This window comes from Suricata suricatta, chromosome 14 (genome assembly GCF_006229205.1).
Source record: "Suricata suricatta isolate VVHF042 chromosome 14, meerkat_22Aug2017_6uvM2_HiC, whole genome shotgun sequence".
NCBI lineage: Eukaryota > Metazoa > Chordata > Mammalia > Carnivora > Herpestidae > Suricata > Suricata suricatta.
The window spans coordinates 11,504,270-11,576,358 of NC_043713.1; the positions used below are offsets into that span (position 1 = coordinate 11,504,270).

Sequence of the window (72,089 nt, forward strand, 5' to 3'; positions counted from 1 at the left end):
GGGAGGTGGGCAGTGGATGGATTGAATGGGTGATGGGCATTAAGAAGAGCGCGTTGGGGGATGTGAACTGTGTATCACATGTAAGAGATGAAGCACTGCTTATACTTCTAAAGCCAAGAGCACACTGCATATTATCTAACTTCAATTCATATGTAAAACACCCAACACCCAACAAAGAGTTCACAAGGTCTAGCTTCCAATTAAAAATCATCAGACATACAAACAGAAAGACATGACACATAATGTTTAAAAAACATAATTCAGTAAAGCGTGTGCCTGAGGAAAGCTACAGAGTGCAGATAAAAGAAAACCACGTAACCTAACTAAGTGGAGGGGCATCATGCTGAGGTATCAGAAGACTTAACATAGTATAAATGTCAATTCCTCTCAAATTAATCAGTGGTTCAATACAACGATGGACTTTCTTAGGCCAGAATCCAGCAAGTCTTCAAAGAGACCTACTCCAGGTTCCAGAGCAGAAAGGGTGACAGCAACAGAGTTGCCATCCATCAGAGTCCCACGAAAGAGTAGAGGAGTGAGTCATTGAGTTACCAAATTTTAAAATTATGCAGAAGGGGAATTGATACAAAAAGCTAACCTCATTAGTGAGATACCAATGGCAAGAGAAAGACCACTTTCTTAGGATACCAGAAAACATGAATGTATGTTGTGGATGCACATGAACACATGCACACACTCACAAACACATGCATGCACACATGGTTAAATACTCATACTTTATAACTGAATTCATAAGATCTAAGGGCAAAGGGAGGCAGGATGGAGGCTGAAATACATGCTCAAATTGGTGCCAAATAGATGAGCTGATGCTAAAATAGAGATTGAATTTTAGAAAAGTATGGAAAAGAATGATAAAGGAAATCATGGAAGACCAGGAGTAGATGTCGTGTTAGTCTCAAAGAGAGACACTCAATTATTTCTGAACTGGGTACATACTTAGATGTTATTTTGTTTCTTCATAACAGGACAGTGCCATGGGCTTATTTCTCAGTATACATAGTTGATACAGATGTTCTGCATGCAAAAATACATTGGCATGCTGATTGATAAGTTCATTGATATTATTGGTCTCAGCTTTAACAGAGTCAGCTCAGTAAAGTGTATCTTTACAATAAAACTTGCCAAAAAGGGGCCCTGGGGAAGGAAGGTTGTGTGCTACTCTATTAGCTATTCCTATATAACAAATTATCACAAAATTAGTGGCTCAAAGCAATCCACATTTATTATCTTATATTTTCTGTGGTTCCAGAAGTCTAGGCATGGCTTAGATATGTCTCTAATTTATAATCTCTCATAAGCTGCAGTCAAGATGTTAGCCAGGGCTACAGTCTCATGTCAAGGCTCTGCTGTAGAAGGATTTATTTCCAAGCTCATGTGGCTGTTGGTAGAGTTTGTTTTTCATATTATGTTGAACATATTGGCCTTGTTGTCTCTAAGCCGTCAGCTGCCTTCAGTTACTCATGATGTGGGCCTCTCCAGAGAAAGAGTTCCCGTTACTCTTTCATCAAAGTCAGCAAGGGAGAGAGTTTACAAGAAAGACGTGATTGTCTTACATAGTCTACTGTTTAGAAACAAGTCACAAGTCCCACCCACTGTGACCCTGAGAGATCCCCAATACTTAAAGATGTTTCTGAGGTAGACAGTAGTAAATTACATTATATGATTGTTCTATATTGTGGAGTGAAATGTGTCAACATTGGAGAGATCTTCGAATTCAGTGAACCAATATTTTCCAAATGACCAATGCAGGCCCGGCAGAATTCTGCTTCTGTGTCATCCATCACTCTAGCAGCTAGAGCTTCTGAGGCTTCACATTTTGTAGCTGGGAACAGTATCAAATAGGAATTTGGACACTAATGAAGGATAGGTAAGTAGGGATATTTAGAAAGACACTTTATTGTGCATCTTAGAGTCTTGCTTAGGAAAGTATCATGCAGTTGTGATAAATTATCATACTGACCTCAAATCTATGAGTCAAAGGCTGGATGACAAGATCAACCACTTATGTGATGCAGCAACATTAATTTAGTCATGGGAAATCAGTGGATTCAAAACCTCACCCCATCTCAATTTTCAAAAAGAGAGATATTTTTAATACTGTAATAGCTATAATTATCTGAATGCCCATTAATCAAATATCATGCACAAGCACATTGATTTAATTCTCACACTAACCTATGAGATGAATATTCTTTTTAACATACAATTAACCTGATAATTCAGGAAAATATATGTCTATACCATTGGGATGTGAGATGAATATTTATTTTTTAACAGATGATGGTTAACCCAATTATTTAGGGAAATAACTTTCCATATCATTGGGATGATATATTAATGACTTAGCCTCTGAATTTCTGATGTAATATGGTCAAATAGACCAAATTTCCCCTAGCCTTTACCTAAACTTGTGAAAAATTTGTAAATGTTGCTGATGTCAACCTACTTTCTTTTGAGTGACTCTGAGTATAAATTCCATAACAAATTTTAAGTAATCTATCTTCAGTGAATACAAATTTAAGTTTTCTGTAAGCCTGTATTGTACACAGTATTCATGTGTGTGCTATGCGTGTGAATATTTCCGGGTTGTATAAAAGTGAGCGAGTGAAACAATTTCATGGTTTCTCCCTGTGAGTTCCTTTGTATTACGACACTTAAAGTGTGCTAATCTACCTCTTTCAATCTTTTAGTTCCAATTGAGATATTTTTCAAAATGGGTAATTAGTAACATATTCAAGTTGACAATAATGTTTTAAAAATACAATATAATAATAGATATCCAACTTAATAAATGGTAATAAATGAAATTCTTTACTGTTCCTGGTATTGTGTTGAAACTATAATTCACTTTAAAATATCATGCAATGATCTTTTTAATATATAGGATATTTTAATTGATTTTTACTAACTTCTATTGAGAAATTAATATTGAGAGTTTCCATCAACATTGACCAAAGTGAGATCCAAGACCCTTTGTAGTAAAAAACAAAAAACAAAAAACAAAAACAAAAACAAAAACCAAAAACAAAAAACCTTTTATTTCTTTCCATAGAAATACTTGTGAAGACTGTTCTGGAAGTCATTCCCAGGTACTATATACAGAATACATTTTCTTTTGTGGGGAGGTTTAGTCTGTAATGAAGTACCTTCAATAGTGAAAAACATGGTGAGGAAGGAGTTAATGTAGATTTTAGAGTACATATCTAAAGATTTGAGATAATTTGTAATATCAAACTATGAGCTGTTTCACTGAATTGCTTTATGAAGGATTTAGTACTGAATTTAGCAAATACAGAGCTGAGGGGGGTGGAAATCCCAAATTAAATATCTCAAACGTGCCATGCAAATCTGGGAATTAACTCACCATTTATGAAGCCACAGTAGTAATTGGCTGAAGAGATGTTCTTTTGTTCTAAAATATAATAAAAGACAATTTTTTCCTTATTTTAATCAATTTGGGTAAATGACTAACAATATTATAAATCCGAAAGCATAGTTCGTTTGAGAGAAACACCATATTGTCTCTAAATTATAATCTTCCCCAATGCTTAAACTGTCACTACTGCATTCATTTGATATTTCCCTGCCATATTGGAAGAATATGAGAGTAGTATATGATGAATGCAGGAATCACCCTGCAAAACATAAAAGATTTCTTGATCACTGCAGTGGTCCTTTACTGTTAGTTTTAGACTTGGCAGGCACTCAAGGTCTTGGTAGAAGCTAGAATTACTCCTCACATATTTTCCTACTTTATTCATCAAAAAGAAAAATTGTGCTTATATTCATCTAGGTTTATGCACATTTTAGGAACTTTTTTGTGACCCACTTGGTAACCGAGAATAGTATTGTAGATTCATTCCATTAATACTGTAGGGAACTTAACACTATTTTGAGATGCAACATAAGGTAAAAACCTTGGGCTCCAGTGTGGGAGAAAAAATATTTTCTTTAAATTTCATATCTGCTACACATGGTTACATTATTTAAGCATTCTGAATTCAAGTTCCCTTATTTTTGTAATGGGCACTACTGACCAGTTGTCATCAAGTTATTATGAAAATCACTTGGCAGAAATATATGATTAATGATGTTAATGATTTGTGACATTTTCAAAATATTACTAAAGAAAAAATCTTTTACATTTGCATGTGTGCTGTCTTATCAATTAGTCAATAGAGATTATTTTAAATAGCCATTCAACAATTACTAGTAATTAGGAAGAAGTTAAATAATGCACTTCAATATTTGGAATGAATAACATAAGTGTAACATGATAATATTATTAGAACAATTATTTATTTAATATTCATTAGACAATGTTTCTTTGTGAAATTTTATACAGGGCTTATAAAGTGAAAATAATCTATTTGGTTTCACTTGGCCATTTGTAGAAAGCAAAGCAACCAGGAAAGAATTCTCACCATGAAATCAAATAAGCCATGTCTTCATTCTGCTTCTAGTAGAAATCAATCGCTATGTACTTAGGAAGACTTCTTTATCTTTTTCAACCTTAGTTTAAGTTAGTTGGACCATATATAAAATGAAGCTATTGGTGCCTTAGCATTCTTGTAAGGATTAACACAAAGTTTAAGAAAGTACCTAAAACAAAACCTTGGTTCCTAACAGTTACTAAACAAATATTATTTCTCCATTCTTCATTCTAGTGGAAACAAGACAAATTTATATTTATCCTGTCTATATGTAATTTTCATGCCTGAGGCTTTTTGTCCTTATTTTGATTAATATTTTACGGAAAGATTCTTGAAGAAAATATAAATCACATACCCATAACATTTATCAGACCAATGAAGCCCAAAATTCTTGTTTAATGAATGTATACAGATTCTATTAGATAGCAGTTTTCCATTTTATTTCTAAAGCACATCTCAAATACTAGATCATTATACAACACATTTCTAAATATTAAAAATTCAAAACAATAATACATAAATAAATGCAATTACAAGATAAACATAACTAAAATCTTGCCTTATATATAAAAGCAGTCATGATTATTATCAATTACTCACTTTTTCTGAGTATGTGAGTAAATCTATTTTCTACTTTGGTTACACTCTTAGATCTTGACAATGCACAATTCATCTATGTTCTGGTGATGATGCTCTTTCTTAGAGGTGTCTTAATGTCATTTATTCACAGAAGGCCGTACAACATTATAGGTTACAACTGTGCCATTTTCTTTTAAAGATCCTGCCTTACTAATATTTATACTCTACTCTTAAAAAACTAAATTTTACATACCAGTGGAATTTCCATGAATCATTTGAAGAAAGTGTAAGGCATTCACTCAGTGTGCTAAAATGGAAAACCACAAATTAAGAACATAAAGATTTTGGGGCACCTGGGTGGCTCAGTTGGTTAAGCTTCCGACTTCGGCTCAGGTCAGCTCTCGCGTTTGTGGGTTTGAGCCCCGCGTCAGGCTCTGTGCTGACAGCTAGCTCAGAGCCTGGAGCCTGCATCTGGTTCTGTGTCTCCTTCTCTCTCTGCCCCTCCCCCTCTCATGCTCTGTCTCTTCTCTATCAAAAATAAATTAAAAACATAAAAAAATTTAAAAAAAAGAACATAAAGATTTCATTACTTATCATATGTTATTTACAATTATGACAATATGGTCGCACATTTTAATTTTTATTCAATGAACATTTAAGGAGTAACTACCATGTGTGATTTGTTGTGTTGATTTATTTACAGTAAAAAAACCAATGGGTATGATCCTCTTCATTATGATGAAGAGAATGAATAAAGGAGGCAGACATTACACACAAATAAATACATAAAATATCAATGCAAGTTGTAGCAAGTTCTATGAAGAATAGATTATTTTGAAAGAAGAGTAGAAGAAAACAATTGAATTAACGAGTTTAAGGATACTCCCTCTGAGAAAGTGACATTGAACTTTGAACATCACTTCCCTGAGCCTACTAGAGGATCCAATTGACCAGAGCAGAGTGACCAGTGAGTATGAAGTGTGGGGATAATGGTGGAGATAGGTGTGAATATGAGATGAGATCATGCAAATACTGTTGAGGAATTAAACTTTTATCCCAAGGGTAATGGGAAAGTTAAAGTTTTTAAGCAGGTGAGTGATATTTATCAATTTAAAGCTTATTCATAACAAATGTATCTCTCACATAATAAGATGGATACATTTCATTCAATTTGAAATAAAGAGGCTTTCTGAAAGTCTATATTCATTTTTAACTGATAATTCTGCATAAAACCAGACATTTTCCTAAGAAGAGTTCATACAGTAACTCTGTCTACTTGGCACCAGCAATCTTAATAACTGCAAAATATGTTTTTTTCTCCCTTGCATTCAAAATTTTTGAAATTTTCTGATTCTTTGTGCTTGGTCTTTGTAAAACAAAGCAAATATTGCATTCATACTCATAATTCAAAATTTGCAATACATGAAGCATATTTTGTTTTTCATCTCACAATATTTGACATCTTCTATTTGCAAATACTCACTCTGGAAAGTGACTCTACTCCAGCAAAAAATCCTCCCACCTCAAAATAAAAGGAGTGATATCTCATTTGAAGTTATAAACGTATAACTAAAATTATATGTATTAAATTTACTCAAAATCAATAAGAAGCATTTGAATACACCTTGTCAGAAGCTAATTATATCAAAAAGTACAAATGGGGCAAATATTTTTGGCACTATAACTGATACATGTTTTGCTTAATTAATAATTGCATTAGCCAATTGAATTCACAATTAGCATACTTCTTAAAAATGTCTATCTATTTTTGCTCCATTGTGTAGATTTCAATGTATATAAAATATGACCACCATTGGAGGAATAATCTAGAAGTAAAGATAAATTTTTTTAATAATTCAAACATTTCTGGAATCTGGTTTATATATGTTCAACTCAATTGCCTTCCTAAGAAGAGAACACCCCTTACTGTTACAATTTCCCTACACAAAGATGAGTTACTATCTGAACTAAAAATTAATTTGCACTTCAAGGAATATAAGTGAAGAGTTACCTATCTGCCAGGTAAGAAATTGCTTTAAAATAGAATAAAAGTGTTAGCTTTCCTTAAAATTGAATTTACACCTTGCTTCAGTGGGGTAGAGGATAGGTAATGAGTTCACTCTATTATGTGTGATTTATGGTGTCTGCACAATTTTTCTATACTTTCCCAAAAGATTCCATCTCCTATTTTCATGGAAATAGAGACAGACACCTATAGGCAGAGTCAAATTCAGGGCAAAAATAGCTACTATTCAGGAGGCCAAAGGCAATTCACTCACTTTATTTGTTCAGTACTAGATGTTTCTCAACCGATTGCCAATAAGTGAAACAATTAGAGAGCAATCTTTAAGTACTACAGTGCAGGTGCCACTAAAAGGTCATAATTTATTGCTCTTATAATCTGCTGCTGAGTTTGAACTGGCATGTTGGTCCAAAGCAGTCTACTGCCCCTCTTCTGTAATTTTACTTTTCCTTATGGTTTTGAAGTGGGACTTAATTATGTGCTGGATTAAAGCAAAAAAATGTCCATCTAATTCAGTAGTTTGTATGCAGATCACCAGCTGTACAGCACCGAATATACCGTACTGTTCTAAAAGCAGTAAATATGAATTGTGGAGGCATTGGGTTCATTAGGGTGGTGAGCAGAGTAAGTAATGGAGTTACCGGAGAAGTCATTGGATGATAATTAGAATACTTAGTCTACAAACCAGGCAGTACTCTGTATCCTTTCATTCTGTTGTCAGGGAATTTCTAAGATTATACTCACCTTGATGTATCTGAGGGTGTACTCACTTATTTAATCAAGATATATTTGCGCCTACTCTATGTTTTTTGACACTATTAACAAGAAATAGTGACAATTTGTTTAAAATTTCAATTTAGTGTTTAGTGCAACAGAAGAGTTAAAAATAAAGATCTAAATATTGTTACTTTTTTATTATGTCATATTGGGACTTTGGAAGGAAAGAAGAAAGGGAAAAATGTATTCATCATCATCATGTTATAAAATAAAGAATATTTTAACAAGAGCAAAAAATATTTAAGAAGACTTGAGATGAATGATGGTGAATTATATCTCTGAATATGACTTTATGGAAACCTCATTAGTTCACCTTTATTTTTGCATTTATCTTTAAAACAGTTTTTGACATAGTTTCTTATCAGTATTTAGACCTATGTTTGCAAAACACTGGTTAAGTACACAGACAGAAAATGGTGACATACAGTATATGTGAGAGGGTGGTTTGGGATCACACTGGACAAATGATAACATGGTCCAGGAAGTGAAAGATTTTCAGCAGAAAGTGACAGAAGCTTTGACTTGAAGTTTGAGCACGAGTCAAACTAAGATGGTAGCTCGTATCTTCTAAAATGTATATAAAGAGTAATATGCACACAAAGAGACACACACAGCTCAGATGTATTTGGGGAACTGTAAATAGTTCTATATAAGTATGGCACAGGTAGCATGTCTGGGATAGTTGAGAGATATAGGTAATTTGGTGATAAGAATGGCAACTCATAGTGCTGAAGGTCTACAATAATATGGAGATTTTACATTAAAAGTTGTGGGCAGTCAGTTAAGGATTTTAAATAAGGGGAAATTATATCAAGGAGTGTGTGATCCAGAAGACAAGTATATGGAAGGGAGAGCTTATAATTCTGCTATACTCTTTCAAGGACAGAATTTAAGACATGGATGAGAAACACAGGGGATTGTATAAACACACTATATGGTAACTCCTAAAGGATGGAAGATGAGAGTCCGCGCCAAATGATGTAGACATACAAGAGCTGCCATGGCACATCGTGAACAATAAGGTTCAAGTTTGAGAGAAGTGGGCTGGTAAAGCAAATATAGAACAGAAAGCCAAAGACACCAAATATTCACCGAAGACATAAGGAATGTGCTGCCAAAAGGATAATTTTGTGGAGCACCTGGGTAGCTCAGCAGGTTAAGTGCTGACCTCCTGATTTCAGCTCAGGTCATGATCTCACGGATCTCAGGGTCCATGAGATTGAGCCCCACATTGGGCTCATGTCGACAGCACAAAGCCTGCTTGGAATTCTTTCTCTCCCTCTCTCTCTGCCCCTGCCCCTTCTCTTTCTCTCTCTCAAAAATAAATAAATAAACTTAAAAAAAAAAAGGAGAGTTCAATTCTGTTAGCTAGAACTGATTATGTGGAATGTTATTTATATCTGATAGCAACAGGGATGACAGGTTCCCCAATCACTAGAGGTCAGGTGTGACACTTGAACATCAGAATCTCCTTAGACACAATTACCTAACGTGTGGTAACATAAGACGTTGCCAGGGGTTTTTGACCCATAAACTATTGTGGACATAGTATAGACATAGACATAGTGGACATTGTGGACATAGTCTAGACCCATTGACAATAGGACATAGTATATAAATCAATTAATCACAAGCATAAAGGAGCCCATTGATAATAATATAAGGGTACAGGATTTTAACACCCCACTTACAGCAATTGACAAATCATCTAAGCAGAAATCAACACGGAGTCAATGGCTTTGAATGACACACGGGACCAGATGGACTTAGATAGATTCAGAACATTTCATCTCAAAGCAGCAGAATACACATGGAACATTCTCCAGAATAGATCACATACTGGGTCACAAGTCAGCCCTCAACAAGTACAAAAAGATTGAGATCGTACCATGCATAGTTTTGGATCAAAAAGCTATATAACATGAAGTCAACCACAAGAAAAAATTTGGGAAGCCCTCAAATATATGGTGGTTAAAGGACATCTTCCTGGGGGCGCCTGGGTGGCTCAATTGGTTAAGAATCTGACTTCAGCTCAGGACATGATCTCATGTTTGTGGGTTCAAGCTCTGCATCAAACTCTGCACTGACAGCTAAGAGTCTGGAATCTGCTTCAGATTCTGTGCCTCCCTCTCTCTATGTCCCTCCCTTACTCACACTCTGTCTCACTCTGTCTCTCTCTCTTTCTCTCTCTCAAAAATAAACATTAAAAAAATGAAAAAAGAACATTTTACTAAAGAATGAATGATTTAACCAGGAAATTAAAGAAAAAATTAAAAATACATGGCAGCAAATGAAAATGAAAATACAACAGTCCAAAACCTTTGAGATGCAGCATAGGCAGTCCTAAGAGGGAAGTAAATTTCAGTTCAGGCCAATCTCAAGTAGCAAAAAAGGTCCCAAATACCAGCCTAACTGTACACCTAATGGAGCTAGAAAAAGACCACCAGATAATGCCTACAGCCAGCAGGATGAAAAGGAATAACAAAGATTAGAATAGAAATAAATGATATAGAAATAAACAAAAAACAGTAGAAAAGGTCAGCAAAACTAAGAGCTGGTTCTTTGAAAGAATTAACAAAAAATGATAAACCCCTAGCCAGACTTACCAAAAGGAAAGTGATAAAGCCTTAAACAGCCTCAACTCATCCAGTGGGGAGATTTGAAGAGGAGTTAATACTTCAGAGACAGCCTCATTTCAAGTGAGAGGTCCAGAGTTTTAGACTCTAGACTGGAAGACTCTTTTAAGCTCAGTCAATCCCAAAAGGGGTTAAAGCTGAGATACTTCTGCCTATATCATGGCCAGAAAACACATTTTCATTCTTGAGATGACATGTGAGCAGCACATTACAACATCCCTCATGGTTCATCCCTGGTGCTGCTCAGGACACATTTTGTATAAGTTCTGGGAGCAGAGTCTCTGGTCTCTGGATATGGTGAACTTTTGTTTCTGGAGGAGATGTTAAAAAAGTTAGTGGGAATAAGTAATGTTCTTACGGCTACCCTGGTCTGGGGCACATAATTGATATTCATCATCTTCCTCCCTCTCTTATCAATTCTAGAAACTCTCCATCCATAACTGCCACTTCTGCTGATTCTATTTGCTTACCTGGAGATGTGACCCATATTCTCATTCTTGAGACATCTGGGTCCTTGGGCATCATGTCTTTCTCAGGTCAGAGAAGCCTTCTCTTTATTATCAAAATTGGGCAAAGAACTGATAGTCACTGGGTACCCAAGTGAATTCCATTTTGCAAAATATTCTTCCCTTACCCATAGTTTAATGAAATCTCTATTTCCTTCTGGATGAAGACTGGAGTCAGTTACCCATTAACAGCCAATATAGTGACCCTTTCTTTTTACCTGCTGATTCCTTGCCACCAAGATCCTGAAGTGCTTAGGGAGCAGTGGCAGTTAACATTTCAATAAGAGTCTTACTGTGTTCCATAAAAGAAGCATTTTGTTTTTAGAAATGATCACATTTTCCCACAGAGCACAAATCTGGGGTGAGGAGAAGCAGGAATTCTCTATGCATTTCACTCCAAGTGATGGTAAACTAGGCGTCTCCTACTTCTATCCCTGGTTCCCAGTTCCAAGATGAAGTTTGATCCTTTTCAATGTTTCTTAGACCCCTTGAATATCCTTGTTTCTTCAGTGTACAGTTTATTTAAAAAAATGTCCAAAGATCTGTCTGAGGAAGATCAGGGTAAGTCTTTACGATATACATTTGATGTAGTGCTGTAGGTTCCTCTTCCTGGACCTAGTTTCTCCTTCAGGCAGAAGTTCTTATTCTGAAAACTGGATCAGGTCTAGAAATTGAGAAAGGGAGTGCAAGTGTTCTATCGGGTCAACAGCTCTCATCTAGCTGACCATCCACCCTCAGCTTCTTCTGTTTGTACAGATGGAATAGTAATCATTTGGCTGCCCACCTACATTTCCCCAAAAGATACTAATATTTACAACTGTTAGATCTTCTCAGTGGATATAATACCCTTCTTCATCTCTTTGGAGAACAGTATGGAGGTTCCTCAAAAAATTAAAAATAGAACTTCTCTAAGATTCAGCAATTTCACTATTAGGTATTTACCCACAGGATACAGGAATACTGATTCAAAGGTGCACGTGCAGCCCTATGTTTAAGGCAGCATTATCAGTAATAGGCAAAATACAGAAAGAGCCCAAATGTCCATTGACTGATGAATGGTTAAAGATGTGGAATATATAATGTAATATTACTCAACCATCAAAAAAATTAAATCTTGCCATTTGCAATGAAGTGGATGGAGCTAGAAGTATTATGCTAAGCAAAATAAGTGAATCAGAGAAAGACAAATACCATAGGACTTCACTCATATGTGGAATTTAAAAAATGAAACTGATGAACATATGAGAAGGGAACAAGGAAAAAGAAGAGAGGGGAGAAAAACCACAAGAGACTCTTGATGGAGAACAAATGATGGGTTGACAGAGGGAGGTGAGTGAGAGACGGTCTTGATGGGCGATGGATACTAAAGAGGGCACTTGTGATGAGCACTGAGTGTTAAGTGATGGAACAATGAATTCTACTCCTGAAGTCAATATTGCACCATATGTTAACTAAAATTTAAATTAAAAAAATAAAGATGAAAAAAAATCAATTAAAAAAAGGGTTCATCACAGTTTGGGATTTCTCTCTACCCAGTCTTTCTTTACCTCTTCCCTTCCCTTCCAGCCACATTTTCATCTAAGCTTTTGCTTTCTAGGAAATCTAATTTGAAACAGCACAAGGAAGTAAAAGAACCATATGGGGGGGGGGGAGCGGCTAGGTGACTAAGTCAGTTAAGCGTCCGGCTTCGGCTCAGGTCATGATCTCACAGTTCATGGGTCTGAGCCCTGCATCAGGCTCTGTGCTGACAGCTAAGAGCCTGGAGCCTGCTTCAGATTCTGTATCTCCCTCTCTCTGTCTGACCCTCTCCTGTTGGCGCTCTCTTTCTCTGTCTCTCAAAAATAAATAAAAAACATTAAAAAAAAAAAGAACCATATGGGGAGAGGGGCTATTGTACAGCATGTTCAAGGAAAGATACAACCTGGTTTTGGTGAAAGCAAAACTTAAACATGCTTAATTCAAACATAAAATGACTGAATTCTCTAGAATACTAGAGAAAATCTATGTTCTTCTTAAAATAGATTTTACTGGCTTTGGAAAGAAAAATCTAAGGATTATACCAAACTTAAACACCTTGAAATAATCATAGAAAAAAACTCTGTAAATTGAATAAAAGTCAGATAAAAAATAGAAATAATAATTAAATTCAAATAAAAAAGAAAACTCAAATAGAAACATTCCCTCATATCAAAGAGAGACACCTTCAGTTTATCTGGGGATGTTTCTGACAATTAAATAAAATAATATAAAATAAAATAAATATGTAAATAAAGATGATTGGTTTGACAAATTCTTAGGAGTTTGTTTTGGTATTCTTGTTACAAGAGAAAAAAAATGGAAAGGCTAAAATGAGTCTATGCCTGACTCTCTTACACTAATTATCAACTAAGGAAGGACAACCTTTTATTATATGTGTTTTGTTTTTGGTTTGGGTTTTGGGTTTTTTTGGTGGGGAGGAGTAGAATACATTGACATGTTCCCTTCGATAGACATTGGAGAGTAGAGTTTCTAAAAAAAGCAATTAAGCACACAGATTTGGAGCTCAAGAACAAAGTGTGGCCTTGAAGGGAAATTCAGTTTTATGGCAAAGATTATGAATTTGGTTCCTGAAACCATCTCCTGGTACCAGCATTCTGTAATGCAATTTATGCAACCTCTCTGTGGTTCCGACTCCTCATGTTTAATATGGATTAAATATAAATATAAATATACATAATAATAATGATCACCTCATGGTGTTAGACATTTAAATGATTTAAAAGACATAAAGCACTTGGGGGCCCCTGGGTGGCTCAGGTGGTTAAGCACCCAACTCTCGGTTTCAGCTCAGGTCATGTTTTCATGGTTCATGAATTCAAGCCCTACATGGGCTCCATGCTGATGGTGTGGAGCCTGCTTGGGATTCTTCCTTCTTTTCTGTCTGTCCCTTCCCTGTTAATTCTTTAGCTCTCAAAATAAATAAACCAAACCAAACCAAACAAAAAACAAAACATAAAACACTTAAAACAGAACCGAGCTTCTAGTAAGTTTGGTATACATATTAACTATTACTAGTATCAGTGATATAAATACTTGAATTATCAGAATACAAAGAGCTTTTTATCATTAAAGGTACTGGTAATAATAAGGTACAGTGAAAAGAAAATAATTCTAGGTATGAAGACTTTAATACATTTATGAAATACTTGGTATTTTCAAGAGGGACTGCAAAAAAATGGCAAATGAAATGCAAAGATAAAAACATGTTTAAAGAAAAGGCAAATATTCAAGTCTCAAAAGCCTCAGGTCCTCATGAAGGTAAGTGCTGAAATGCATTTATAGAATTGAGAAGCTACATGTATTCTTAGTCTTAGAACTATACATAATCTTCCTTAGGAATTTGGATCACTTTTAGTAATATCACAGAGCAGGATATTCTTCAGACAGCTGAGTCTCTGAATTATGCTTCATCCCCAAATCACACTCATATTCACATTCCTCAAAACAGTGCATGAAGATTAGTAGAAAATGGCAAATTCAAGTATAAAGGATATCTCCTGGAGATATGAAGGAATTATGTTAACCACTTTTCAATTTTAAAAGAAAGGAATTCACCTCCAAAGATAAAACTGTTTTCTTTAATCCAATTGCAAGATATTAAAAATCATTTACTAGCTGTCTTTGTGAAAGGTCAGTACTTAAGGCTCCAGAAACAGTACCTACACACATTTTAGATAATAAAGTATAGTGATTATATTGTGTTGGTAAAATGCATGTATATATCTACTGCTTTCTTCTCTCCAAAAGTCTACTTTAAAGTAAAAGTGCTGTATCAAAATTATAAATATAATTACATGAAAATTTCCTGTAAAAGGATCAATTATCTCCTGTGAATAAACTGTGTGAAATCTCTTTAAAGATATCCTCATTAATTGGGAATTTCTAATTTAAGATAAAAAGAACATTTTTTAAACTTTTATTTAAATTCCAGTTAGTTAACATACAGTGTAATATTAATTTCAGGTGTTGACTACAGTAATTCAGAGTTTCCCTACAACATCCAGTACTCATCACAAGTGTCCTCCTTACCTCCCATGACCTTTTTAATCCATTCCCCCATTCCCCTCCCTTCTGCTAACCATCAGTTCTCTATACTTAAGAGTCTGATTCTTGGTTCTACTCTGTGTCTATTTTGTTGTCCCCCTTTGCTCATTTCTTTTGTTTTTTTAAATTCCACATATTAGTGAAATCATATAGTATTTGTCTTTCTCTGGCTTACTTTGCTTAGTATAAGACAGTCTACCTAGATCCATGTCATTGCAAATGTTGTGGTTGTTCCAGAGGTGGTCACTTTTTTTTTTTTATAGTTTATTGTCAAGTTGGTTTCCATATAACACCCAGTACTCTTCCCCACAAGTGCCCTCCTCCATGCCCATCACCCCACTTTCCCTTTCACCCTCAGTTCATTTTCAGTATTCAAGAGTCTCTCATGATTTGCCTCCCTCCCTCTTCCTGACTCTTTTTTCCCCTTCCCCTTCCCATGGTCCTCTGTTAGGTTTCTCCTGTTAGACCTATGAATGAAAACATATGGTATCTGTCCTTCTCTGCCTGACTTATTTCGCTTAGCATGACACCCTTGAGGTCCATCCACTTTGCTACAAATGGCCAGATTTCATTCTTTCTCATTGCCACGTAGTATTCCATTGTGTATATATACCACATCTTCTTGATCCATTTGTCAGTTGATGGACATTTAGGTTCTTTCCATGATTTGGCTATCATTGAATGTGCCGCTATGAACATTGGGGTACATGTGCCCCTATGCATCAGCACTTCTGTATCCCTTGGGTAAATCCCAAGTGGCACTGCTGGGTCATAGAGGAGTTCTGCTGATAGTTTTTTGAGGAACCTCCACACTGTTTTCCAGAGCAGCTGTACTAGTTTACATTCCCACATCTTTATCCATTCATTAGATGATAGACACTTGGGCTCTTTCCATAATTTGGCGATTGTCCCATAATGTTACTATGAATATTAAGGTGCATCTATCTCTTTGAATTAACATTTTTATATTCTTTGGATAAATACCTAGTAGTGCAATTGCTAGATTGTAGGGTAGTTCTATTTTAACTGTCTGAGGAACCTCCATACTCTTTTCCACAGTGGCTGCACCATTTTGCATTCCCATCAACAGTGCAAAAGGGTTCCCCTTTGTCTACATCCTCCTAAATACCTGTTATTTCTTATGTTGTTGATTTTAGCCCTTCTGAAAGATGTGAGATGGTATCTTATTGTAGTTTTGATTTGTAGTTCTGGGATGATCAGTGATGTTGAGCATCTTTTCATCAATAAAAAACCCCTAGCTAATGTCACCCTCAATAGGGAAAAACTGAAAACTTTTCCTATGATCAAGAACAAGATAGGAATGTTCATTCCTGCCACTGTTATGTAATACAGTGTTGGAAGTCCTAGCCACAGCAATCAGACAACAAAAAGAAATAAAAGGCATCCAAATCGTCAAGGAAGAAGAAAAACTTTCATTATTTGCACATCAGATACTCTATGTAGAAAATCTGAAAGATGCCACTAAAAATTGCTAGAACTGATACATGAATTCCTCAAAGTTCCCAAGATACAAATCATCATACAGAAATCTATTGCATTTCTATGCACCAATAATGAAGGAGCAGAAAGAGAAATTGAGAAAATAATCACACAGCACCTGGGTGGCTTAGTCAGTTAAGTGTCTGACTTTGGCTCAGGTCATAATCTCAGAACTCCTTGAGTTTGAGCCCTATGTGGGGCTCTGTTCTGACAGCTCAGAGGGTCTAGATTCTGTGACTCCCTCCCTCTCTGCCCCTTCCCACCTGACACTCTGTCTCTCTCTCAAAAATAAACATTAAAAAATAATTTTTAAAAAGAAAATCCCGGGCGCCTTGGTGGCTCAGTCGTTTAAGCATCCGACTTCAGCTCAGGTCATGATCTCACGGTTCCTGGGTTCAAGATCCACATCAGACTCTGTGCTGATAGCTCAGAGCCTAAAGCCTGCTTCAGATTCTGTATCTCCCTCTCTCTCTCTGAACACCCCCTCCGCTCAAGCTGTCTCTCTCTCTCAAAAATAAATAAAAAACATTTAAAAATTTAAAAAAGAAAACCCATTTATAATTGCGCTAAAAACAAACAAAAAAAGATACCTCAGAATAAACCTAACCAAAAAAGATGTAAGACCTGTAGTCTGAACACTATAAACTACTGATGAAAGTAATTGAAGATGACACAAAGAAATGGAAAAACATTCCATGCTCATAGATTTGAAGAATAAATATTGTTAAATGTCTACACTACCCATAGTAATCTACACATTTAATGCAATCCCTATCAAAATACCGCCAGTATGATTTCACAGAGCTAGAACAAACAATCCTAAAATTTGAATGGAACCATAAAGGACCATAGCCAAAGCAATCTTGAAAAAGAAAAAAAAAAAAAAAAGAAGAAAGAAAAGCTGGAGACATTACAATTCCTGACTTCAAGTTATATTACAAAGCTATTGTGATCAAAACAGCTGGTACTGACCTAAAAATAGATCCATAGATTAATAGAACAAAATAGAAAACCCAGAAATAATCATACAACTATATGGTCAACTAATCTTCAACAAAGATGGGTAGAACATCCAATGGGAAAAAGGCAATCTCTTCAACAAATGGTGTTGGGAAAATAGGAAAGCAATATGCAAAAGAATGAAAATAGACCACTTTCTTATACCATTTACAAAAATAAATTCAAAATGAATTAAAGACCTACATGTGAAACCTGAAACCATAAAAATCAAAGAGAAGAACACCGGCAGTGACTTCTTTGATACTGGTCATAGCAACTTCTTTCTAGAAATGTCTCCTGAGGATAGGGAAATAACAGTAAAACCAAACTATTAGCTTCTAATAAAAACTCTAATAAATAAAAAGCTTCTACACAGCGACGGAAACAACCAATAATACTAAATGTCAACCTATGCATTGGGACAAGATATTTGCAAATTATATACTGATAAAGGGTTAGTATTGAAAATATATGAAGAACTTATAAAATTCAATACCCCAAAAATGAATAATCCAATTAAAAATTGGCAGAAGAGATGAATAGACATTTGTTTCCAAGGAAGACGTACAGATTGTTAAAAAGAATATTTTTTAAAAGAAAATTCTTTTTCATTTTAGTGTGTGTGTGTGTACACATATACACACTTAAGTTAAGATTATAAATATTTTACATATATATAATGATTATTTAGTTATTGGTTAATTATTGCCTTATATAATTATTTTTTATACTTTGCTTTCTGATTTTTAGTTTCCTTTTCTCTTTTAAAAAGTTTTCTGAGCTGAGAGTTTAATTCATTTATTTTCAATATTTCTAATGTGTTAATAAATACATTTAAGTATAAAATACCTTCATATCAGGTGCTCTTAACAAGTATTTGTATATAATTTTTTCAATGTAAAATAGTTCTAGACACTTACAATTTATATTTTCATTTCCCTTTACCTCTAACTTCTTAAGTGTTTTGTTATTTGTTTTTTGTTTTTCAAGTTTCTGTGGCAGACATCAGCTGGATATTTATCAAAGAGAGCTCTTCCCTCCAGGACACAGCTAGATTATATTACCCTATCTACAGCGCAGTTAAGAGAGACTGCAGATTTAGTCAACAGAATGTGAAGAATGGCACCTCTTCTAGATGTAGCCCATAAAAATCTCCTCTGTACACTGTAGTTTCCTAGGACTGCATAGCATAAACTGGCTGGCTGGAATAAAAAAAAAACATATTCTCACCCTTTTGGAGGCTAGAAATGCAAAATACAGGAATCACCAGGGTTGGTTTTTATGGAGGAACCAAGGGACATTCTGTTTCATGCTTCTCTTGTAGTTTCTGGTGATCGTTGGAGATGCTTAGTGTTCCTTGGCTGGTAGAAGCATCACTCCAATCTCTGCCTCCATCATTACATGGCACTTCCCTTCCTGCATGTCTGTGCCTCTTCTCCTCTCCTTGCAACTATCACCTTGGAGTAGAGACAAGCCTAATGCATTATGACTTCATCTTAACTTGATGACCTCTATAAAGACCCTATATCCAAATAATGTCACAATCATATGAACTGAGAATTAGGTCTTGAGCATATCTTTTGGGAGGAACACATTTTAACCACAACACTCAGCTGACCATATTCTGACCATTTAGTGGTTTGATGCTGGAGGACATAACCTCCTATGGATCTATTTTTAGGTCAGTACCAGCTGTTTTGATCACAAGCCTTATATTGAAAGAGGTGGGAAAAAAGGTTATATTATGGTATGTTATGGTATGTTATATCATGCTATGTTATAAATAGGACTATATTATACATTACATTACATTTTGAATGTCCGTTACCCCGAAGCAGTTGGCTTCATAGAACAATAGAATGGAATTTTGAGGACTCAGCTACAGTGCCCATTAGGTGAGAAATCACTGCAGCTTTGAGGCATCATTCTCTAGAAGGCTATATATGCTTCAAATCAGCATCCAATATGTAATGCGATTTCTCTGATAGTCGGGCCTAAGAAGCAAGAAGTTGAAATGGAAGCATTACCACTCAATTTAATCACTAGCAAAATTTTTATTCCCATAACTTACTGCTCTGCTTGCCAAGATGTTTTTGTTCCAGAGGGAATACTTTTTCTATCAGGAGGCACAACAATGATACCATTGAACTAAAATGTAAGATTGCCACCTACCCACTTTGATTCCTTATGCCTCTGGATCAACAGTGATTCTGACAACCAAGGAGCAACTAGACTATTAATCCACAATGGAGGTAAGAAAGAATATATCTCAAATACAGGAGACTCCTTTGAGGGTCCCTTAGGATTACCACGACCTATTATTATGGTAAGTAAAAAAATATATATATAAAACTGCCCAATCCAAGCTGAGGTGCTTGTTGAAAGTGAAGGGAATTGGAATAAGTAGTGGAAGAAGTAATTATAAATCCAGGCATGACTATGTGACTAGTTAAAGAAACAAAAACTGTAACTGTCATGAGTATTACAGAAACAAAGACTGTACCTGTTATTAGTATTTCCTTATTTTGCAATGAATACATCTCTGTGTGTATGTATGTTTATCTATCTATATCTTTGTTTCATTCTCTCTCTTATTTCTTCATTATGTAATGTAAAATGTATTATATCACAGTATTTCAGTGCTGTTAATTTTACATCAGGATATTTAAGTTATGGGGTGTCAAAGAGAAAAATTAACATCACTCAAGAGCTTTACCTCTTCTTCTGAGGAAAGGGTTAGTTCATTTTTGGTTGTAAACAGGATAGCTGTATCATCATGTTGGGTAGAATTATGACTTTGTTATTGCTTCTATTTGAATATTCAGTATAATTTAAGGAGAAGCATATGGATGGCATGTTGACAAAGGTGGACTTGTAGTAGTTAATTTTATGTGCCAACTTGATTGGCCACGGGATGCCCAGATTAAACATTTGTTCTGGGTATATATGTGAAAGTGTTTTTAGATGAGATAAACTTTTGAACTTGTGGATTCAGGAAAGTAGATTGTCCTCTCCAGTGTGGGTGAGTATCATCTAATCTGTTGGGAGCATGGATAGAAAAAAAGGTGGAGAGCTAGGCTATCTCATCTCATTCCATCCCAATGTCTCCTTCCCTTGGACTGAGATTCACATTATTGCCTCCCCTGGTCCTCAGGTCTTTGGACTTAGATTAAACTAGACTACCAACTTTCTTGGGTTTTCTGCTTTCAGATGGCAGATTGTGGGGTTTCTCATTCTCAGTATACAGAATTGTGTGAGCAAATTCCTTGTCTCAGGAGGTGTTTCCAGAGGAATACAAATTAAAATGGAATACAGGATGGTCACTCCACCTTTGGGGAGTGAGGACAGGGTTAAAGTTCAGGAATCACATGTATTAAAGGAAAGGTAAATCACAGCTCCTGCTGGGCATTCTAGGGGGTGTCTCACTGTTCAAGTTTCAATGGTCAGAAAGAGATCACTGTAGAGGATCTGAATAAGCTTTGAAAGGCAGATTGGTGTCACTAGGTGAAAAGAAAAACAATGGCATCTCCTTGAACACTCATAATTCTTTAAAATACAGATTATATAGGTCATAATAGAGTAATATAAGAAAGTGTAAATAACTTACAGTAAACTAACAAATAGAAAATCCAATCTTATTTCTCTGATCAGCACTACAGAAGTAAGATATTTAAATCAAAGGATGAATTGTGCACAATAACACCCTCACATAAATCAAATTGACTAGATGTTTCTTCCTATTCTTTGTTTGGCTCATCCTAGCATGATCTAAATTCCCCTAGTCAACTATTATCAGGGTCATTAAAAAGTATATAAGCAATCAAATATCATTCTTAATAAAGTTCAAATCCCTCATAATTTTTTAAGAAATGTATTTTAGGAGAACTCTGATTTGAAGAAACTATCTATGCTACATCTATTTTTAAAATATTAATAACACAGTTGTTTTAAATTCCATCAATGTATCAATATTTTTTACTGATCTGGATACTGTATACTGAAACTATATAGAGATGTAACTTGATACAGTAGAGGAAACATGAACATTTGTAGTGAAATATATGAAATCAAGAAAGTTAGAGGTGGAGAAGACTTTCTGGGCCATTGTTGCTATATCTTTTCAAGGTCACAGAATCAACCACGAAACTTCAAAAGCCTAATAAAGTTTATGTCACGTAAATAATTATGAAAAACAACTTTCTGGCAGAGTTTAAGAGATTAGGAAGCTCAGTACATGATTTAAGTAAAGTGTAGCAATATTTGCATTTAAAGCTTCTGTGGAAAGGCATTCCCAGACACTGATTTAGAGTATAATGAGGTTGTCTAAGGCAAACTGTGTTCGATTTATTAGCATACATAGCAAATTGTTCTACATAGATAATTTCAATAAAACGTTTATTCTCCAGATGCTATTTTTCATATGGAGAACATTTTTATCTCCAAGAAGCTTAAGAACTTTATTGTTGCTAGAAATCTGTAGAAGTAAGAATAGTGTAGTAGGATTAACATGCTTTCCATCTTGTATTTCACTGTTTAAATCATATTAAAATATTATTTATCAACTAATAGGGGATTAAGGGGGCATTAGTGTAAGTATAATAATATTTTAAAGACAAGATGTATAAAAACAAGAGCTAAATAAATGTCTCAGTGGACATAATTAAAGAATTCATCATATAGTTTTGAAAGGTTAAATAAGATACAAACAGCAATTAACTATAATAACATTAGGGTTGTCTTTTGTGCTGGTTTTGTTTTTGTTTGCAAACAGAAGTTATCATTTTATTCCAAGGCTTTTATATGTAATATTCTCAGAAGTGGGCAGTAGAGTATAAACACTGTGTGCTCATTTTCTATGCCCTAATCTAAACATCAGGAAACGACCTTTCCTTGACACAAAGGCTGCTCCTGATTGAGTCGCAGAGGCATTGTCTCCGCGTTAAAGAAAAGAAACATACACCCAGGTACATGAAGAGCATACAAAGCTAGAGACTTAGCGTCAAAGAATAATGATAAACAGCATTACGTCAAGTTGAAGGGATATGCGTAGCCGAGCAGCGGGGTTGGATTTGAGTCAACAGACAGCAGATTATAGGAACACATTAGAGGCAGCCTGAGACTTCAAAACGAGGTTGCCCACAGACAACAACAAAGTAACTGGATACAAAGGTCTTCAAAAATACAAAATGTGCACAAAGCTTAAGTTGCTGGAAAGTATGATTGTAAACCAAAGATTCTGAAAAGTCCAATAACTGCCCAAGTACTATATTGAATAAATAAAAAAAAATACATGGGGGGTGGCTTTGAGATGAGTACAGTTATTAAAAAATGGGAAGGAAAAAACAATAGGAGGTGTTCTGTTTCTGCTGCTGCTCCTGTGATTTGGTGAGTTCTCTTCCACTAAAATTCTATAACTTAAAATCAAATATCAAACACATTCTGACCTTGAAGTTAGGTGAATTTATTTGATTTATTCCCAAATCATACAACTTGGGAAGATCACAATGTTAATTAAATGTTCTGTGTTTGTGAGTAAGGAGTCAGGAAAATCCCCCTCATATTGTCTTTCAGTGTGTCCATTGCCCTGGGGGAAGAGAGATCAATCACACATAGAGATGAACAGGATTTACAGCTAGGATATTTCAAAAGTGGTATCAGGTAGTGGTAGGAGGGTCTCTTTGCCGATGTGGACTCTCTACATAGACACAGCTGCTCACAGCCTTGAACAAGCTCCTGTTGAGAAGAGAGTCCTTGGACATACAATGAAGTGCTAACGGTGTAGGGGGTACTCTTAGAACAAATATTACTTTGAGTATGCCACTCAATGGCTGTGCAAAGGAATGAGGACATTTGGATCTCATTTCTTATTCCTCTCTGTTCACTTTATCTAGCCATTCCTTTCTGGTCTTCTTTAAACACCCGGAAGGTATCCCTGCCTAGGCCCTTGCATTGTTTCTTTCCTGGAATTGTCCTTCCCCCAGTGGTGTGCAAGCCATCCCTTTCAATTCATCCAAGACCTTTGCAACTCACTTTCTGAAAGTCTTGAATACTCTGTTTAAAATCGTGTCCTTGTTATATTTTCAAAAATCTGTTTCATAGCACTTGTCCTTTTGATCTTATTTAGGTTGTTGATTGTCTATTTCATCCATCATGAGTGTGTTCTCTATTAGGGCAAGAACTTTGTCTCTTTTATTCAGCACCTTATTGTATGTATTATAGACTGGCCCGGCACATTCAACAAGTGTTTGTTATTGCTTTTGTTGTTCACTGAAAAACATCAGCAGTGCAAGAAAAAGTTCACCCATTCACTGGAAAAATATTTAGTATGTTTCTATTATATATTAGACTCCATGGTAGGCCCAAATATGTACTAAATATCTAGGTGAAACACAATAACACAATACCAAAATTTTGATAAATTCTAATCGCCACTCCTGCTTTTCCATTAAACATAATTTTTTTGGTCTTGAGTTAATCCAAAGTGTCTTGAAAATGCCAAAGAGCACGTTTTGGTAAGACAAAATGTTAAATAACAATGTCTCCATCTGATTTAGACAGCACATGGCAAATCTGTGAGTTATGGAGGTACAGTTTAAATATGTCACAGCAAAAATTGTGTGTGACTCAGTAGGTTGAGCATCCTACACTTGATTTCAGCTCAAGTCATGATCTCTCAGTTGTGGGATCAAGCCCTAGGATGGGCTCCCTACTGAGTGTGAAGTCACTTAAGGTTCTCTCTTTCCCTTTCTAACTCTGCCCCTCCCCCACTCATACTCTCAATAAATAAATAAATTAAGCATGGCATCATTGGAAAAGCGAGAGTTGTTCTGAGTCTTCCCTCCCCTCACAAGTGTGGAGTTCCTTGACATTGTGCTCTGATGAAAATCAGAAGAAAGCTTGACATTGCAAGTAGAAAATAGCAAAATCACAGATAAAGTTCTAACTAATTAGTAATTACATTTATGGACATTGGATAAATATTCCAATAAAAGGCAGATATTAAAAAATGGATAAAATAATATGAACCATCTTTGCACTGGAAGCAAGGGGTACATTTTGAATTCAAACATACAAACAGATTGAAAGCACAAGAGTGGCATAAAATACCATGCAAACACAAACAAAAGAGAGTTGTATTGACTATTCTAACATAAGATGAAAAAGTATTTAAAACAAAAATTTGCTAGCAGAGACAAAGAACATTTTATTATAAAAGGGTTGAAACATCAAGAAGATATAGCAATTATAAAAATATATGGATCTAAAAACAATGCTTCACAGCTCATGAAATATTGATGGAATTAAAGGGAGAAATAAACAGTTTATAAACAGGAGTTAGGGCTGTCAATACCTCACTTTTGATAAGGGAGAGAACAACTAGACAGGAAATCAACCAGAGAATAGAAGACTTGAGCGACACTATCGACCAACAAGACGTAACAGATATACACACAACACTCCAGTGAACAACAGAACACACATTTCTCTTCAGTGCACTAAAAATCACTCTTCTTGATAAACCATATATTAACCCATAAGATAAGCCTTAATAAATATAAAAAGAATGAAATCAAAGCATGTTCTCTTATCATAATAGAGTGAAATTAGAAATCAGTTACAAAAGGAAATTTGAGAAATTCACAAATATGTTAAAATTAAACAACACACCACTAAATAATGGGCCAAAGAAGAAATCACAAAGGGTTGGAAAATATGGGATCCAGACAAAACAAAAACAATATGCCAAAAACCTTTGAAATGCAGCTAATATAGTACTTGGAAATTTTTAGAGACTAATATATAAATGAATATAAATCTTGAAGTAATATTCCAACTTTATATCTTAGGAAACTAGAAATTACAGGGCAAATTAAGCCCAAAGCAAGGAGAATGATGGAAATAATAAAAATCGGAGCATAAAAATATAATAAAAAATAGAAAATAAAGTTGGTGAAAACCATAATTGATTTTTTGAAAAGATAAAATAAAAAGTTAACTGAACTTAAGCTAGACTAAAAAAGAAAATAATTCATTACTAAAATAACTTGAGAAATTAAAGAAGGGTTGTTTTTTCAAACTTTCTAGAAAAAAAAAGTATTAAAGGTAAACTTGTGTGAGATTATATGTCAACAATTCACATAATCTAAAGAAACTGACAAATTTCCAGAAGGCCACAAACTACTGAAACTGATATCAAATAAATAGAAAATCTGAAAATACCTATAACAAGCAAAGAGATTGAATTAGCAATCAAAACATGCAATCCTAAAACTTTTATAAAGTCTACTAATTTAAAATGTAGTATTTTGGGAGCACCTGAGTGGCTCAGTTGGTTTAAGTGTCCAACTCTTGATGTCGGCTCAGGTCATGATCTCATAGTCATGGAATCCAGCCCAGCATGGGGCTCCAAGCTGGGCATGAAGCCTGAGTGAGATTCTTTCTCCCTTTCCTTCTTCCCCTCCCCTGCACACATGTGCACATACACTCACTCTTTCTCTCTCAAAAATAAACAAAATAAAAAGATTAAAATAAAATAAAATAAAATGTTGCATTTTTAAATATTGTATATTTGAAAGTTGTTGAGAGAGTAGATCTTAGAAGTTCTTATTATAAGGAACAAAATTTGAAACTGTGAAAGGTGATGGATGTTAACTAAACAGTGTGGTGATCATTTCATAATACCTACATATATCAAATCATGTTGTACACCTTAAACTTACACAATGTTAAATGTCTTTGTATAAAGAAAAATCCAGAACCAGATAGCCCCACTGGTAAATTCTACCAAACATTTAAGTAATATATAATATAAATATTTCCAAACAGCAGAAGAGGATAACATGTTTTCTAACTCATTCTATGAGTCTAGAATTGCCATTATACCAAAATCAGACAAGCACATCGGAAGGAAAGAAAGCTACAGACCAAAATCTCTTAAGAATACATACACAAAAATTATCAACAAAATACTATTAGATTCCTGCAACATATAAAAAAAATTACATACTATGACCAAGTAGTATGAAAGTCTGATCCCATGTACAAAAATCAATCAATACATTCTACTTATATAATAAAAAACAAACCACATGAACATCTCACTATACACATAAGAAACATTTGACAAGACCTAACTTCTCATGGTAAAACCACTCAACAATCTAAGAATGTAAGTACTTTCGCAACCTAAGAAAAACCCACAACTCTTCAAACCCATAAAACTTCATGATGAAAGACTCAAAACATTCCTCCTAAAGTCAGAAGGGATATCAGACTAAGATATCTATTCTGAACACTTCTATTTGTGTTGTACGTTGTATCTAGAGGTTCCATCTAGGGAAAATAAGGAGGGAAAAGAAAAGTATCCAGATTGGAAAGAAGTAAAACTATATTGATTGTACTTCTATACACTAATAACAATCCGAAAATGAAAGGAAACAAGTACATTTACAATATCTTCAAAATATACTTAGGAATAAATCTCATAAAAGAAATGCAAGAATTTACTTGAAAAATATAAAACAATGTCAAAATAAATTTAAAAATACCTCAACAAATATATAAATATTCTTTATTAGTGGTTGAAAACCTTAATATTCCTAAAATAGTAATACTTCCTATACTGAGCTAGAGATTCAATTTAATCTCTCTAAAAATTCAAGCTTGCTCTTTTGCAGAAATTGGCAAACTTATCCAAAACTCATAAGGAAATGCAAGACTTCCAGGTTAACCAAATAAATATTCCTCTGAACTGTGAAGGAAAATGGACAAAGAAGACAAGAACCTGGAGAATAAGGCAGAATCAAGGCAGAACCAAGGAACTTCCCCACCTCCAAGCCTGGACTTCATTGTGATGTCTGTGGGCCTGTCACTGTTTTCGTTGTTGTTTTCTTATCATCTTTTGCTCTTCATTCATTCCAAATGGAAGTTCTGTGGCACAATACATACAATGTTTGTTTCATGACTCAAACACAAGAGCACCAAATATGGCTAGATGATGTGAGGGAGTGTGTATCATTTGGAACACCTGGATTCAAAGCTAGATAAGTGACTGCCCACATTTGACTTCGGGATGTATCCCTTTGTAATGAGTGAGCATATTCTATGTGACAAAGAATGAAATCACTATTCAACAGCTAGAGGGGCAGATACTTGTAGGATAAACGTCATGTTCTACCAACCCCATATTTTCTTTTTCCCGGGTCCGTATACTATCTTTCCCATACCACCTTACAGTTAAGATCATGTGACTGCGTTGTGGTCAATGGGATATGGTTGGAATATGAATGAGACTTGCACACTTAGAACCTAAAACATGAGAAATCCTCCACATCTCCTCCCCTCCCCTTATCTCCTGCTGGATTCAAAGGAGATGGGAGGATTCTGAGTCCGTAAGCTTTGGAGAATCCATAAGGATTCCTCACAAGGAAGGAGCCTGAATAAAAGCACGTTGCAGAACCCTGTTACCTCTCTATATTGACTATGATGTACAAGGGAAATGAGCCTGTGGTGTCTTAAGTAACTGAGATATTGGATTCTGGAGTGTTACCGTAGTTAATCAGATAGTAGGGTGTGGTCTGGCTTCACCCCTTCCATTTCTTTACTCTATCAGAATTCCTCTCAGCCTCTTCCTGACAATTGATATGTTTGAAATGTCCTACTTCTTCACTAGTCACTGTGCTTAGGGGAAGATATGAAGTTCTTGGAGAAATATTTCCACATGAGAAGACTGAAAACTTAACATCTGTGCCATTACTGGGTTCTGGATCCTGTGTTAGAATAGACCTGAGTCAAGACTAAATAGCTGTGGGGATTAAAAATGTAAGCACTGAGGAAGAAAGAGGATTTATAGTTTCGGGGGCAAGGTGACACACCCAGGCAGCTGGAGGAAAATGCCAGAATTCAGATCATTTTGCTTTCCTGTTGACAGTAAAAGGGAGAGGCTCAGAACCAGGCAAGGACACACAAATGTGCCTCCGCACTGCCGGTGGAGGAGAGGAGGAATGACGTCTGTGCCACCCTGAAAATTCTGGCTGCTCCATGTCTTCTTGGGGGGCCGAGAACACTCCTCTTGTTTTCTGCCCTTTGATGGAAATGATAGGTGATCTGTGCCCAGGAAGGGTCCACCCTGGGCCTCCTGCTTGGCTCAGTCAGGTAAGCATCAGAGTCTTGATTTCAGATCATGGCATGATCATATGGTCAGGAGATGGAGCCCCACATTGGGCTCTGTGCTGGGTGCGGAGCCCACTTGAGATTCTCATTCTTCCTCTCCTTCTGCCCCCCCCTTTCTCTCTCATAAATAAATAAATAAACAAATAAGTAAGCATTTAAATTTATATTTTAAAAAAGGGTCTACCTCTCACAGCATCTCTGCCCCATTCCCCCTTGGGCAGAGTGGTGGAGCCCAGCTTGGAATCCCCACCCTGTGTGACAGTGAGTCCACATCTCAGATACTCCCATTCTCTGCACGAGACCTTTACTCTGCTTCACCCATGGCAGTTTTCAATGCATTATAAGCCTCCGACCCACAAACTTGTTGAAAGCAAAGATTATTGAGAGCCATCTGGGTATGGGAAATTTTCCTAGGTGCTGGGGATGCAACAGTAAATAAAAGAAAAAAGTCATGCCCTCATGGTGCTTATAATATATTTGTATCTATATCTATCTATATCTATAATATATCTGCTATTGATTGCACAAGGAATTGGAGCCTGGACTTTCAGATTAGAAATATTAACACTCATTTGGACATGGCATTCTGTGTATAATTGAACATACACTTTTGTCCTCTCCTGAAGGGAAAAAAATGTAATTGGAGAAAGAATATACTGACTTATTGTTGACATTGGAGAATATATATACACATATATAAATATTTTTAATGAGTCCCATGAATCATGCAACTCAGGGAGAAAATAATTATGCCTAGAATTCAGATTTATAAGTGAAAAGTGACAATGGACAATTTGGACCTGTGCTAGAATAATATGAAGGAAAATTATTATATTGGAGAAAGAATAAATTGAGGAGAAATAATGCATAATTTTCTAAGAGCAGATTTCAAAAATAGTCATCTCTGTTCAAGCTGACATTTTTATATAATCCATCTTATGGAAACTGCCATGTGTTGTCATATCCAAGGGCGATTTTCAGCTGAGGGAGTTGGTTCTGCTCAGGAATACAGACTGGTGAGTCAACGGAGACCCCCGGTTTCTTATCCACTTCTTGTCATATATCCAGTTTGGTGCAAGTCCTTTCTGAGTGAAGAGAAAGTTCCTGGGCACCTTTGCTATCCCACAGACTTTGCCTCTACTTCCTCCCTATGCAGTCTACCTCCCTGAATACCTGGTTCCCATGTCACTGTCACTGGAGTGACCTTACTTCTCTGGGCACGCGTTCAGTTACTCTTTACATTGAGTTTAACTTACGCACAAAGGGCAATAGCAACTTGAGAGATTCAAAACACTTCGCCAACATTTGTATATTTTATTTAGAAATTACATTTCATATTCTATTAACTATAAAAGCCATTGATTGAAATCACTTAGAACAGAATGTCAATTTTTAAATTATTTTTTAATGTTTATTTATTTTTGAGAGAAAGAGAGACAGAGACAGAGTGCAAGCAGGGGAGGGGCAGAGAGAGAGGGAGACACAGAATCTGAAGCAGGCTCCAGGCTCTGAGCTGTTACCACAGAGCCCAATGCAGGGCTCAAACTCACAAATCACGACATCATGACCTGAGTCAAAGTCAGACACTTAACTGACTGAACCTCCCAGGTGCCCCTAAAATGTCACTTTTTATTTGTTTAAGAATTTCAATAGGCATTTTAATTCAGAGAATAGGAGAATACAGAATGAGGAAAAATCTATAGAGGAAATGTATAGGTGGAACATTTTGGTTGTTTCTAGTTTACTGTTGTTATGAATAAAGCTGCAGTGAATATTATTGCATTTGTTTATTCATTCATTCATTCATTCATTTTAGTGAATATAAATACCCATTTTAACTGGAATAGAAAGGATATGTTGTGGGTTATTTGCAGGTTAAATTAAATATAATAATTCCACTAAAAGTTTTTTCAAGGTGGATGAATATTATTAGCATTATCAATAGTTGGTCTCTTAACAGTTGAAATTTGGTTCTCTTCAGATGAGATATGGCGTGTGCAGGGTGGTATCGTGGTAGCCTGGCTCTCTTCAGATGACAGTGCTCTCCCGTGTGTACCCCTCAATGACAAATTGAAATCGCAGCTTTCCACCCCTTACAGATGAGGAGAGGTGAGTATACTTTTTCTCTCCATCGAAGAATGCTTCCACAGCAGGAAACATGTTTTCTCACCCCTCTCTTGCCCAGTACTACTGATGTTATTCTGAGGCGGGAGGGGGGGGTCATCAGGAAATAACTTTCGAATGGTGGAGTTTTGTCCTCTAGTTTTACTTCTAGATTCAACAACTCCTCTTGCTTCCAGCGGTCAGTCTTGATTTAATCCAAGATTTAAATCTAAGATTTAAGTACTGAGTTCATGGATTGCCCACTTACTCCCATTATGACTGGCGCATGTGACTAAATGGACCAATGGATTAAACCTTTTCACTTCATCATGTGAGAGAGATGAAAAAAATTTAGATTAACCTTGAAAATTATCATAAACATATATTCTTATTTGTGTTCAGAGACCATAATCTCTGATCCTTGAACTTCCCAAAGACATATTACAGAAAAAAATGGTGTATGATAAACTCTTCACCATTTGTCAAAGATCATAAATCTAAAATAAAAACCTAGAATTACAATTCATGTTCCACTTTCTTTTACTGCTTTGCTCTATCCCTGACACTCCTGCACAGCATATAAATTTCCCAAATAAACTACTTTTTTCTATACCCACACACTATACGTACATTTATATATTGAACTACTGATAAACAATGTCAACATGCAAGGTGGATGTTAGTCTGTGTGAAGTTGACATTCTACATCAGGTAGATAAATCAAGGTCCTGACTGGCATTTGATGGATATAGCATTAGGAAACACAGAACACATCTACAGATTTTTACTCTATTGTGCTGTGGGCCAGATTCACATTATTTAGTGATATATAGAAACTTAGAAGATATATGAAAATGTAAGATTGTTTCCAAAACTCTCATATAACAGGAGAGGCAAATATGTAAGAGTTGTGAGTCAATGTTTTCATTACTGTCTTTAAAACCTTTAACAAAATTCTTAGAGGTTTTCAAAAGTGATATATATATATATATATATATATATATATATTATGTAGAGTATATGCTAAAATCAAATTATTTGAAATAAGGTAAATTCTTAAAACTTATTTTTAATTTAGAGCTTAAATAACACTTTGTTGGTTAGAATTCTTAAAATAGTTCTATTTAAATTCACTTGTAGAAGAAACTATTTCAAGAGAATAATTTTTTCTTTTTTAATTTCCTCTTTGTACCTCTATCTCAAGGAACAGCATTCCACAGCATATGAAAGAGATCTTAGTGTTTTTCCTGCTAGCTGACTTTGAAGTGTTTTGATAGTGATGTATTCCATTGGGTAAATGACAGAATCAGGATTTTGGTGACACCTCAAGGGTTACTATCAGTGAAGTTAAAGATGGCCACGCCTCCATGATTTTCTTCATCCGACACTTCATTGCTACTCTGCTCCGTGTGGAATATTCACTTCTTTAGCTACATACAAACACCGTTTTTGGTTTTTTTTTTAGTTCTTATGCAATAACTAGATTTTCCATCCAAGTTCCACAATAAAATTTTAGAAATAATTATCCATCGTGGGTGGCTAATACCGAATTCTTTGTTCGATCTGACAGAAGCATGGCAGTGTTTTCAAGTGCTGGCAACTTTCCTGTGTCAACCGCAATGCCACAGATGGGTTCCTGATTCTGTCCTTTAAAATTTAGTAGCCTGTGCTGAAATACATCTGACTCTTACTGAATCTGGTCATATTTCCCACCATCGGTATCCCATTCATCATCAGCTCCTGCTGCATCCACGCCACCTGTTTGCTCCGTCTGTGCGCTCTCTGTATCCGTTGCTTGCATCCTTTCTTTGCTTAGTTTTACGTCTACTTACTCATTAGCTGTAAATGAAGCTTGTTGCTTCCAGTCTGCCGACAGAGTATTGAGAAAACTCACTTCATTTTTCTTTTCATAATCTTGCATTACCTAAAAGTGAGTGCAATCTTTAGTCTTTGCATGCAGTTGTAATGCCTACTGACAGCTTTATAACTTAAATATTAGAGGAATGTGGTTGGTTCAAAGTGAGCACAGATCTGGACACACTATTGTGCCTTAAGCAAGAGATGGATATTTGGAAACTCCTGCAGTGGATAATTAAGAGACCTCCACTAGCATAAATGCTTAATAAATTATTGCAAGCACTGTTGAGATAAAGTGCACATGTATACACCCTTTTATATTAATTAGCTATCTCTCAAAAACCCACCAGTTATTTATGAGGTCTAATCAATGCTTCTTTTCTGGGGAAAAGTTGTAAAGAGAGAGAGAGATAGAGAGAGAAAGAATGGGCTTAGCTAAAATAAGTTTTCAAATATAGTTGAAAACACTTCCCTAAATATATTTTACTGAATCATCTGAAAAGAAGCTACAGTTGCTTCATTATATCATTTATTTATATATCATTTGTCCACTTACTTATTTAATAATTGTTTATGAAGTTTCTACTATGCAGAGTGCAATGCAGAGGCTGCCTGCTCTCACGGAACTCACAGCTGAATGGAAGACAGAGCAGCACAGCATCTAGGAGAGAACTCCACATCTGCTCTGATAGACCTATCACCAGGGAACAGTGTGTTCTCACAGGCAGCAAGCAGTGGGCTCTGACCTTGACCCGGAGGAGGGCTGTCTGTGGATGGTGGAATGAGGGCAACTTTATACAGGAGACACTAGAATAAGAGTGTAATTGGTTGAGTGAGGCATTGCACATCTTTGAAATATATGGTGGCTGGTGGGGGGAATCTGTCTATCCTTTAATGGACTCTTTATAATTACCGTTTCCCTTCCAGCTGAATTTCACCCATTGGCAACTTAGCCAGGCTTCAAGATTTTTCAGTTACCTACAGTTATTATCATAATCACATTTCAGTATTGAGTCCTGAGTCGTCTTTGTTTCTTTTTCTTTTTATTTCATTCTACTTGATACTCTTTTATTAAAAACAATTTGGATATTGAATAAATGTACGCATGGAATATACATGAAAGTGTGAAAATCATGCACATCTTCTTGCAAACACCACATAATTTGAATACCTAGAACTACGCTGATCTCCTAGGTTCCCCTCACCCCCCCAATCCCCTCCCCTACCAACCTATTCCTTAGATGAAAGCCATGCCTATAATGTTGTGTCTAGCTGCCCCTCGTTCATGTCACTAGATCTACCACACATGTATGCATCCCACATATTGTTAACCTTTGCAGCCTCTAGGATTTTATCAATGGCACTACAATTTTTTCAAAGTTCTTTTCTTTCATTCAGTTTGATAGCTGTGAGTTTACCCAGTGTGTGTAACTGTAGCTTTTTAATTGTCACAGTTGTGCTGTGTCTCATCCTTTCATCTGGACTACAACTTTCTTTCTTTTAAAAAAAATTTTTTAATGTTTTATTTATTTTTGAGAGAGAGAGAGAGAGAGAGAGAGAGAGAGCATGAGCAGGGGAGGGTCAGGGAGAGAGGGAGGCACAGAATCAGAAGACAGGTTCCAGGCTCTGAGCTAGCTGTCAGCACAGAGCCCGACTTGGAGCTCGAACCCACGAACTGTGAGATCATGACCTGAGCCGAAGCCAGATGCTTGACTGACACTATGCAAAGGAATTGTATATAAAGAATCAGCACCTAAACCCTTGGGTTTGCCTTTTATCACTCAGCATGGTTCTCAGATTCATGGAAGTTGATGTGTGATTCAACCATTTGTATCTTTTTAATGTTGAATCAGCAATGGTACAGATATAGCAATTGTTTGTTTGTTTTCTTTTGTTTGTTTTGCTTTTTACTAGTCAACCATTAAGGATATTGTGATATCAGGATGTTTTTAGTATTTGCCATTAAGAATTAAGTTGTCACAAACATTTTGTACATGTAAATGTGTGTTTCCATTTCTCTGGGATAAATGCCCATATTGGAATTGCTGAGTTGTATGGTAATTGGATGTTTAATTTTATATAAAACAAAACAAAACAAAAAACTACCAAACTATTTTTGAGCAGCTACATTATTTTATTTTTCTATTGGTAACATGTGAATGATCTAGCTACTCTGAACCCTTGCCAACTTTAATGTTGTCTCTATTATTTTTTTTTATTTCATTTTCCCACTTAAAGAGGTATGTAGTGAGACCTTGTGGCCCCTGTAATTTGCATTTCCCTAAAAGTTAATGATGTTGAATGTATTTTCATGTGATTGTTCTCCATTTGTATATCCTCTTCACTGAAATGTTCTTTAAGCCTTTTGTTCATTTTCTAATTTGATCATTTCTGTTTTTTCTTCATTACTGACTTCTGATAAGGCTTTATATATACTACATACTAGTCCACTGTAAGATATGTATTTAGCAATTATTTTCTCCAAGGCTGTGGTTTGGCTTTCCTGCTCTTAACAAGGCTTTTGGAAGAGCAGAACTTTTAACTCTGATGAGATCTGATTTATCAATTTTTTCATTTATAAATTGCACTTTAGTTGTCAAGCCTAAGACCTTTTCATTAAACCCTAAGTTCTGAAGATTGTTAACTAAAATATTTGTAGTTGCATATTTTAAACTTAAATTTATGATATATTTTGAGTTGACCTGTGTGTAAAATATGAGGATTTTTAGTTTATATATATAGTGTATATATATGTGTGTGTGTGTGTGTGTGTGTGTGTGTGTTTTGTCCACTTGCTCTAGCAAGTATGTACAATATGAGGATTAGTTTATATATATATATATATATATATATATATATATATATCTCACATATATATATAATATATTTTTTTGTGTGTGTCTTTGGATGTCCACTTGCTCTAGCACCATTTAGGAATAAATAATGAACTGTTTACATTCCTTTGTCAAAATTCAGTCTAACATATTTGTGTGGGTCTATTTCTAGGTGGTGGTTGTTGGGTTTTTTTGTCCTTTTCTGCTGATCTTTGTACCCACCTCTCCTCCAATACCACATTTGGAAAGATAACTCAGTCCATTTCCACTCCTAGTCTCTCTCGTTCTCTCTACTCCTTCCCTGGGATCTGTGGCCAGTGGCATCTCGCTCAGCAGTTGGAGCTGCAAAGTGGAAGGTGATGTAGGAGTTTCCTTAACTTCTATGACAACACACTGTGGTGGAGTCTCCTGCCATCTTATTTGTCCACAATACTCCAGTATGATTTCTGCCTTTAAAAATCCCCAGGCCAGAAATGCACACAGATGCGGCTGTGCCTCCAAATGTTAAAGGAAACATGTCATACTCTCTGTAGTACTGGAGGAGATTAAATGGGCAATACTGATATTCTGGAACACTTGCCTGAGAATATGTTCATTTTACTCTGTTGCAGAAGCTACAGTAGAATTGTCTGTTTTCTCAAGCTTGGCAAGGACCAGTCAGGGTAGAGATGCCTCTGTCCTTAGAAACACCGGGATTTAGAAGTCAGCTTCATGTAGTTTCCTTCCTATCCTCTTGGTTTGTGGGGAAATAAAGCTTATCTTTGTGAAGACAGAAATTCTGAAATCACAATTAAGCCAGCATCTTGGACCTGAGATTGAGCATGACCCTAGTGGTATTGGTGCTTTCTTGGTCTGCACTGGTTCTTGTCAGCAAGCTCTCTGTGTTTGGGGAGGTGTCTGCCTACAAATTCTAGAGGAGATCTGTTGTTTGTGGAGACATTTATCATCTTTTGTTTTCAGACAATAGTGGAAAACTGACAGAACTCAAAAAAATTAGTCAACTTACTGTTCAAATATAAGAGAAAATATAAAAGACGTCTCACTTGCAGGGATGTTCATTTCCTTAAATTAAAAAAAGAATTTAGGGGCGCCTGGGTGGCTTAGTCAGTTAAGCGTCTGACTTGGGCTCAGGTCATGATCTCATGGTTCGTGGGTTCCAGCCCCGCATCGGGCTCTGTGCTGACAGCTAGCTCAGAGCCTGGAGCCTGCTTCCGATTCTGTATCTCCCTCTCTCTCTCTGACCCTCCCCTGATCGTGTGGTCTCTGTGTGTCTCTCAAAAAAAATTTTTTTTAAATGTTTTATTTATTTTTGAAAGAGAGAGAGAGAGAGAGACAGTGTGAGCAGGGGAGGGACAGAGAGAGAGAGGGAGACACAGAATCTGAAGTCATTTCCTTAATTTTTAAAAAGCTGGTAACATCTGAATTTTTTTCAGACCAAATATCCAAGTAAGTAGTTAATATTTCTTATATTCAAATAAGTTTATTTAAAAATACAAATAAGACAAACATATTTTAAAGAAGACAAATATGTAAAGGACTTAGCTCAAAAACTACTATAAGGCACATACCTATATTATCATTTCTCTTTTTTCTCTTATCAAATAAAGTTCAGTGGGAAAAAGGACTAAAATAGTCTTGTCTTAAACAGTCTTTCCAATAAATCTCATAAGCCGTCATATGTTAAGATTTTTGAGAAAAGCATTCATTGTAAATTTTCACTATATCATGAAAAATATAACCCCTACAAAAGATGATCAGATGACGAATTATTGTTCTGGCCAGAATCAAACAAGAGTAATCCTGAGGCAAAGCTCTTGAGAAATATCAGTGATTCCTTCTCAAACATGTGTATCTGGCAGGTCTATGTGCAGCATACCTTCTGGAAATAATCAATCTTGTGGACAAGAGTATCTATCAGAAGGTTAAGAGACATACTGAAGTATTGAGTACCATTCTGAATCATCTTAGAGCAAATGAAAAGTCAACACAGGTTTATGAGAGCATGCCCACCCATAAGAAATTGTTTTTAAGTAAATAATACAATGAACACATGATAGATAGCCACGACTTTTTAATGGTTATAAGGGAAGTCTTCAGGGAACTATTATTAAATCATAAAACAAAGGTGAAGAACACTGTGAAGCATGATCCTTCTGTGCTTAAAATGATTTTCGTGTGAAAACAAAAAGAGACAGATACACAAACACCGTTAATATACACCACTGTGTATGTAAAAAAAGACAAACATGGAAACAGATGTCAACTTTGAGAATGACTAGGGTGGGGAAGGAAGCCTTAACGTTTTAGATTACAGCTTTCTTTACTATCTGGTTTTTAACCACGTGCACATATATAAAGTTTAATGTGAATAAGTGGTAGGGATATTGGTTATTTTTATTTTCCTCTTTTGATAATAGGTAGATAAGCTTTTACATAGAAAACATACAGGAAAGCAATGCATATGAGTCTTTCTGAAAAAATTCCTTAACAATAAAATCTAGCCAAATGAGACTGAACATTTTGTTTTAAAAATTAGTGAGTAGAACTAGACAACTAATGTATTATCTATTTGAATAAAGAACTTCTAAATAACCATCAGAAATATGCCTAAGTGTACTTGTTACAAAATATCTAGGTAAATAGTATACACCTTGACTATATAAAAATTGTAACTGGAAAGCAAAATTGAAAAGTGAAAGTAGGGAAATAGGAGAAAGTGTGGGAGCAAAACTTTCTCCTTTTTTACACCTGGCAGTCAGTCCACAGGGTCTAAAATCAAAGCAATAATTTTAAAAATAGCAAGTTCTGGATTGTTTAGTAAACTTATTATTTAGTCAAGAAGAATTTGGAGAAATTAATATCTTTATACTGTGAAGAAATATTTATCATAAATTTTAGCAGTTTGTACTGTTCCATTATTATTTCTTTCTGCTCAATTAACTGAAAATTGAATAATTACTGTTAAATATTAGTAAACAAATTTATGCATATATGTATATATCTATAATCTATTCTCATCCATCTCCTTTTTTCCCCTTACATATGCATAGAAGCATATCTATAATGATATTATCTTAACTTGGTTATCATTTCTAAATAATTGGGTTTAGATGCTTTAAAGGCTCTACTAATTATTTTTATGTATTCCAATTGTTTTTGCTGAGTAGATATAATTTACACAAAATTATATATGTATAATCTTATATATATATAGTATGTGCTGCAGAATGTATAGGAAGGGAAAAAAATAAACGAAAAACAAAAAGAAACAAAATAAAACAAAAATGTGGCCTCATCAGCAGTTTCATAGAAAGGACTCTGGTTGTTTAGGTAAAATATTTGAATTGGGGGGTGCCTGGGTGGCTCAGTCGGTTAAGCATCCGATTTCGGCTCAGGTCATGGTCTCACGGTTCATGGGTTCAAGCCCCGCGTCGGGCTCTGTGCTGACAGCTAGCTCAGAGCCTGGAGCCTGCTTCCGATTCTGTGTCTCCCTCTCTCTCTGACCCTGCCCTGCTCATGCTGTCTCTGTCTCTCTGTCTCTGTCTCTGTCTCTCTCTCAAAAATAAATAAAAACATTTAAAAAAAAAGAAATATGTAGATTGGGACAAGCTTGGCAATGACTTTTTTATAGGCAACCCTCCCCAAACGCAAAATGAGGCCTCAAGAATTCCAGTCCTTGGGGTGCCTGGTGGTCCATTTGGTTGAGCCTCCGACCCTTGATTTTGGCTCAGGTCATTATCACAGGGTCATAAGATCAAGCATGGAGCCTGCTTCGGATTCTTTCTCCCGCTCCTTCTGCCCTTTCCCTGCTTATCCTCATCAATTCATCATGTATCATTCAAGGGAAGCACATGATATTTTTTAGCAGATAGGAGACTGAATAACTTTAAATTGGAAAAACAACCAGCCAAGGAGGCCCTTTGGTAGGCAACCTTTTGGCAAAGTAGGGCACAGATAAAAAGAAAGAGCAGGGAGACCCCGTTGGGGGTGTAGTCAAAACTAGCGTGCAGGGAAGAGATAAGGAAGGAGCAAACTAAAGCTCTGGCTGATTCTGACCTATTCACAGACTTAACCTGATATATTCCCTCTCACCAATTTAAGTCAATTTCAGTTTCTGACACATCATTAAATCCTTCAATGGACTAAGACCCGAGTTTCTAATAGCCGTCTTATATTCTACTTAGAGGTGGCATGCAGTTTTTCCTATATCCCAGGACTTAATATGCAAAGCAGCTGAAGGGCATAACAAAAAGTTTGAGTTTGAAGTGGTAATGCTAAGTTTAACTTATTCTGAACGCCCAAGTTTTACAGCTAAGGAAAGCCTGTCAGCTCTCCAAACAATAGCAACATTGCCTAATGTGTATTATGTGTCTGTGTGCAGATGTATATGCATAACTGTATAAATCATCCATTTTCCAGCTCCATTTTGCTACTGGAGAAACCGTTATGAAGTCACAAGAGATTTTTACCAATTGGACCCTTATACCCTAGTGCTTTATTACCAAGCTTGGAAGTCTATTCCTTGCCCCTTCCTTGGGTGGCAGATAGGGAAAAAAAGAGGAGAAATACAGACAGGGATGGGGATAAAAAAGATAGACATAATTGGGGGGAGGGATTCCAATTACTTCTGAGTTTAGTACATTTAAAATCACCCTCAAGTCTCTTTTCTGACTCACTTGCCTTCTAATAAGACTGCCTGGAAATGAGATGCATTGAAAGATTAAACGTGTCTGGAAAGGATGCACAGCACCTGCAGGAAATGGTAATGAATCAAACCTTAATTCCTCACCCAAATTCCATATAATCCAAATGTAAATGGTGTGAAATGAAGATAGACATTATGCCACTTTGGGTAGTTTGTTAAATCGAAGAAAAACTCAGTGAGTCTGAAATAAGTATCTTGATGATTTATCTTATGACTTTAAAGTAAAAATTATGATTGGCATGGCTGTTGGAGCTAGTCTGAAACGTAGGTAATCTTATAAGTCACAATTATTTAAAGAGCAAAAGTACGTTTTTAAAAAAATTAATGTTATTGAATGAACCTTTCCTATACCTAGAAAGTTTTGTTCCCATATCTAAGAATTGGCAATCACCTTTAATTTGTTTTGCTGGAAGAAGACTGACATGGCTTCTCAGAAATTTTAGTTTAGGGATCCCAAACCCTGAGTATTTCTCTTCTTACCTCTATATAAACCCTGGAATAGTTGTTGTAGACATGGATGGCCACAAAAAATCCAGAGGGCCACCATGGGATGGAGCAGCACACTTTGCCAGAACAAAGCCACAGGAGACAATACGACTATTCGTTCATATCTGACATGGTAGCCCCTGCCCCGCCCTGCCAGGGACTGCCTCCAGCCTTCCACCCTCTTGGGCCTGCACTGGTCACCTCTGCAAACACAAGACCATAAACAGAGAAGCTGCTTAACACCCATCCATTTAATGCACGGGTGGTGAGCATTATAGGTTCTGGCTTCAGAATTCTTTCTCAGCATCAAATATTCACACATGCCAAGTATTTCTAACTATAGCCTCTACTGCCAGCCGACAGTCCCAAACTGAGACAAGTGTAGTTAAAACAGTAGCAAGTGTTAAAAGGATACATTAAAGACATATTAGTGTCTAACTGAGATTTTTATCTGCATTTAGGAACCACTGCAGAAAAGAGCTCATTGTAGAAAAAATGAGCCAGCAATCTGAAATTTTGCAAATATCTCTACCTGAGGAGGGATGTGGGGCTTCCAATAAGTAGGTATTCACTCTTACTGAAAGGGATGAAGGTGACTGGTCACGCTAGGCCAAATATTCTCCTTCTGCCTATGCCCTTGATTTTGTTCTCTCCTCGGCACGCCTTCCCACCATTGGGATCGTTTATTATAGGCCTTCAATCTTGGGCAACTATGGAGCACTAAGTTCTTTCTTTTTCCAGAATTACTCTGTTGCAATATAGTGAATATATCTTTGTCACTCAGTGTGCCCCCTGGGCCAGCAGCAGAGTTATCTCCTGCTGGCTTGCTAGAAAGGCAACTTCATGGTCTCAACCCCAGACCTACTGAATGAAAGTCTTTATTTTACCAAGATTCCACATCGATTCTAAGGAACATTAAAATTGGAAAAACACTTCTCATTACCACTGTGGTGACCTTTCTAAAACATAATCCTCTGCCTGATTAAAATTCGAAAATGCTCAGCCACCTCGTCCATCCCACGTCACACCCAGCAGGAACCGCTAGAAATAAGTCAGTGTTCACTGAATAGAGGGGGTCTCAGACCTTCAAAGTCCCTCTCATCTAATCTCCACCCAGTTTCCAATCTGCACCTGTAACTTAATCACCCTCATTCTATTCCCTCAACACCTCAAGCTTGCTTCTCACTCCAACATTGTTTGTTCTATCAGTTTAAGAGCTCACCTCCAGGCCACTACAATTGTACAATATACAATATATATAAAATATATAAAATATAATACAGTAGGCAAACCACACATTAAAAATGCATTGAAAGCCAGAAATTAATATTCACCACTGTCTCAACACAAGTGTACATCTATCGAGCCTACAATATGCTCATTCTCTGACCCTTTGTTTCCTCTCTCTACCTTCTTCCCAGTACCTCCACATTGACAAAGTCTTGGCTTGATTTTTCTGAATCATGACCACCAGCCCCTGATGTTTTATTTACTAGCTGTTCCTTACATGACCCTGACTATCTGCCTAGTTCTTTAGTTTCTTGGGATCAGGATTTCCTCTTTCTGGTCCAAGGGGCAGAAGTGGCTGGCCAACGCCATCATTCTGTGCTCTACTGCTTGTAGATCTAATGCTAGATCTCAGGCATAATATCATATCTCTGCTTATGAATAAGAAAGATGAAAGAGTTTACAATGGCATAGACACACCTGTTTTATTAGTTAAGCTTTACAAGGGTTATCACCTGCTAGGAAGGTATGAGTGAGCACAGTAAAGTAGAGGCTGTACTCACCCCCAAAAAAAATATTATCCCTGCTACCTTAAACATGATTCTGTCATCTCATGGGAGGTTTCACATAGTCACAGAGGTTCTTTCCTACACTTAGAAGATTTGACAGATGCTCAGACATCTCAATTATGAGGCAAAGGAGACTGTATTCTTCATACAAAGACAAGGAGTGGTTTCTGGCCAAGCACCAGTGGATTTATTGAAATTTGAACTGAAAAAGGATGCAAACCACAATATTTGCAAATGAGAAAGATATATTCCATTAGCCACTGCATGGATGGTTCTTGGGATCCATTTCAGGATTTAGCTGGTAATGATAGTTTTCTCCACTTAGCGGAGCCGCTGAGAGACCATCCAGTTCCATAGTGCAAATTAGGAGGGAAAAGAAAAGTTGCACTTAGTTATTTAAGTATTTCCTGTATTTCCATGTGTTGGGAAATTAACATAAATCATTGTATTAGTCTCCCATTACTGTTGTAAAAAAATTACCACACTTAGCAGCTTAAAACAACGTAAATGTACGATTTCACATTCTGTTGTTCATAAGTCTGTGTGCGGAGGCTTGGCAGGTTTCTCTGTTCCATGTTTAATAGGGCTGATAACAAGGCCTTGGCCAGAGAGGTCTTCTCTGGAAGCTCTGGAAGGAATATACTTGCAAGCTCATTTAAGTCGTAGCCAAATCAAGGTTCTTAGGCTTGTAGGAAGGAGGTCCACATTTGCATGATGGCTATCAGCTGGAAGAGGCTTTATCACTGAGGGGTGTCTCTGGTCCTTGCTTATGAACAGGTCCATCTCCGAGACATCAACAACACATCAAATCTTTCTGTCTGGAATCTGACTTACTCTGCTTCTGTATCTCCCTTACCTGTCTTTTTTTAAAAAAAAATTTTTTAATGTTTTATTTTTTGAGAGAAAGAAAGAGTTTGAGCGAGGGAGGGGCAGAGTAAGAGGGAAATACAGAATCCGAAACAGGCTCCAGGGTCTGAGCTGCCAGCACAGAGCCTGATGCGGGGCTCAAACCCGACAAATAGTGAGATCTGTCCTGAGCCAAAGTAACACACTTGACTGAGCCACCCAGGTGCCCCTACACGTCTCTCTTGATATATTTTTCTGACTATAATCAGAGAAAGGTCTCTGCTTGTAAGGGGTCCTGTGATTAGACTGCAACCATCTGGATAATCCATGCTATTTCTCCATCTTAACGTCTGTAATCTTGGTTACATCTGCAAAGTCCCTTTGCCATGTACTATATTTGTAGTTTCCAGGATCTAAGGCATAAGCATCTTCAGATGACCATTCTCCCTTCCTCATACTTCTTGTCTTGTTTAAACAAGAAAGCCTAAGGGCACCTAACAGAAATTTTGTAATAAATAAACAATTACATAATATTTATAATGTAGAAGATGTCTTCTTATATATGGGACCCCAATGCACTTCTCAACCATGCGTAGCAGCTCTAATTTACAGGCAGTTCAATGAAGTCTCGGATATATATCTGAACCTATAAGTTTTGGGTGCCTGGTCAAGGCCAGGATTATGCAACCACCATCCACATGGGTGTTATTTCCTAGCACTTCTTGCCAAATTACACAACCAAAATAGCAGAGCCAATGTTTGAACGCAAGTAGCTCTCTTTTCACTGCATAAAACCATTTTACTTTTCCCTGTGACATTGATAATGTTTCTCCCTTTTTTTTCAATGAAATACTATAAAGTCATAAATTTAACTTTCCAAGTGCTCTTTGTACAAAAGCTTAGTATTTATAGAGATAGAATAGGTAAAATTATGCTTTGTGAAATTTCCATCAGGAAGCTAATAATTAAGGCAGCAAGATCATTTTCCCAAGCTTACCAGTTGATGGTTTTAGTTTTCATAGAACGGCATGTTTGGGTTCCACAATGAAACATTTAAAGTAGAATATGAAGCCATTAGGTAAGCAGCAACAACAAAATGAGATAATCATAAAACTGGAATGCATACATACATTCAGGTTGTTACAAACTCATTAACACAGATGCCTTCATGGCAACTCACAAGTTTATTTATTTCACACTTTCACAATACACAAATTACAGACCATTTATTCTTCACTACAATCAAGTTGTCCTGATAGTCTGTGTAAGTTCTGATTGCTGGGTAAGAGGAATCCTATTTTCCTTTTATGCATATTCAGAACCCTGCTTCCAAGGAAACCATCAATTTTTCCCTTTTATGTAGAATAGGTCTGAACAAATGAGAGAATATAAGAACGGATGGTGTCTATTTTCCTCTTATAACTGGAATATGTTCTTCCCTCAAGGTGAGAGGAAATGAAATAAAAACGTAAATTATAATCACCAGTGAGCAATTAATAATTTGTATTTTTCCTTTTTCCAAATAGCTACAACAAGCTGCTAGGCAGTGACATCCAACTTTGAACTCTATAGTTTTCTACTCTCAACTATGTCATATTAGTGCAAAATATGATGGAAATAACTTTACAAACTACTGAGTCATGATTGCTCTTTCTTTGGGAAGTTTTTCTTTTGAGAATGCCTATAATACATTTACAGTTTAGGAGAGCTAGATTAATAGCACAGATGTGTATTCACCTCTTAAAATCCAGATAAAATATCATATAATCCATGGACTCTTCTTTGAGCACCTGCTTTTTCCCATTCCTATGTTATCCCAGACAGAAAATAACTCTTATTCTTCTGAATACCATAATCTTATATATACTGTACTGAAACCATATTAGATAAAGTAGATGGAAAGAGGATAAATGAGATATAGGAAGAAAGAAAGGAGGGAGGGAAGGAAGAAGGGAAAGAGGAAGAAACAGAGAGAGGAGAAAATCTATCCATGTAGCCTCTTCTATTAGGTTTTGAGATTATTTTTTCCTGAAACTTATTTCACAGCTTGACTACTTAGTACAAAGCCTAACACACAGCAGGAAGTCACAAGGCTAAATAAAGACATGGATGAATATTTGAGTACTTTTGTTTATCTATTACAGTGAGAAGCAAAATGCCTTGACTGCAGTAACTTGTAAGAAAATACAAGTGAATTTTCATCACAAGTGGATGAACATCAGTCATCATCATACATCCTTTAGACTCATGGGTGACTATAGCGGGTAAAGAATCATTGTTCTTCGAAATTATGGATGAAAATAATGAGACAACCGTGACATATAGAGTGTTCTCTGTGACTTTCTCAATTCATCCAAATAAAAGCAGTGCTCAACCAGAATGCAGGTCTTTGGGTATTAATTAGTTTTTCAACAACAACATCCTGCTTTTTCACTAAAAGTAGAAAATATATTTTCAAAAAAAAAAAAAAACTGTGGCCAGAAGATGAGCTAAGAGTTTTCAGTAATTTTAATGTACTTATATTTCTAATGTGTTCTTCTTAAAATATTAACATCTGTATAGGCCCTGGAGATAAGAGAGACTCTAGTGTGATAGTTCTAGGAAATACCATCCTGAAATGTCTCAGGTGCAGTTTCATCTGTTAGTGCATATGTTTCTAGAAGTTGATGTGGAGTTTCATCAATTCTACAATGCTCTAAGGGTCTCAGACCGTGAGAAACAGGAAACTCAAAGAAGTTTTCCGTTGTAATATGTTGGTTGCCAACTTTTTCAAATCACAAAGACCTTTTAAAACTTTGGAGGAGAAACATAGGCACCTCGGATCTCACAAAAATCAAGTCTATTTGTATTCTTACTTACTGCAGGAAATTTTAGAGCCCTTGGGTACTGAGAATCACAGCATATCTATGTGTTGCTGCAGTTCCGTAAAGAATAAAGTTGGCCATCGATTAGTTCAATCATCACAAGATATTTTAAATTCAGTTTTTGCTGTTCAAACAGCGCCCTTAGAAAAAAGTCTGTATCTTTATTAACCATCTTTTTTTTTAAAAGAGCAAATCTGCTAAAATAGCCTATCATAAAAATGTGACATGTTTTTTGATGCACATATTAAGAATACTATGGAACATTATTTATTAAAGTGAATGTTTGGGGAAATACTTCTATGAACAAACTCTCATTTCCCTAGAGTCTTATTTAATGATTAGGTCAAGAATTTGTAGATTAATTGATAACTCAAAAATTTCATAGAAGATAGGTGTTTGAGATAGATTTGTACAGTTTGGTAGTCATTTTTTACTTTATAATTAAATGTAATTTCAGTTTAATACATTTAACAAATATTTAATGAATTCCCTTTATATTATTGCCATTTGAAGTGTTAGAAATATCATGATAACACAGAGTGACATAGTCTCTTAGGATGGTCATATTCTAGTGGAAAGAATGGAAACAGACAGTAGTGGAAAGAAATAGTAAATAAGCAAGTAAACAGAAAAACTATTGAAATATTAAGAAGAAAGTAAGTAAGATGGAACATCTGGGAGAAAAGGCAATTTAGGCTACCCCAGGAAGGATGATCAAGGTAGACTTCTCTCTGAGAGGGTGACATTTGATATAGGAAATGAAGAAAGAAAAGAGAACAATGATTAAGGAAACTTGAGAAAAAAGAGTATCTTAAAAAAAAGGAACAGAGGGTAAATTATAAAAGTGAATATTTTATTTCTAGTGAGTACCTATTGCCATTTTCCCTATAATCTTCTAAGAAATTCTCTAAAGCCTATATACGCACCACCATAATCAGAGATATGCCTAAGATATTCTCTAAAGCCTATATACTCACCACTATCAAGGATTTTTGAAAAATACAGAGAGATTCATGTGCTTTTGCATATAAGAAAATCTAAGAAATTTGGCAGGACAAAAACCTGATTATTCCTTTAACCATTATACTCATAAATATTTTTGGTAATTATTACATTGTCAATATTCATGAAACTGGAAAAAAATCTGCTATAAGTAAATCATCATCATCATCATCATCATCATCATCATCATCATCATCATCATCATCTTTATTCCAGGAATTTAGAAGTGCATATTTATGGTGGATTTAAGATAAGGGTGGATTTCAACAAAAGAGTATATAAAGTCCATCTTTATAAAGTCATTCAAGTGTCATTACTCCACCAAGACATGAAGATTTTCTCTCCAAAAGGTTTAACAGATATTTTCCTACCAGTTAAGTCCTAGTTCATTTACTTCTCTCTTTTTTCCTAAAGTCCTTTAATAACCTCCTAAATGGAACCCTTACTCCCTTCTCAAATGTATCACCTACAACTTTCTAGGCTTAACTCTTTAAAAAAGTCATTCTGACTATTCTGACACACACACGTGTGTGTGTGTGTGTGTGTGTGTGTGTATAATTTTCTTTCTTTAAATCACTTGTGATTCATAGTAAATCTCAACTTCTTAACATTTTACAAAACGGCCTGCATGAACTTGTGGGATATACCTCTTCCCCACCACCCTTCCTCACTACAGGAGCCCTAGACACATATCACTTTTATATAAATTTATATACATTTATATTTGTATATAAATGCCTCTGCTTCTATTTGCCTCTGGTATTCTCTTATCTGCCAGGAAATCACTTCACTATCACTGTCCCCACCTCATTGCCTTGATGTAGCTAATGCCTACTCATCTATCATCACCATCGTCTTAATCATCGTCCTCATCATCGTCGTCATCACCATCAATAACACATACCTTAGTCATGTGAAAGTTCTAAAGATGGAGTGAAGGGAGAGAGTCAATGAAAAAATAGGCTCTAGATTCATATTTTCTTTTGTTCAAATCACAAAGCTATGTTACATAAATTGCCTTAGTCTCTCTTCTAAATTTAATGCCAGACTATCTCTTATAGCAAAACATAGATGGATAATATCCTTGTTCTTTTTTTTAATTTGAAGAAAAAATTTTAGAGTGACTTTAGTTTTATATCAAAATTGAGAGTGAATTACAAAGATTTCCCATATTTACCCTGTCTTCACACATGAATGGCCTCCCCCATTATCATCATTCCCCACCAGAGTGGTATATTTGTTACAACGGATAAACCTTCAATGATACATCACAATTACCCAATTTTTATCTTAGGCTACCCTTAGGGTAATAGCCATAGTTCACCTTAGGGTTCACTCCGTATTGTATGTCCTTTGGGTTCAGACAACCAGTCTAATGACATGTACTCATCATTATGGTATTATACCATGTATATTCATTGCATTAAGAATCCTCTGTGCTCCACTTTTCATCCTCCTCCCAAATCCCAACTGCTGAGAAACATCTTTTGCTATTCACACAGGTTTTTGTTTCTGTTTTGCCTTTTGCAGAAGTCATATACTTGGAATCATTCAGTATATAGCCTTTTCAAATTGGCTTTTTTCACTTAGTAACATGCATTTAAGGTTTCTTCTTTATTTTCATTGCTTGATATCTTATTTCTTTTTAGCACTGAATAATAGTTCATCGTCTGGAAGTATCATCGTTCATCCATTTATCTACTAAAGGACATCTTGGTTGCTTCCAAGCTTTGACAATTATGAGTAGAGCTGCCAATAATATCTGCTTGTAGGTTTTTGTATGAATACAAGTTTTCAGCCCCTTTGAGGAAATCCAAGGAGGATAATTGCAGGGTCATATGGTAAGAGTATATTTAGTTTTATAGCAAAGTGCAAAAGAGTCCTCCAAAGTGGCAATACCATTTTCTATCCACAACAGCAATGAAAGAGAATTCCTGTTGCTTCACATCCTTGCCAGCAGGTGGTTCCAAATTTTGGCCATTTTAACAGGTGCATAGTGAGATTTCATTGTTATTTTAATTTGCATTTCCCTGATGACTATCATGTGAAGTATCTTTTCATGTACTTATTTGCCATTTGAATATCTTCTTTAGTAACTCTATTTCTTCAATTTAAAAAAATTTTTAACATTTATTTATTTTTGAGAGAGACAGAACGTGAGTTGGGGTGGGGGCAGAAAGAGAAGGAGACACAGAATCTGAAGGAGGCTCCAGGTTCTGGGCCATCAGAACAGAGTTCCACATGAAGCTCGAACCTAGGAACCATGAGATAGTGACCTGAGCCAAAGCCGGACGCTTAATTAACTGAGCCGCCCAGATGCCCCACTATTTCTTGATTTTTAACATGGGACTAGGCATACTTCCTATTTTTAGGTGTGTTGAATGAATTATATAAATTAACCATGTAACAAGCTTAGAAGGGTGCTTGGCCCATTTAAGTAGTTACTATTTTTTCAACAAAGTCCTTCATATGATTTATCATTTTGATCCCTACGACAGACATGTGATCTTATCAACCTTTGAAGAAGAGGAAACTGAGGTTTAGTATTTTGGAGAAAGTATTATAGGGACTAAATGTTAGAACTGGTTATGAATTCACATCTATCTGATGTCAAAACCTATACTTTTGGGCTGCCTGGCAGCTAAGTCAGTTAAGCATCTGACTTTGTCTCAGGTCATGATCTCAGTTTTTGGTTTGAGCCCTGCATCAAACTCTGCGCTGACAGCTCAGAGCCTGGAGCCTGCTTCAGATTCTGAGTTTCCCTTTCTCTCTGCGTCTCCCCTGCTCATGCTCATGCTCATGCTCATGCTCTGTCTGTCTCTCTCTCTCTCAAAAACAAACATTATAAAACAATACCAACAAAATACTTATACCTTTTATTGCAATGGTGTTGTATGTGGTGACAAGTGGTAGGTGCATTTGTGGTGAGCACAGCATAATGTGTAGAGTTGTTGAATCACTATGATGTATACATAAAACTAATGTTAACACTGTGTATCAACTCTACTTCAATTGAAAAACTACCAAACAAAAACCCCTCCAAAACCTGTACTTGTAATATCTCCATTATCCCTCTAACATTTGGCTTTGGGATACTGTTTCCAGAAAACACTTTCTAATGTGTCATATTCTTGAATTCTGAAATCTTTGTCCATAACCCTATTATTGGACTGCATCATTAGAAACTGAACTGTAATTATATGATTATGAACTAGCTTTTTGACTGACATTTGGAGTCTTGAGAGTAAGAGAAACATGTATTTCCTGTCTATCTTCTCCTAGCACATAATAGAGTGACTTTCATGTACTAAGTCATCCATATTTTATGTATTTTTAAAAGTTTATTTATTTTGAGATACAGAGTACAAGTAGGGGAGGGGGAGAGAGAGGGAGAGAGAGAATTCCAAATATTCTCCTCATTGTTAGCACAGAGCATGATGCCGAAGCAGGGTTCAAACTCACAAACCAGGAGATGATGACTGGAGCCGAAATCAAGAGCCATATGCTTAACCAACTGAGCCACCAGGCGGTGCTATTTTTGGAATTAATAAATAAGTGAGTAGTTGGATGAAGTTACCAGAAATTAGTCTTCAGGATAAGTAATGAGTTTACTGTGTGTGTGTGTGTGTGTGTGTGTGTGTGTGTGTGTGTGAGGGTGGGGCATTGATTATGAAATTTTAGTTATTATAGAAAATATTTTCTCACCAGTTAGTATTTAACTTCATTACAACTACAAAGAAATTACCCAGAGGTGCACCTTAGATAACTATTTTCCATTATAGCAAGTGATAATTTCCTGAAAAAGTTTACATTTTTTAAAAGACTAATTAAGCCTTTTTTATTTTTACCTATTTCAACTGATCCAAATAAATAAGCTTTTATAACCTCGAAAAAACTGTAAACGTTAATAAGTATAATAGGGAGAAATGGAAAAGGAAACCTTAATTCAATAATGGAAATCCTAATGATTTTGTAAATAAGAAACAATTTTCAGCATGGTTCCTCCAATTAGCTTAGTACTTCCTATGAATGGAGATGCTCCAAAAACACAAGTTATACATCATAAGCTTGGTTGCACTGTACTTTTGCCTGTGGACACTATTACTATCGTGGGTTGCCTTCCTCACTATGCCCACAGCGCTCACTCCCACACCAAGTGCACATTGTCGATTATGAACTTCCTACATTACATCTGGTGTGAAAATGAAGTGGAAGTAATTCTAAGTTAGTTCACTTCCCTTAATTCTGGTCTTCGTACTATAGCAAGGAAGGCATAATTTCCCATGCTGGTCAGTTACAGATGAATTTGTGCTGTTTAATTAATACCACCATTCAAAAATACCATAGAATAATGCAAGTCCACAGAAATATCACATTAATTCATTTACTAAAAAGGTAAAACATCTTTTCTAATCAATATTTCATGTGAGGTGAGGAATATTTGGCATAGATAGAACACCCTAAGTGAGCTGTCAGGGGCCTGAGATAAATCTGAGACTTGCCTAATTAGCGTAAATAAGTTATGGCCTGTGTCTGATTTTCTTCAGATATTCTTCCCATGCTAATGACATTATGATATTAATCAGAACAAAGATATTGGAGACCTGTTGCCTAACCCAATATAAAAATAATTTTAGCTTAATGTACAAGAAATGTATTATTTACATTATTATAGATAATACAAAGACACAAGAATGAGTCAATTTTACTGACAAATACATTATGATTTTTCATTGAGCAAATCAATATACCAGTTATAACACTCCATTTATCTTTGTACCTCATGCAAATTGTCACTAAAAATGTGCACTAAAATGTTTAAAACGTTTATATAGACAAAAGCTGGAAGTAGCAAAAATATCTCCCAATAATAGATAGTTGCATAGTACACCATAATGGGAATTAATGATGGAGCATTAACACAGCAACGTAGATCCATCTCAAAAGGTAAAAAGAAAATGAAGGCACAATGATCAAAAACTGCATAATTCCATTCATAAACGTTTTTAAAGTAGGCAAACTTAACCTTTAGAGCTAGAAGTAAGCACAGTGTCTACCTGTCATTGGGTAGTGACTTAATATAGTAGGTGGCATTATGGATCATTGGAATGGTGTCTTCCTTGACCTGAATGCTGGTTACACGGGTATGTTCACTTTGCAAATGTTTATACAATTGTCCATTTCTGATTTCTAAATTTCTAAGCATATATTCTATACCTTAGAATGTATTCAGTGGGGCACCTGGATGGTTCAGTAGGCTGAGTGCTCGACTTTGGCTCAGGTCATGATCTCAACGGTTCATGGGTTTGAGCCCCAGGTCAGGCTCGGTGCTGAGAGCTCAGAGCCTGGAGCCTGCTTCGGGTTCTTTGTTGCCCTCTCTCTCTGCTCCTCCCCCTGCTCACATTCTGTCTGTCTCTCTCTCAAAAATAAACATTAAAAAAATTAAATGTATTCCAAAACATTAACTAACACTAAGTGGAAGCTTTTAAAATTTTAATAATGTTATCAAGATACAGAAAATTACAAGAGAAGTAATGCACATTTATCTAATCATTAAACTCCTACATCTTTTGCCTTTTAGAAACTTGTAGTTTGTTTAAAAAACAAAGAAAATAACACTAACAAAAGTAATGCTAATTCAACACTATTATTTAGACCAGAAAGATCACTTATTATTAATATAAGATATAATTATCTGATTGTACATATTGAATAAAATGGTTAGAAATTAAGAACTATCAGTAAGTATTCTGTTTCACTGATTCTGACTATGAAAAAATTATTTGTTTTTTGCAGTTTGTTAAAAAAACAAAGAAAATAACACTAACAAAAGTAATGCTAATTCAAACTATTATTTAGACCAGAAAGACCACTTATTATTAATATAAAATATAAGTATCTGATTGTACATATTGAATAAAATGTTTAGAAATTATGAACTATCTTTAAGTATTTTGTTTCACTGATTCTGAGAAAAAAATTAAAATTATTTGTTTTTGGATAAATGTGTGTTGAACAACAGAGGTTGTTTTTCTCATGTTCCAATTAACAGACATGGCAGAATAAGTTGACCTAATTTTGATTAGAAAACAAATATTTTCATAATGCATTGATATTAATATTTTGTGAATTTGTATATTATCTTTAATTCATTACTAATAACTTGACTGACTTTTCTTTTCTTGATATGATGCATGTGTTATAATTTAATGAGTAGTATTTTTATAAAGTATAATTTTTTATTTAAAGAATTTTTTTAATGTTTTATTTATTTGTGAGAGAGAGAGAGAGAGACAGCATGAGCAGGGGAGGGTCAGAGAGAGAGGGAGACACAGAATCTGAAGACAGGCTCCAGGCTCTGAGTTAGCTCTCAGCACAGAGCCCAACACGGGGCTCGAACCCACATGGCGTGAGGTGGTTAGACAATCAACCGACTGAGCCACCCAGGCGCCCCATAATTTTTGAAAAGTTATATTGGGTTTACTTTGCAAGGTTTCTGTAAGAATTCTTAAATTTTATTGAAATAATCCATTCTTGGGTGTTTTATAGGCTTTTGATAAAATTTATTTTACATGTGAAACCTGACTTCAATAAGAAATACTCAGACTAATACCTCTATGCTCTGGTAGAATGAAGAGAGTGCATATAAAATACACACACATATATGCAAATATTTTATACACACATATCTTTGTATTATGTATACAACATAAACACTGATAAACCACGAAAGAATAGTATCAGGATAGTATCATCAAAAGTGTGATGTTTGTGGTTCAAATCCCACAATGCTCCCAATCTCCAAATACCTATCTGTACAGGAATCTGTGGAGAGAGTGCAGTCTCAAAATATTACTCTTCATTTTAATTATGTATTCAGTTGGGTTAATATTGGCTAAAAGCTTTTTTCAATTGTGTAGTTTTCATTATTTCAAAAAGAATTCCTTCATTTAATTAGCTGTAATAAACAGTGTATTTTCAGGTTTCCTCTTTCTATCTTGATTCCACCATCTTATTTTCAATATGACCTATTATTCAAAATATATGGACTAGTAATAAATCATTTATCAAAATTCAGTTAAGGATGAGAATCATGAAAAATATAGAGGGAATTCAAATATTTTAACTGAAAACATTTATATGTGCATTTATTCAACAAAATGGCAGCATTTTATGTATATGGGGGACTCTTCCTGGTAATATTAATGCTGACTGAAGTTCTGACTCATCCTTCCAGCATAAACCACCCATAACTCATCATCTACAGTTTCCAATTCAGGGTTCTTTAAAGTGCTGTGTGTGTGCATTTATAAACTTTCATAGTTGTATAGCCAACTAGTTTGATTTTATACTCAGTGCCATGACTTGATTTCCAAAAGACTCAGTATTTTTTATGGAAACATTTATTCTCATCTTTTTATGCGGTTCATGTAATATTTAATTAAGTTATATAATTGCAATAACAAGAACAGCAGGTATTAACCAGTTTGGGAACAAATGTGACTAACTCTCCATAAACATACAGCTCAACTGTTGAGTGCAAAGGACAGCACCACATTGGACAGTGGCTTCTGAGCCACTGAGAACAGTGTGCCAGGAGCATCATTCCATATGCTTTGCAGAAGAAATGGAGTGGATTGCTTGATTCAGTGAATTAGTTAAATTGAGGTTGGTTAGGACAGGTTTCAACAGGTCATGACTCTCATTTTACTAAAATAAGATCATACATAATATTATTTTTGGTCAAAAACTATGATTGTTTTCCATAACATATATATCAAAGTCCTAAAAAGATAGCTAGGCCCCTGTAAAGTCTGGCAAACGTTGGTGTACTAAGTGACCATGAAAAATTTAGATTCACTGTGAAATCCAAAGTCATTACCACCCAAGGGGCAAATTATCTGAGGATTTGGTTGATGTGATTTTCATACTCAATAGCATGAACACCATGGTGATGCCAGAACAGTTCTAAGTAGGCAACACGATCAGGTCAACATGATCTGGCACATGCACTTCTTATGAAAGAAACCTCTGCTACCCTGCTTGCTCTGCCCTTTATCCTTCTGCAGATAATAATTTAGAAGAAATATACCCACAAACACAGAGAGTTAATATTAAAGCGAAAACATTACCTTAGTCACTACTGCCTGATAATTTAAAAGACTACCAAAACAAAGAAACAACACAATACAAAACACTCTTTACAATATCTGCATCCTGAAGATCTAGTTTGCCTGAAATCAGAGGGATAAAACTAAGTGATGGCACTGGTGCATTAGATGGTCCAGAAATACAATCTTATTAGACTTTAGATATTATGCCCAGTTGAAGCAGAGAAGCAAAACACCATTATTCCTTTCATCCTGCAGTAAATTCAAAGGCACTTCTCTGTCACCAATTAGAAAGCAACTACTTGAGACAAGAAATTCTGTCCTTTCCCTTGTGTTTCCAATATCTAGTTTTATGTATAATGGATGCTGTACTTTAGAATAAGCAAATAAATTCATGCATATTTTTAAAGCAATTCCTGTAGGCAGAGACTAGAGAAGACTACTCAAAAGCTAGAAGATTTGATACCTAAAGATGAAATAAAACACAACTGTCTACAGATAAATAATTGGCAATAGTATTATAATATTCAAGGACTATCAAAATAAGAAAATTTTATAAAAAGCTTCATTGCAGAATTGAAAATATTAAAATTATAATACTACTTAAAATATTCATATAGGAAAGTGGCATTAGATATTCATGGTTTCAGCTCTTATGCCATTATGAATCAAAAGTATTTAAAAAAATAAGTGAAACTACAAAATCAATTAAATGTTTTAATTTAATTTATATAATTACTAAAATCATAATTCCAATGAAGTTATTATTTAAAGAATTTAATAAAACCAATTGGTTTTAATAAAACAAATTTGCTTAATAAAAACCATTCAAGACATTAATTTAATTCAACATTAATTAATGTAGTCATTGTTTTGCTATAATTAAATCACAAATAGCTAGCTGCATATCACATATATGCATTTAAATTTTTCAATTTCACTAGCTTTTGAGTTTTTAGCATGAGATTTATATAAACACTATAATCATAGCTATTGCTTATTTTTTTACAATGTTATGTTTAATCTCTAAATCAATTATCCAAAATATAATTATCAAAAAATATAAGTTCTGATTAAAACTCTCATTTCATATTTGTTAATAATTTTAGGGCACTAAATGCACACATATATATGAAGCATGAAAATATTTAGCGTATGTCACATTTTGTATTCGCACAGTATCTTGAGAGAGTAGGTGTAACCCTGACCATCTTACAGATGAAAAAACAGTCTCAAAAAAGTAAATTAACTACAATAACAAATGCCAGAACCGGGATTCAAAACCAAATTCTTTGACTCAAGATTGGATATCTAAATTGCGTAAGTAATCTGAAAATAAATGAGCTTCCCAACATCACACTGCCAATTAAAAGTAAAATCAGAACAAGAAACTTTGTTTCTAGACTTTACATCAAAACACTTTTTTTTTCCATATATCATCTTCTGATCTAGTTTTTATTGGGTTTTTATGTCAGTTGAGTTATGAATATGCCCTTTTTATTTGGTCTACTTGTTTTCATGGAACAGGAATTGCTTGCTAACTTTATCTAAAATGACATTTGCAAACAATACTTGAGATAGCATTAGCAGAATAAAAACATCTACTTTGGTGGTAATGAAAATATACTTAAATTACAGAATATGTTTCATTATGAAATATTAAAGTAAAATATCACAGCACGCCAAAAAGTCTTTGTATGTGATTTAGTACTAGTGTCATTGGTGGCAGGCATGACTTATTAAAGTACTAAAATAAATGTGTAACATTTAATATGAGACATTCTGTATCATTTTCTATTCTAAGCCTCTTTCTATAATGGAAACCATTACAGATACACAGCCAAATAGTAGTAGAGATTATGAACACTGGATAATCACTACCATCTTATTAAAAGAAATTAAAATTTGCAAAAGGAAAACATTTTGAGGGGAAAATTCATTTTTGAAAGAGGTCAAAAATACTACAGTTAGGTTTATGTAGATGGATGAATAAGGTAAACTTCCAGTGGGAGTTTAAAAATATAAATAAATTAACAAGTGACAATTCTATACAATATTTCAAAGAAGAAAAAAAATCAGTTATTTTTAGCTCCTGTTGCAAAACAATTCTCAAGAAGATGAGAAAGTGAGACAAGTATGAAGCAGGAAATGGTATGAAAGATGCAATCAAATATCCCAAATACTACATAAGATGCTCTGTTGACATTATCTTACTTCATGGACATAATTAATCATAGAGATTTACATTTTGCTCTGAATATTTATCTCACTAAAGACATTTACTTGTGGCTCCTAGTAGAAAATGATAAAATGCATTAACAATAAATAATACATGTAAATAAATGTTCTGAGGGCTTTTAATTGTATAAAGTATTTTCATGTACCAGTTTCATTTAATTATTATAATAGTCTTAAAACATAACAGTACAGCCTATTTACTGAATAGAAAACAGTGCTTCCTGAGTCCAGTGGAGGCCAGGGTTCAGAAGTCAGGTTTTGTCTGTAAAGGAACCTTGTGAAGAAGGCAAATCCTGCTCACTAAAGGACCTCAGATGCTGGCAGGACTGTGAGACTGAGGATGGGAACTAAATCAGGTAACACCAAAGCAAGCAAGGGAAAACCCAGGAACTAAAGCAGGAGTATTAGGTAATCATGGATCTAACAAAAAAGTTAACTTCATTTCCTAATTTTATTTATTATTTTTATAGTAATCCTTACTTCATTTTATCATTTGTATCATTTTTCTTTTATTTTATTTAATAAAGTATGCAACAAATATGCATTTAATATACACTGTACACCAGACCCTTCCTAGGCTCTGGGCATGCAGCCTATATTAAAATAGACACAACCACTTCTATGATAGAGTCTGCATCATAATAAAGTGAAATAACAATAACAAAGAGAGAATATATAACATAATGTCACTAGTGGTAGTGTAATGAAGAAAAGTTTAGTAGAATAAGGGAATATAGAGTTATAAACGTGCTATTTTAGATAGGGTTGTGAAGAAAGCCCCTTCTAAAGTTGTAATTCTAGAATATAATAGAATAAAAAAGTATAGGAGGAAGTCATGATAATGTCTATGCAATGGGTATTATCTACAGATAAGGAGGCACCAGTGTTAGAGATGGGGCAGGAACTCATCACATTACATAAGAGCAAGAGAGAAATAAGATGTAGAATTATACTTGGTGAGGCAGCCCGAGTTGAGGTCTCATAAGGTCTTGTATATCATGGTAAGAATTTGAGGTTTATTTTGGATTAAAAGAAAATTTAGAGAGCTTTGATAATAGCAGCATAAAATATTATATTTTTACAGAATTACACTGGCTACTCTTTGGAGAAAAGACTACTGTGGAATAAGTGTGGAGATAGGGAAATCAGTTAGGAGATTGCCTAGTAGAAAGTGTTTGTCTATTAAGAATATATTTGTGAATTGAACCAGCAAAGTAGCAGTGGAAGAAGTGAGAAGTGGTCCTGTGCAGAATATATTTTCAAGGTTGAGCCAATAGAATGTGTAATCCATTGGATATTGGTTGCTAGAGAAGAAGAAAAGTCAAGGATGTCATTTAATCTTATAATCTGAGCAAATGAGTGAAAGATGGTGCCTTTCATTATGATCAGAACCCTAAATGAGGTACAGATTAAAAGAGAAGATTAACAGATTTGGTTTGGGACATGTTAGTTTTGTGATTTTGATCCGAATGAAAGCATGAATTGTTAGAGAACTCAAGATTGTTTACTAAGGAACTCTTAATTTCTAGATCTTAGAAGGAGAAAAGTGGCCAGTAAAGAAAATTTTATTTTGTTAATTTTTAAATTATCACTTTTTAAGTTTTACTTACATACTAGTTAGTTAACATATACTGTAATATTGATTTCAGGAGTAGAGTTCAGTGATTCATTACTGACATATAATACTTTGTGCTCATCATAAGTGCCCTCTTTTGTACCCATCACCTACAACCCATCCTTCTTGTCCAATTCCCCTCCACCAACCATCAGTTTGTTATCTAGAGTTAGGAATTTCTTACGATTTGCCTCCCTTTCTCTTTTTTTTTTCCTTTTCTCCTCTGTTCATCTGTTTTGTTTCTTAAATTCCACGTATGAGTGAACTCATATGGTATTCATCTTTCTCTGACTGACTTATTTTGCTTAGCATAATACATTCTAGCTCCCTCCAAATAGATGGACATTTGATGGATGATTAACATTCCATTATATATATATATATATATAACATATTATTTATCCATTCATCAACCAGTGGACATTTGGGCTCTTTCTGTAATTTTACTATTGTTAATAAAGCTTCCATAAACATAGAGGTGCATGTGCCCCTTTGAATCAGCATTTCTGAATCTTTTGGGTAAATATCTAGTAATGGAATTGGAGGATCCTAGAGTAGTTCTATTTTTAACATTTGAGGAGTCTCCATACTGTTTTTCAGGATGGTTTCACCAGTTTGTATTCCCACCAACAGTGTGAAACCTGTTTCTCCACATCCTTGCCAACATTGTTAATATTAGCCATTCTGGCAGGGGTGAGGTGATATCTCATCATAGATTTGATTTGTATTTCCCTGTTGATAGTTGATGTTGAACATCCTTTCATGTGTCTGTTAGCCATCTTTGGTATGTCTTCTTTGGAAAAAATGCCTATTCATGTCCTTTGCCCATTTCTTGACTGGATTATATGTTTTGTGGTGTTCTTTATAAATTTTGTATGCTAACCCTTTCCTTTATCATATATGTCACTTGCAAATATTTTCTCCCATCCCATAGGTTGACCTTTATTTTGTTGATTGTTTCCTTTGCTGTGCAGAAGATTTTTATCTTCACAAAAAAGAAGATTTTTATTTTGGTGAAGTCCCAATAGTTAACATTTCCTTTTGTTTGTTCCAGAGGCAAGGTCTCCACTTGCCTCTGGAGATCTGTCTAGTAAGAAGTTACTATGGCCACAGTTAAAGAGGTTGCTGACTATGTTCTCTTCTAGGATATTGATGGTTTCCTGTCTCGCTTTAGGTCTTTCATACATTTTGAATTTATTTTTGTGTATGATGTAAGAACATGATCCAGTTTCATTCTTCTGCATATTACTGTCCAGTTTTCCCCACTTGCTGAAGAGACTTGTCTTTTTTTCCATTGGATATTCTTTCCTACTTTGTCAAAGATTAGTTGACCATATAGTCGTGGGTCTATTCTGGGTTTTCTATTCATTTCCATTCATCTATATGTCTGCTTTTGTGCCAGTACCATACTGTCTTGATGATTACAGATTTGTAATATAGCTTACAGTCCAGAATTGTGATGCCTTCTCCAAGTTTGTTTCTTTTTCAAGATTGCTTGGGCTATTTGGGGTCTTTTGTGGTTCCATACAAATTTTAGGATTGTTTTTTCTAGCTCTGTGAAAATTGCTGGTGGTATTTTAATAGGGATTGCATTCAATGTGTAGATTGCTTTGGGTACTGCAGACATTTTAACAACATTTGTTCTTCCAATCCATGAGCATGAAATGTTTTTTTTTTCATTTCTTTATGTCATCTTCAATTTCTTTCATAAGTTTTCAGAGTACAGATCTTTTACCTCTTTGACTAGATTTATTCCTAGTTACCTTATGTTTTCTGGTGCAATTATAAATGAGATAAATTCACTGATTTCTATTTATGCTTCTTCATTATTGCATAAAAACGCAACAGATTTCTGTACATTGACTTTGTATCTTGCAACCTTGCTGAATTTGTATATCAGTTCCAGAACTTTTTTGATGGAGTCTTTCCATCTTTCTACATAAATTATCATGTCATCTGAGAATAATGAAGGTTTGAATTCTTCCTTGCTGATCTGGATGCCTTTTATTTCTTTTTGTTGTCTTGGTGCTGAGACTAAGACTCCTAGTACTATGCTGGATAGTAATGGTGAGAGTAGCCATCCCTGCCTTGTTTCTGACTGTAGAAGAAAACTCTCAGTGTTCCCCCATTGAGGATGATATTAGTGGTGGGTCTTTCATACACAGCCTTCATGATGTTGTAGTATGTTCCTTCTATCCCTACTTTGTTGAGGGTTTTTATCAAGAATAGATGCTGTTCTTTGTCAAGTTCTACCAAAATTTTAAAGAAGAATTAATACTTATTCTTCTCAAACTGTTCTAAAAAAATAGAAATGGAAGGAAAACTTTCAAACTCATTCTAGAAGGCTAGCATTACCTTGATTCCAAAACCAGACAAAGAAAATTACAGGCCTGTATCCCTAATGGACATAGATGCAAAAATACATACTAGAAAATCAACATACTAGAAAATCAAATCCAACAGTACATTAAAACACTTATTCACATGATCAAGTGGGATTTATTCCTAGGCTGTAACAGTAGTTCAATACTCACAAAACAATCAATGTGATACATCACATTAATAAAAGACATGATAAGAACCATATGATCCTCTCAGTGGATAAAGAAAAAGCATTTGGAAAAAAATTTGTTAAAAGACTGGGCAGTTTGGCAGGCAGAAGAGATGGGAAAGTAAGGAAGGGAACTTTGTGTAAGCCAAGGGGGGAAAATGTCATTTCAGAAGAGAGTGATAAACTGTAAAATGCTCCTGGAAGTTGAGTAAAATGCTGAGGTTTGATCTGTTGCTTTGGAAATAAGAAATACAAGGCAAGAGATAATTTGTGACATTGTGGAGATAGAAGTCAGAGTGGAGTATGTATAAGACAGATGCTAAGCAAGCAAAGAGTGTGAGTATAAACAGATACTAGGAAGTTTCTGTAAGAGAAACAGGACCAAAGGCAGGGAAGTCTAAAGTGCAAGTATTGTTGTAAGGTTGTAAAGGCCAGGCAGATGACTAGGGTTTATTGTTTTTGGTTTTGGTTTTAGTTTTTCTTTTAATGTTTATTTATTTTTGAGAGAGAGAGAAAGGGAGAAGTGCAAGTGGGGAGGGGCAGAGAGAGGGAGACAGAATCCAAAGCAGGCTCCAGGCTCCTAGCTGTCAGTACAGAACCCTATGCAGGGCTCAAATGCACAAGACATGAGATAATGACCTGAGCCGAAGTCAGATGTTCAACCAACTGAGCTACCCAGGCACCTGTTTTGGTTTTAGTTTTGTTAAAGATGAGGTGTAGGGCTTTTAATTTTTTTCCATGATTAGGATCAAGATTCATAATGAATATGAGTAGACTCAGTTTATTGACTTTGGACTAGACACAGAACCAGAGAAATGTAGGGGCATGCAGTCAGGTGCAGGTAAAATGTGTGATGTGTAGAGATAATTGCCAGAAAAAAGATGGTTAATAAATTTTAGGTATAAAAATTTTTGAAAAAACTAGAGAGGTTAAAAAAAGACATAATGCTTGTTGTGAAAATTAAATTATAAGTTACAGACAAAGCATTTAGTAAAGTACTTGAAACATAATAAATAAATAAATAAATAAATAAAAGATTATAGGTATTAATTAGGGTGATGATTTTAAGATCTATCCACAGCTCTTTAATGTGCCTTTCTCTAGAAGATGGAATTTGATTTCCCTTATACTATCCCTTGAATGAAGGATGAACTGACATCTCACAATAGGCTATGGAAAGGGGAAAAGAGTAACTAGACAGGGGGACTCAGTGATCATGGTTAACCGGCTTTCTAAGAAGCCATGACCTCCTGGTAGACTTCAATCTATGTGGCACTTTCCCCCCAAATTCACAATCATACTTTAATCAGGACATAACATCAGAAAATCCAATTTAAGGAACATTCTACAAAATATCTAACTATACTCCTCAAAGTGTCAAGGTCATGAAAGAAAAAAAAGTGAGAAATAGCCATCAATTGGAAGAGCTAAAGAGATATAACATTTAAATGGTTAGACTGAACCCTGAAACAGAATATACATATATATATATATATATACATATATATATAGTGGAATAATTGGTAAAACCTGAATAAAGTCTGTATATTGTAGTTTAGTTAATGGTTTTTTGCCAAACTTAATTCTTCATTTTGATAAGTGTGTCATGATTATATAAGATGTTACATCATAGAAATCTCTGTGAAGAAATTACAGTAACTCTCTGTACTACTTTTGTGACTTTTCCATAAAATCTAAAAAGATGGATGGATAAATAAATAAGAGATAGATCGATGTGGATGGCCAGGGTTGAGATTCGATGCATTAAGATGGAATGTAAGTAATCAGGTTTAAGCAAATACACTTAACAAATATAGTTTTTTATTGAAAATAAGATATTTTATTGTAATTACTATCACCACCATCATCCTCATCATCATTATTGTCATGATTATAATATTGCTTGAACTATCTAATATAGACCATCCTTAAGAAATTATCACATATACTCTGTTTAATATTTGTACGCTGCTTGGAAGATTGCCCAGCACATATTAAGGTTTGATCTACATATATTAACTATTGAAAATGACTGTGAGAAGTCTCCTTAAATGTCATAGCAGTAGCTGTGGGATTTATTTACATATGTGTGCTACTCTTTCTGCCACATCAAAATAAATCCTGCCATGAATGATGATTTTTCAAAATATCCCGATACTCCTAGAGTGAAAACAGAAAGCAAATATTTATGAGGACTCTTATTCCACATTCTTCTTATCACAGTCAACCTACTTGAGCTCCGTGAGTCATTCACAAAAGATACAGAGGTTCCTGGCTACAAAGGAGACTTCCTATACAAACCAGTCAAATCAAAGAAAAATTTATCTTCTTAACCTGTAGGACCACTAACTCTATTTAGCTTCCAATCTCCTTGGAAAGGTTTAAGACTATTTCTGTTTTGTGTGGTATACAAGTAGGCCATTAATATGGCAGACTCTATTCTGTTTTCTAAATATTTCATATGAGTCACCTCTCTTCAGATGCTAGAAAGAGAGATCTTATATAATACTAACCTGCTTAAGTTCACTCAGTTAGTTTGCTATGAGTGATATGAAAAAAGCAGGAATGAGTAGGTTTACCGAACATGCCACATGCACTGCTGGATTAGGCATCATGGTCCAGTAGGAAAGCTGTCAAATATGACTGATGTTTTTCTCTTAAGGGAAGCAAAATGGAGTTGCAGTAAGGGTGCTAACACTGAAGCAAAGAAAACTCAGACTCAAACTCTGACTTAACATCTTGCCTGTTGACATAGTGAATATTTGAAATGAAGAATGGCATTTATAAACATAACAGAATTAATCACAGTGCTCAAAGAAGTATATTTTAATAGAACTGAAATATAGGAGTCACAGCATAAGCAATGGAAAAAGTGAATTTGATATTTTACTGAGAGAGATGTGTTTACTGATGCATGATAAATTTAGGTGTAATATTCTTTTCTATGTGCCAGAATAGTTCCCCCTCTGCCTTCACTTAAGGAAAGTCCAGGGATTCCCATGACTAAGCTCAACCAAGAAATCAGACATCACAAAGTCAAGCTGCCTCTCTAGGAAATAACTCAAATATGTACCTACTGTAAAAGGCTGGATTCTTTCCAGTTCCATCACCCAAATTTTTGTTTTCTACTTACTGAATTCATAACCATAGGTTAATATAGTTTTATATGGTAAAACTATATAAGTAATATAATAAAATATAATAATTATATAAAATATAATAATATAATATAAAAATAAATATAATAAAAAATAATAGCATCTGACACCTATCTTTTTGTTTTCTATTTCTATTTCTTTCATGTTTGGAATCTTCCCAAGTAGAGATCAGTAATATGTAATTTTCAGGGCACGTGAGTGGCTCAGTCAGTTAGGTCTCTGACTCTTGCTTTCAAGTTGGGTCATGATGTCATGGTTTCTGAGTTCAAGCCCTACATTGGGCTCTGTGTTGCCACTGTGGAGACTGCTTGGGATTCTCATTCTCTCTTACTTTCCTCCTCTCTCCCAACTACACTGTGTCTCTTTCTCTCTCAAAAATAAATAAAAATAAACTTTTAAGAAGGATTACATGATTTCACGATGATGCATATCCACTTGATGCATGCATCATGGATTCCATTATGGAATGGAAGGTGTCACTTAATGTAATCGGATGCACTTTATTCATGAAACAACATGAAGAAAGATGACCACTGTGCCCTGTGTAAATGTTATCAATAACTCTGTTAATCTAGCTGGTTATGAGACTTTATCCAGTCACTGAAGAGATATTTTGGGGAGACCAACTAATTGCTACACTCTTCTATAAAAGATGTAAATTCAGTTATGAAGTAATGTCTATAAAAGGGGCTACAGAAATTACTGAAAATGTGATTTCAAAGATTAAAATGGAATCTCTATGACTTCGATCTCTACTGTCTCAAACTCATAAATGCCTTGATCATCTCTGGTAATTCAGTTCGTCAGTAATGACAGACTTGCAGACCTTACAGATCTGTAGTTGGACCTCTGTAGACTAAGGCAGGTGATAACAGCTGGGCTTTCCCTGTTTGGCCCAGAAGTAAACAGTAAGGGTGATACTAATCAGCTTATACTTATCTCTTGCTAAGACCTCATAGTATAAAAATATTTACATCATAGCTATGCAGCATTTCTATGAAGCAAGCAGATGACAGTACCTTTACATGCAGAATTCTGGCAAACTGTGGCCAGGAGAAAGCCAGGAAGCAGAGTTTTTAATTCATTTCATGTCAATTCAACCCTCATTCTTTTGTGGAGAAGTTAATTTTACTCCATTGTTATGTAAATCCATCTTTAAATCCTCTCTTGCCCTGATACATTGCTCATTTTATGCCTGAAAATATAAATGAATCTAAGCTTACTATTGATAGTAAGGGAAAGAAATCATGTATTTTGTAATTAGTGACCTCTTTGCCACAATAATAAATCAAAAACTTTACTGCCATTATTGTTTTCGCTATTGTTTTATTACTCACCCCATCTAAAGATATACACCAAAGCACAAAGAAAAAAAGTGGCTCTTATCAGAGAAAACAAATTTGATGCTAGTGTTTGCAAGGCTTTTCTTGGTTACGTAGGTAGGTAAGTAGATAGGGAAGTAGGTAGGTAATATCAATATTATTTACTACTACTACTGCTACTACCACTACAAATTACTATTTTATTATTATTATTAACAATATTCAGCTGCAGTAAGCAATAGAATACCATCATCTGGGTCTCTTTGCACTGACATTATATTTTATGTTTAAGTTTCATATTACACACTAATTTAATTCCACTTTATCTTTCCCAACTACTGTGATTCTTATTCTTTGACTTGTACCCCACTTACATATTGTCATTTCATGAAGGAAGAGTCCCACTGATTCATGAAAGTTATTTTTAAATAATACAAAGTCTTGGTTTCAGAGACAGAGACAAAAATTAAAACTATAGGTAGTAAAATGATTGAAAAAAATAAATGAGAAATATCTAACTAAAATGATAATGTTGTCACTCCAATATGCAACTCAACAAATTAGATTTTAACTGATGAGAGATGAAAAAAGTCGAGATATCAATTCTACATAGAAAGTATTTCTAATTTTATTTCTTTTATCATCTTATAACCAAGACCTATTTGCTACAAATACTGTGACAAACATGACTTTGAGTTGTGAAACATAATTGATTGTAGAGCATATAGAGTTTTGCTAATTAGTGAAATTCAAAAGGATCTTTTGTGGTTGGTTCCCCAATTATTTAATTTTCTTCTTATTCTAATCTTCAATCCCTTTCAGCATTCATCAAATCAGCAAATAGCATAATTAATAAGCAGAATAAACCATGGCAGATTATTGCTATAGAATGTAAAGCAAAAATGACAAGAAACGTGTTAATATGAGGCTACATCAAGGTTTAATAGTGACATGTAACATAATATTGTTATTTAATCATTTTTATCTGTATTAAATATTCCAATTATACACAAGCCAGAAAAACCTATCTAGATGTTGGACAATGGCCAAATGCATCAAATCTGCAAAGCCCAGGAAGACCATGTTATCAGGGTTAAGCTGAAGATCAGAATGTTTGTATAGGAGGCATTCTTGGCAGTGTAGAAGGGCAATAATCCATTAAACTTGAATGTGTATTAATGGCCTCCTATGTGCAAATTTAGAAACTCTTGGAGAATCACCACTGGTTTATGTCATTCCCACATTTAGAAAACAAGGCTGTGCACTTCCCAAGACTGTGACTGTGCTCTTTATAACTACTTTTCAACCTGCAGCACACAGGGCCTATCATAATGTGTTGGTTAGTAAGTGTTTGTGAAATCAATCTAAACACTAATAAGGGAGAGAAAATGATGCAAAACTAGGAAATTGGTGTGGGGGGAAGAATATGAGATAAATAATAGAGAGCACTGACCTGATTCTTAAACAGAGCGGTAATTGGCACCAAGGACATCTAGATTTAAAACCAAGGGACACCCGAACGTCAAAGAGACTAGCAGTCATGAGTACAAGGATCTAGCCCCTAGAAGGCTGGCTGGTTTCTAAATGGCCAACCGCAAGGAAGTAAATTCCTATTAAAATCTACCCATCCAACAGAATTCACATCTATGTGAGCAGATTAGGTATTTCAAGACAGAATGCAGAAACAAAGCTGCTGTCACTTGTTATCAATACATGTCCCAACAACGATAATGCAAAAGATTTGGTATCGAGGCACCATCAGATCTGTGTGGACTTTAAGGTGCACACTTGATGTGTACATATTCTCTCATCATTCTCCATGAATGATGCAGAAATATTATTGTTCTTTCTTCTTTGAACCCTTACTAGATGACCTATATTTACAGGATAGCTTGTCAGGGTTGTTGGACTGGTCTGGGGCCACGCAGTGGCGGAGAACAAACTCTCCATGTAGGTTCTGTTAGCTAACTTCACAGCAGAGACAAAACAGTTGAGAACATTCTGTGAAGAGGGTCTTCTGTAAGTGTGGAACTCTAAAAGATCCCGTTTGATTCAGAAAAACAAACAAACAAACGGACAAACAAACAAACAAACAAACAAAAAAACACCACCCCTCTGGGTAACACTAAGAAAGTCTCATGGGGCATTTTGTTTAAAATGCTGAAAAACATAAAGAGTTCTAGAATTCAAGATTTCGGAAATCCATGAGTGTAAGATCCCTGAACAGAGAGCATCATGTTTCACCAATAACAGAATTCAAAATGTCCATCCTTTGCCAGAGTGTCTGTCTCTGTAACAGCAGGATAGCTAAAATATCCATAAGCCAATTAGTTCCCTGCATTGTAGTTTTGCTCTGCATTGCTATTTCAACAGCTCATTACTACGTTAATGAGTACAGCTTCAGAAGCAGGCATTTGTACAACTGGTGATGGTTCGACCTCTCCAAAAGTGAGCACCTAATTACTTCTTTGTGTGGAGGACTAATTTAAAAGCTATTGCTCGTTCTCGGAGTTGGATGTAAAACTTATTGATTCACCTGGATTGAGAGTAACAATGGGGGCTGTCAGTCTTAATGACTTGCTTCATTTGTTGTCAAAATATCTCTGTAATATTAAATTCTGACTGATCTCTCAATAGCAGTATTTTTAAACACAAAATCTAATATTAAAATAAAATATTATTTTTAGTGCCTAATGCATGCATCATAAAATAAATATTTTTTTAATGAAGTGGTGAAATCTGAGTTAAAGACAGAAAAACTCAAGCAATAGAAACACAGTTATTGCACGTATTACAAAATGTGATTTAAAATGTTAAAGGTGTCTATAAATTAAAAAATGAAAAATTAAATGGCTAATATAAGTAATAGTTTTGATATTTCCATTGCCTAGATTTTTCAAACTCAAAATGTTGCTTTCATAAATATTTGTTGTTGTCGCTTTTTCTTTTGCCCATTTCATTTTGAATTTTGTTTGTTCTTTAGTCTTGGCTTAATTTATCGCTAAACCCAAGTTTCTGATAATGTAAGCAGGTTTTATCTATCTACCACTGTTCATAGAAACAGTAAAGAATTCAGTGAACTACTGGGGCGCCTAGGTGACTCAGTCAGTTAACCAGCTGACTCTTGATTTGGGCTCAGGTAGTGACGTCAGGCTTTATGAGACAGAGCTATGCATCGGGCTCTGTGCACTGACAGTGCAGAGCATGCTGGCAGTTCTCTCTCCCTCTCTCTCTGGTCCTCACCCCAACCCTTCATAATAAATAAATAAAGTTAAGAAAAAAAAGGATTCAGAGAACTACTTATCAAGATTGAATACAATATCCTTCTTGGAATTCTTTGTAATAAACTCAACAACAATAAAATTAGTATGTCCATTAAATATTTGCACTGCTATCTTCATTGTCGCATTAGTCACAAGAACCACGAGACGGAAACCCTCCCCCGTCCTTCAATGGATGAATGGATAAAGAAGAGGTATGGCATACACTATAATATTATACACAATAGAATATTATACAGCCCTGAGAAATAAGGAAATCTTGCCATTTCTAATTACACGGATAAACCTAGAGGACATTATGCTATGTGGGAAAAAAAAGACAGAAAAAGATAAATACTGAATCATCTCATTTATATGTGGGATTTAAAGAAAAAAGAAAGTCAAATGCCTAGAAACAGAGTAGAACAGTGGTTAACAGGGGCTTGAAGAGAGGGCAGTAGGGCGATACTGGCCAAAAGGCACAAACATGCAGTTATGTAGAATGGATCAGTCTAAAGACTAATGTACAGGCATGATGACTATTGTTAATAATACTGGATTGCATACAGGAAATATGCTACAAGAATAGGTTTTAGAAGCACTCATCACAATAGAAATGGTAACTGTGACAAGATGATCCATTATAACTCAACTACATAAATCATTTCACTATATATGTATATCATATCATATTTTATGCCTTGAATAAATATAATTTTTATTAAAAGTATATATAAAAGTCTACTAGGGTATCTGAACATTGGACAATGTCTTTCAGGGATTTTGTAGATTTTTTGCAAGGTGTCAAATGTATCATGATAAAGGTATTTGAAAAAAAAATAAGTTCAAATGCTCTCATTAAATGAGATGTCATTTTATCATTATTGGAATTATTGGTATATTAATAACTTAAAAGTGCTTTCTAAATCACTATTCAATCTTCCTCACTCGAGTCTTTTGGTGTTTCAAATGGTCCGTGGAGAAGAGGACATTCGCTGACCCTTAGTTTACCCCAAAGCCGGAGGCTTTCAAGGAACTGAGTCAGATTGCAGATTCCGAGTCAGCGGCCTTGAAACAGCTCTCGCTCCGCTTACGGCCTGACACATCCATCAGGCACTTCGTGTGATTGATGGCGCTGTTTCTGGGGCTTTGGAACTGATCACCAGAATGAAGGATTTTTTCGTCTGCATTAAAGCACAAAGTCATTTTCAAGACCAATTTTAGGCAGGTGAGCAGTAGCTGTCATCAACAACGAAAATTTCACAGCCACGTGAGAAGTATGAAAAGAATAACAGCTTTCAGGTGACTGCCCGAGCCCTTTCCTTTATTGAGAGTTCATGGCGCGTGTATTCATATACTTTAAATTAAGGTGTCATTTGACAATGACAGCTTTTCTCTGTGTGTATGTGTGTGTGATTTTTGCCAGATTTTTGTTGCTTGTTTCCCTGTGGAAGTATTGTATAGTTTCTCGAGGAAGAAAACTTTGACAAAGGCCTGGAGTTTTGCCCCAGTGTGCAGGATTTAATAGGATCTTTCTTCTTTCATTGGCCTCAAAAGTCAGATCTCTACATCTGTCTCTTTCCAAACAAAACAAGGGGGTTGCACAGTGGATGTCACCTGGCATGAAGTGTTTGGTCTTGCAGTTCCCTCTTAGAAAAGCAACAGCGTGGATGAAGAAGAGCAGTATTCAGCCCCACATTTCCGAATGCCTCTGCAAGAACCTCATGCTAATAAACATCGCTGCTCTTGCTTTCCTCTTGGCCTTGACACTTTTTCACTGTCCCTAATTGCTTTGTTCTTGTTTTTCTCTGCTTCCATTCCTAATCATTCACTATAAAAACTCATGTATCCCTCATCATTTTGCCTACCAAAGTAAAAGTTTACCTATCTTGTGAATGTTTCAAGCTCTACGAAGTTTTACAGTTTACAGAAATAACTAAGCAACCACTTCTCTGTAAAAGTACAAGCAACAAAGAATAGAAGGAAATAGACTCCCTGCACTGAATCATCAAGTGACAGCATATAAAACAACTTAAATATATTGAAGGGATCCATTAGTCAGACAGACATGGGCTTGGATTGTAGGTCACATCACTCATGTTGACGTCTCAAAGCAAGTTGGTTTACTTATCTAATTCTCAGACCTGCCTCCTTAAAATGTGGAAGACGAGTTAATACAGTTGTGAAGATTAAATGGCATACTATAAGTGAAATACCTGCTAAATGGATTGGGCCACAGTAGGTGTGCAATGACTGCCTGAACTTCAATTCCTACTGTACGTGTTCAAATAAAAGAAATTCTGTCCCAATTAGTTTTTAACACCAAGTTAATCTGTTTCACAGCCTTATTAATAGTATATCATCATAAAAAAACTTTTAAATAGGTAAAAATAGCCACAAATTACTATAAATATTGTTGGATCACACTCACTTTTTATACCTTGGTTAGTCTATTTCATGCATGCTAAGGTTGGTGCCAATGAAAATCTCTCTCTCTCTCTCACACACACACACACACACACAAACACACACACACAGGCTTCTTAAAATTAAATGACATATGGATATCAGAAAAAAAAGTATATATACTTATTCAGGATCTGGCATAATGT

The 72,089-nt window shown here is 35.3% G+C and overlaps 1 long non-coding RNA gene across 2 annotated transcripts; it reads left to right on the forward strand.

The window, feature by feature from the left end:
• Positions 1 to 19,165: 19,165 nt before the first annotated feature.
• On the forward strand, positions 19,166 to 45,736 carry LOC115277910. Of its 2 annotated transcripts, XR_003902578.1 has the most exons (4): positions 19,166 to 19,238; positions 19,645 to 19,809; positions 30,711 to 30,838; positions 45,501 to 45,736. It is a non-coding gene; the product is annotated as an uncharacterized LOC115277910 (long non-coding RNA). The 2 variants fall into 2 exon arrangements; XR_003902577.1 differs by lacking the exon at positions 19,166 to 19,238 and having other exon boundaries at positions 19,448 to 19,809.
• The last annotated feature ends 26,353 nt before the right edge of the window (positions 45,737 to 72,089 follow it).